The 72,089-nt window shown below is 44.7% G+C and overlaps 1 protein-coding gene across 1 annotated transcript; it reads left to right on the top strand.

Annotated features, from left to right (window-relative positions):
* Nucleotides 1-32,703: 32,703 nt before the first annotated feature.
* On the top strand, nucleotides 32,704-70,110 carry C3_1H15orf61 (chromosome 3_1 C15orf61 homolog). Its single transcript, XM_069222865.1, has 3 exons — nucleotides 32,704-32,810; nucleotides 43,439-43,774; nucleotides 69,780-70,110. Exons 2-3 carry the CDS (start codon nucleotides 43,441-43,443, stop codon nucleotides 69,905-69,907), a joined length of 462 nt encoding a protein of 153 aa, XP_069078966.1. The 5' UTR covers nucleotides 32,704-32,810; nucleotides 43,439-43,440; the 3' UTR covers nucleotides 69,908-70,110.
* Nucleotides 70,111-72,089: the final 1,979 nt, after the last annotated feature.

The raw sequence follows: 72,089 nt of genomic DNA, 5'->3' as shown, positions 1-72,089 counted from the left end.
CAAATGTTCTCATACGCAAGGAAGTGAAATGAGTACTATTGTCTATGACTAATTCAGCCGGTGGACCCTCAGTATTAAAAACTTTTAAAAAGAAAGTAATGACTGAACCTGTATTAGGTGCGTTTGTGAAATCAAAATAAACCCACTTCGAAAAATAGTCAATCAAAACCAAGAAGTATTTCTTGCTGGAGGTAGAAGCTCAAAGGGACCAGCGAAATCAAGAGCCACTTTTTGCCAAGTTTCACCAGGTAGTGGTACTAATTGAATAGATGACTCCACAAATTTCCATTGTTTGTCTGATACCAGACAGGTTGCACACTCATCAATAAATGTAGTAACGTGTATTCATTGCAGGCAACCAAAATAATTGTTTAAGGTGTTCTGAAGTGCTACTCACTCCCAAATGATCTTAATGTGCTTCTTGAATCAATTTATTTCTTAGGGACAGCGGTGGTATACAAACATCATTTCTTAGCAATATACTGATTAAGAGAAAGTTCCTCATGAACTTGCACATAATGTCTCAAGGATGGTTCAACATTTCTTTCTTTTGGCCAGACATTTTTTATGTAGTTGATTATTGCTTGATAAGTAGAATCCTGTTTACATTCATCTAACCACTGCTGGTGTGATAGTGCTCCTAAGTTATCAACAATGCCTTGCACATAAGCAATTCAATATTTATGTCCTTCTATTATGTTATCATTTTGATTATCCACAAGGATTCTCGATTAAAAAGTCTGATCTAACATTTTTTCCTCCAGAAATGTACTTCACAGTAAAATTGTAGCTTTGGAGTTTAGATAACAACCTGACTAATCTGGAAGAAGCTTTTCCAGTATGATTTCCATTTAAAAGGTGACTAAGACGCTTATGAGCTGTGAATAAGTCAAATGCAGAACCCAAAGATGTGTTTTGAACCGTTCAATTGCCCAACAACATGCCAATGCCTCTCGTTCAATGGTGCTATAATGAGACTAACTCTCAGAAAGTGTGTGAGAAGCAAAGGCAATAGTGTTCTCCTTGTTATGTGACAACTGTGAAAATACCACACCTAAACCAATGTGGCTGGCATTTACTGTGATAATAAATTTGTTTCTAGCTGCAAAAGGAGATAATGCAGGGACATCCACAATAAGGCCCTCATTACGACCCTGGCGGTCGGTGATAAAGTGGCGGTAATACCGCCAACAGGCCGGCAGTATTTACCGCCAAATTATGACCATGGCGGAAAAATCTCCGAAAGACAGCCAATGTGCCACACCGACCGCCAGGGCGGAAACAACAGCCACCACAGCGGTAGCCACCTACAGCCAGGCGGAAGTCAAAGTTCCGCCCACCATATTAAGAACAGACAATCCGCCAACTTTTCCGGGGTGGTACCAATGACATTAAAAGCCTGGCGGAAACAGAGCTCAGAAGTGAAAGGACTCACCATTGGAGACACAGGGAAGAACCACGCCGCCATCGAACTTGAACTGCATGTATTTCCGATTAAGTTCTATTTTCTTCTCCACCACGAACACCAACGCCGGCAAAGATGACGATGGTGAGTACAGCCGCCTAGCACACAAGGGAGGGGGGAGGAAAAAGAGAGTGACACACACATGCACAACACACACCTCATACACCCCCCCTTACACACAACCAGATGCACAAGAAAACAAGATAATCCCCCTAAACCTGCAGAATAACGCAAGGACAAAACACATTTTACTAAAGGGAGTGTTATAATATCAACATAGTATAAATAATAATTTAGCCAATGTTATAGATATCTACAAATGTACAGAAAAAGGGACACTGCCCAGTCCTCAGTTCGCGTGGGCCACATGGCCACAGGCCAAAGTCCAAGGTCCCACTTGTCACCTGCATCAACACGGAGAGAACACTGCAGGAGCATCAGTTTGGAAGTAGGCAGGCACCTCAGGGGGAGGGGGAGCACCTCAGCCGGGAGCACCTCAGCCGGGAGCAGAAACAAGACAACTGGTTCTGGAGGGGGCAACATGTCCTGTGCTTGGTCCTGGGGAGTGTAAGGCCACAGTCTCTCAAGTGGGTGACTTGCCCACTGGTTCTGGAGGGGGCAACATGCCCATTGCTCTTTGTCCTGGGGAGTGCAAGGCCACAGTCTTTTGAGTGGGTGTGTCCCCCACTGGTTCTGGAGTGGATAGGCCACAAAGCAGACCATGGAGGCAGGATTACATTGCGTCCGCCGGCGGTGACGGCTGCACTGTGTCGGTGGTGTTGGTGGGAGGCTCCTGCACATCCCCTGCACCCTCGGATGGATGCACTGTGGTGGTTGTGGTGGGAGGCTCCTGCACATCCACTGCACCCTCGGATGGATGCACTGTGGTGGTGGTGGGAGGCTCCTGCACATCCCCTGCACGTCGGATGGGTGCACTGTGGTGTGGTGCCGGTGGTGGTAGGAGGCTCCTGCACATCCCCTGCACCCTCGGATGGATGCACAACCATGGTTAGTGGTGGGGGCTCCGTGACAGCTGCTGGTGCAGGCTCCTGGCCCTTCTTGCCTGCTGGTGCAGGCTCCTTGCCCTTTTGGGTGGCAGGTGCAGGCTCCTTGACCTTCTTGCCTGCTGGTGCAGGCTCCTTGCCCTTCTTGCCTGCTGGTGCAGGCTCCTTGCCCTTCTTGACTGCTGGTGCAGGCTCCTTGCCCTTTCGGGTGGCAGGTGCAAGCTCCTTGCCCTTATTGCCTGCTGGTGCAGGCTCCTCCCCCTTTCGGCTGGCTGGTGCAGGCTCCTTCCCCTTCAGTATATGTGGCCTGGATTCCTTTCCACCACGAGTAGGTGCAGATGGAACTCGGCCCGTGGACTGTGTGGCTGAGGTGCTTGGCTGGGTTTGTGATACCCTGGCCATATGTGCAGGATGGGGGGGGGGGGTAGGGAAGAGGTTAATGGTGGATAGGAAAAGTTTCTTAGGGACATTGGGGCGGGAAGAGGGAGAAGGAATGGGAGTGGAGGATGAGGGAGTGGTTGTTGGAGGTGTCTGTCTGCTGGATTCGGATGTAGGTGCATGGGCTGTATGCTGTTGTGAGGTGGATGGCTGTTGGGTGTCTGAGTGCTTGCGTTACTTTAGGAGGGTGGGGACAGACACAGTGGGAGAGGACACAGGGGACGTGTGCATGGCTGTTGTGGAGGTGTCTTCCTGTGAGGTGTGGGTTCTGTTTGGTGTGGTGATGATGCTGATAGTAGATGATGATGTAGTGCATGCAGGTGTGAGTGTGGACGTGACTGGGAGGGAGGTGGTGGAGTGGTAGGAGGGGGAGACAGTGGAGGCAGTGGATGCTGTAGTGTCTGCTACTGTATGGTGTTTGCGTGAGTGCTTGTGGGATGAAGTGTGGTGCTTGTGTTTGCCTGTGACACTCTTGGGTGTTGTCCTGTGTGCATGCTTGTCCGGCTGTATGCTTGGGATGGGTTGGGGTAGAGGAGAATGGGACTGGGAAGTGGAAGTTGGAGGGGGGACGGTAGAAACAAGGACAATGGCAGCCATTAGAGAGGAGGCCAGAGCCTGGATCGATCTCTGTTGGGCCGCCAATCCAGTGTGAATGCCCTCCAGGAAAGCATTAGATTGTTTCATCTGGGCTGCAGCCCCTGGATGGCATTCACAATGATTGACTGCCCTACAGAGAGGGATCTCAGGAGGTCAATAGCCTCCTCACTCAGGGCAGCAGGGCTAACTGGGGCAGGGCCTGAGGTGCCTGGGGTGAAGGAGATGCCTACCCTCCTGGGTGAGCGGGCACAGGCAACTCGGTGAGGGGCTGCTGGGAGGGCATTGCTGGTACGGGGGTGGCAGCTGTACCTGTAGCTGGGGTGGTCACAGAAGTGTCTGCCACCACCAGGGAGCTTCCATCGGAGGCGGTATCTGTGTCTGAATTGTCCCCTCCAGTCTCCGCTGTGGTGATCCACTCGCCCTCTGTCCCACTGGTGCCCTCAGCGTCGGTGGACTCTGCCTCCTGGATCCTGTGGGATGGAGCTCCCTCTGTCACCGGTGCCTCTGCTCCTCTGCCAGATGATGCTAATGCACATAAGGACAGGATGACAAAACAAGAAATGGGGGGTGAGAGACAAAGGATACACTGAGTCAATGGCTGCACCAACACCACTGTTGCCATACACAGCACCCTCACACACAGGGAACAGGTCTACACACTATGCATTGCTACCACTGATCTCGCTAGCCACCAAGGCATGAGGAGGGGCACACACCGCCAACCGCAGCACACCTGGGACCCACGCAGCCCTGACCAGTAGTGGATGCTTACAAGCTAGGTAGGCAGGATTATCCCTTCAGAACCCTAGCCACCAGCTAGGCCTGGCCTATGGGCACCCACTAACATACATCCACCACCCAGGTACCACCCCACAAGGCATAAGTTGTAATGATAGCCACTGTACTCACCCCCTTGTGGCTGCTGTGATGCCCTCAAGCGCTCATCCAGCTCTGGATAGGCCACCGCCAGTATGCGGGTCATCAGGGGGGTCAGGGTTCGACGGGTACCCCTTCCTAGTTGGGAGGCCATCCCCAGCTGGGCCTCCGCTGTCTTCCGTGCCCAGCGTCTCAGGTCCTCCCACCGTTTCCGACAGTGGGTGCTCCACCTGTCATAGACCCCCGGGGTCCGCATCTCCTTTGCAATGGAACGCCATACACCCTTGTTTTGATGGGCGCTGACCTGCAGAGGCAATACACACAGGAAAACACCATTAGACAAACTGTCCAGCCTGTTACACATATGGCCCATCATACCCGTTTCCATCACCATTGGCACACACTTAGCCCAGCACACTAGCTGTACACCGCAAAGAGGACATCTACCCACCCCCCTTACACGAGGCCTTCACACACACAACTCCATGCATTCATGCCACATGCATCGTGCCCACAGTGTACTCACCTGTTGGTCTGGAGGCCCATACAGCAGTCCGTACTGGGGTAGGACCCCATGCACCAGTCTCTCCAACTCCTCCGAGGTGAAGGCTGGGGCCCTTTTCCCAGTCACACGGCCAAGGTAGGCTCCAGACACAGGTCACAGCAGCACATGCAGTGTAGGTCCTCTCCAATGGAAGGTCAGGTAGCAAGTTAGGAATATGATAGAAGACGGCGGTCACGTCCACAGCGGTGCATACACTCACTGCCGACGTAGATCACCATAGGCCACTGTAACCCATAGGGCCCAATATTAACCAACGAGGAGTTGCACGGCAGTTCCCGACCGCCTCCCGCCACGGCGCACAACGTCAGCGGAATACCTCACTTCCACCTGTCCCTCCACACAGGACAGGCGGGCGCCATTTCAGGGGGGCAGCCCTATGGATTCATGCTGCGTCAAAGGAGAAATAGGTACATACTGGAAAAATCACACACTGACACATTACAAGTTTACAGATTGCTAACTCCTGTTGTGGCTCCAATGTTAAGTTTGTGACAGCCTCCTCACTCTTGTGTCCCTTAGATACCTACTGCTGTGGATGAATAGGAGATGGAGACATACCCCTGTGTACAGATCCCTGGTGGACTTGGCAACACTGGAGGACAGGCACATTATCCTCAACTATAGACTTGACATGGCCACGATCACAGAGCTGTGTGCTCAACTGGAGCCTGACTTGATATCTGCTATCCGTCAGCCCAATGGGATCCCCCCTCTTGTGCAAGTGCTATCTGTACTCCATTTCCTGGCAAATGGTTCTTTCCAAGTGACAGTGGGCTTGGCAGCAGGAATGTCACAGCCAACGTTCTCAATAGTGCCGACAACAGTGTTGTCTACCTTGATAAAACACATGTGCAGCTACATTGTTTTCCCCCAGGTTGAGGATTTGGCCACGGTGAAGGCTGAGTTTTATGCTATGGGACATATCCCCAACATAATTGGGCCGATTGATGGTACACATATTGCATTTGTCCCCTCTCCTTCCCCCACCCCCGGCAGAATGAACAGGTGTTCAGGAATCGTAAGAGTTTCCACTTCATGAATGTTCAGATGGTATGCTTGGCGGACCAGTACATCTCCCACGTCAATGCTATCCTGGGTCAGTGCATGATGCCTTTGTCCTGAGGAATAGCAGCATCCCAAATGTGATGGCCCAACTACACAGTACAGGGTGTGGCTAATAGGTGAGCCCTGGTTCCCACCCAGTATATGTTGGTGTATGGGTATGGTGTGGCCCATATAGGATAGTGTATGGCTAAATGTTGTCCCTCAATATTTGCAGGTGACTCTGGTTACCCAAACATATCATGGTTACTGACCCCTGTGAGGAATGCCAGGACAAGGGCAGAAGAACGTTATAATGAGGCACATGGCGAGAAACAGAAGGATAATTGAAAGGACCTTTGGCCTCCTGTAGGTCAGGTTCCGGTGCCTCCATCGAACAGGTGGATCCCTGTGCTACTCACCTAAGAAGGTCTGCCAGATAGTGGTGACATGCTGCATGTTGCCCTCAGACGCATGTCCTTTTTCTGCAGGAGGAGGAGAGTGGAGATGCCCGTGTGGCAGCAGTAGACCCTGTGGACAGTGAGGATGAGGAGACAGAAGATGAGGATGAGGACAACAGAACATCAGTTATACGACAATACTTCCAATGACATACAGGTAGGACAGCGTAACTTTACATTTCAATGACTTTGGTTATAATCTGTGTGGCAATGGCATGCTGATATTTCCCACTTCTATGCACCCTTACTGTTCCCTCTAGCAATTCATTTTGCAGATGTTAGTGACTTGATATATACTCCTGGTGTGATCACTACAGCCAGCTACAGGTCATTAATCTATGGTCATTCTATGTACAGTTAATTTGCAATGTTTGTACCTGTTTCAAAGGATACATATTTGATATACACAACATACTCCAAATGGACTTTTGTCAAAGGGTGTTTATTGAAGTGGTAACATATAGGGGTAAGTGCAATGGGATGGGGTGATGATGGAGGAAAGTCAACTGTATTGTTCCAGTCTGTTTGTAGCACAGGTGCATTGTCCAAAGGGACATAGGAAGGGGAGCAATGGCAGTTCAAGGTGGACAGGGTGACTGAGTGGGACACAAGGGTGACAATCAGGAGAGTCTCATTTCCTGGTGGGGGTCTTGGCAAGTTACTCTGGCTTCTGTCTGGATCGCAGGGAACATTTGTGGAGTGGTTCACCTTCTGCAGGGGGAGGGGTGCGGGAGGCCTGTGAGTCCAAAGGTGGGGCCTCCTGACAACTAGCGGCAGCAGACGTGGAAGGCTGTTCAGATGTCTCACTAGTGGCAGGGGCCCGCTGGTGTGAGACTACCTCCCTCATAATGTTGACCATGTCTGCCAGCACCCCTGCTATGGAGATCAGGGTGTTGTTGATGGCCTGCGAGTCCTCCCTGATCTCCTGGTACTGTCCCTCCTGCAGCTGCCTGTTCTCCTGCACGTTGTCCAGGATCTGGCCCATCGTGACCTGGGAATGTTGGTAGGCTCCGAGGATCTCTGCGAGTGCCTCCTGGAGAGTTGGTTCCCTGGGCCTGTCCTCCCCCTGGCGCACAGCAATCCTTCCAGTGTCCATGGTGGTCTGTGCCTCTGTCCCCTGAACCGTGTGCCCACTGCCACTAACCCCAGGTCCCTGATTGTGTTGGGGGTGAGGCGTGGCCTGGGGTCCCTGTAGAGGTCGACACACTGCTGATTGACGTGTCCTGGGGACAGAGGTGTGGGTGCGCTGGGTGGGTGCTGTGGTGGTGTTTCCAGATGGGGGAGGCTCTGTGGTGGTGTGTGACTGGGCTTGTGTAACCAGCTGTCCAGTGGTCCCTGATGGGCAAGGTAAGTCGTCCAGATCCTGAAGACCAGAGTTGCTGTCATCACTGTGGGCCTCTTCAGTTGGGGAACTGGATAGTGATGGCACTTCCTCTCAGCTGACATTGGTTGGGGTACCTGAGGGGATGTAAATGATACATTATGGTTTATGTGTCTGACATATTGTACATCTGTGGCTTCCCCTCTATGGTTGGTTTTGCCCTGCCAGCTTACACTTGTGTATGTTAGTGTATGGTGGGATTGTTAGTTCTCTATGGTGTGCATGCTTTAGTGATGAGTGTCCATGCAGGGCTGTGAGGGGTGTCTATGCATTGGTACAGCATGCAAGGCTTGGCATTGGGATGAGTGAGATGTGATGGTGGAGTGATGGGAGTGAGGGTGAGGGTATGTGATGGCATGCAGGTAGGGGGGTGATAATAGTAGAGAGTTGACTTACCAGAGTCCAGTCCTCCTCCGACTCCAGCCAGGCCCTTCAGGATGCAGTATTGCCAAGACTTGCTCCTCCCATGCTGTGAGTTAGGAGGGAGAAGGTAGGGGTCCACTGCCATTCCTCTGGATAGCGAGCTGGTGTCTTGCTGCTATGGAACGTACCTTCCCCCGTAGGTCATTCCACCTCTTCCTGATGGCATCCCTAGTTCTGGGGTGCTGTCCCACGGTAGTGACCCTGTCCACGATTCTCCGCTATAGCTCCATCTTCCTTGCTATTGATATCTGCTGCACCTGTGCTCCAAATATCTGTGTCTCTACCCTAACAATTTCTTCCACCATGACCCTTAGCTCCTCCTCAGTGAAAAGGGGGTGTCTTTGTGGTGCCATGGGTGTTATATGATGTGTGTTGGTGAGGGTGTGTTGGGTAATGTGTTGGGGTGTGTGATGTGGAGTGCGTGATTGGTGTATAATTGTGAGTAGTGTGTGGCTGTAGTTGTGTCAGTGGTCTTGGTGTCTCTCCGGTGGCAATGCTTTGTAGTTGTAAAGGGATGTGGGTGGGTGTTTTATGGTGGTGTCGGTGTGGTGTGTGTATGGCTGTTAGGTGTGTGTTGTTTACATTTTCCAATGTGGTGTTGTTTTGTGTGTGGGTGTCCATTGTGAGTGCGACAGTATGTACCATCAATGGTTTTCTGCAGTTGAATGTCCGCAGTGGTGATTCATGGGTCATAATGTGATGGGCGTTGTTCTGTTGGCGTAATGGTGTGGGTTTTGATACCGCCACTTTATCACTGACCTTTGGGCTGGCGGATTTGTGTATGTGGCTGTGTTCTGTCGGATTTGTGTGTGTGTGTCATAATATGGTGAACGGATATCCGCCGCAGCGGTAGTAAGTTGGCGGCCGCCAGTGTGGCGGTAAGTGGGATTTACCGCCAATGTCATAATGAGGGCCTACGTTTTTTTACTTTTTCCAATGCCTCTTGAACATCATTTGACCATATACATTTCACTCCCTTTTTCAATAAATTACGTAGTGGTTGTAGGAGATATGTATAACCTTGAACAAAATGTGAATAATATTCACTAAAACCTAGAAATGACCGTAAAGTGTCCATATCACACAGTGATCTGGCTTCTTCTAAAGCCCTTGTTAGTGAAAACTTTGGTGAAATACCATTAGGACTGATTGAGTGACCTAGGTATTCAAATGTTTCCTCCAAAACCTGCATTTATTTTCTCGAAGTGTGATGCAATGCTCTTGAAACTTTTGCAACACTATTCCTAGAATCATATCATGATCTTCCAAAGCTGTTGAATTAAAACATCATCCTGGAATGCCTGTGTATCCTTTACGCTTTCCAGGATGTTGTCCATCAAACACTGGAATACACTAGCCGCAGAGGCTAAACCAAATGGCAATCTGAAAAATGTATATGCCCCAAAAGGTATAACAAATGTTGTTAAATCTTGGGACTCATGGGTACACACTGTTGCATACGCAGTTCCATAGGTTTCTACAGTGCGACATGCATTGAGATCCCACATACCTGAGACTTCTCTAATACACAAATATACTGTTCGCTCATACTAAATGCCTCTGAAACACTCCAGCCCCTGAAGTCCCAGTGGGACGTTTGGGTATGACCAATGGATGAGGAGGGCTGGTGGGATGCATTAATGGCGCCACAATTGATTGTAATCTCGGCTAAACTGAGATTGGTGCAGTTGTTTTATCTGCACTGTGCATATCTAACTCAAATTAGATTGCAATTAGATTGCATCGGGCTGGTCTTCGGTCTACACATCAGTGGGGGTGCTGTGCCAGCTCCCCAACAGACTTCTTCCATATGGTGTGGTCCTTCCCAATTATTGCATACTACTGGAAATAGGTTTTATCAGAACTTTTCACCGTTGTGGGGCAGACGCTGAATTGTCTCCACTGGTGGTCCTTCTGGGAGTGATGGAGGGGTTGGGGAGTTCCCAGGCAGATAGACTGTTGGTGGGCACTGGTCTTCTGGTTGCTAAGTGGGACACTGCAAGACAATGGATGGTGAGCTGTTCACCTATGCTTTCGAGAGACCCGGCAGGGGTGGATTGGTGCGCCCAAATGGAGAAACCTATTTATGAGGCGCGAGGATGCCTGCAGAAGCTTACTAAAATCTGGTCCAAATAGACAGGCGCCCCAGGGGCTGTAGTGGAAGAGAAAATGTAACATTTGCTATAAACATGTAATGTTGACATGATTGTGAAAGCTACTTGTAATATGCACTGGGGGCGACTGAGTGAACAAGGGGCGAATCTATATGTACTATTCTACAGAGCTTCTTTTGTGACAAATTTTGCTTTGACTAAAACGAAAATTTAGTTATCAAAAAAAAATCTTGGGACTCTTCCTCTAAAGGTATTTGGTGGTACACTGACTAAAGAACAAGTAAAGTGAAAAAATTGGAAACTCCAATATTAGCCTGAAGATCCTGTACTTAGGTCAAGGGGTGGCAATCCACATAATATTCTTATTAAGACTCCTCAGATCAGCACATAATCTGATGTTCCCATCCCTTTTGCTCATGATAACTATGGGACGTACCTATTCTGAAGATTTGGTTGGTGTAATAATGCCTTCAGTAACCATACTATCTAAAAGAGTTTTTAATTCACTCCTCACACTCAAAAGAATCAATCATACCTTGTGATATACTGGTATAGCATTTTTCTTTAACGTAATGGTATGAGTGTATTTCTTAATATAACCAACTTTCCCAGTAAATACATCTTGAAATTCTTTAACAAATGTTTTTGAATTATAGACACTATGCATGTCAATACTTGAAATGGGTATGTTAGACATCCTAATGGGTGGATCAGCACCTGGAACCAACAATAAATTTAACGTGCCTAGATCTTGCCAACCAATTATATGCCTACCTTTAATGGCAACATAAAGTTTGGTATTAGCTTCTTGTCGAAGACAATTTTATCTACAAAGAAACCTAATATACTAATATCTTGTTCTCCACTTTTGGATCTATATCAGGCTTCTCCAATTTTTATCTGATCTCCAATGATGATAAAAACATGTATCTGAAATAATTATTATGGGAGCCCCAGAATCACCCATCTTGTCCAAAAGTACTGGGGACCTATTTACACGTTGGAAAGTAGATCTTTGGCTTTGATAAGGTTTGATGCATCAGATAGGACAACATTTGATAAATCTAACTTCGCCATGTTCTTTTATTTCAACACTATGGGGCTCATACAAGTGTGGTGGTTTGTAGACCGCCACCCACGCAGTGGTGATCTGGACTACTGCCACATTACAACCCTGGCAGCCAGACTGCCAGACCGCCAGCTCCGCCAGGATCCCGAATCCGGGCGGTATGGCGGTGCTCCTAATCCGCTAGAACAGCCCTGTGGATTACGACCACATTCTCTGACAGCGGTTTCATGGTGGTACCACTGCCAAGAAAAGGCTGGTGGAGAACAGGTGCAGGGAGCCACATGGGGGCCTAGGCTCTGTCCATGCACTTGGCAGCCTGCAAGTGACAGCAGTGCCGCCAGTTCGATTACGAGCCGGAGACAATGCTGTAGCCTGTTTCCCCTTAGGTTAGTAGGCAGAAACTTAGGTTTCTGCCCAATGACCTAGCAGGAAACCTACAATAGCTCAGCGGGGAGGCAGCCGCGTAGGTGGCGGCCACGCTGTTGGGAGTTTTGGCAGACTGAGTTTTCCGTCCACCAAACTCATAATGGGGCCCAATGTATCTGAAGATCATTCTTAGCGCTCTTAGAAACAACTTGAAAATGGCTTGTTTTCTTGAACTTCAAACAATGTTTACCAACAGCAGGACATTGGGAGTAATTGCTAAAGTGCAGGGTTGGAGAGCAAATTACAAAGCCCAGGATGGGGCTGTCTTATTGATGATCACCTGATCTGTCTCTTCCAAGAAACGTGGGCATTAGAACCCAAATATAGACTACGCTTCAAAAGCTATTGGGTTCCAGCACGCAAGTCATCTTCTGGGAGACCATCGGGAGGGCTGCTTGTGTGGATCAACACTTCTCTTAGGTGCAAGATAGAAGAAATAGATACGGGTTGCCGTGACTTGCAAGTCCTATTAATAATGATTTCTGAAGAGAGACCTTTATTTTTAATTAATATCTATAACAGGAATGTGAGCTCCCATGCTGATTTTGATGTCCTGTCCATTTTGGACAGTCTCCTCAAAAACAATCCCTCCTTCTTTGTTTTGATTGGAGGGGACTTCAATGTCACTTTTGAACCTAATCCTCTAGTCCAAGGAATTTATAAAGAAGAGGATGCCCATTGGGGCATCCCTCAGCTAGTCTCCAACAAAAAACCAAGGCTGAACAAATCTGCGCGCTTACTGGCCGATATCACACTAGCCCATGGCCTCCGAGCCTGTAATGGTCGCTCGCATGTAAATTTGCAAGCTACCTTTAGGCGCGGAAGGCTCAGCAGTCGCATTGATTATATACTTCTTGACATCCGACTGTGGAGCCACATGTTCGATATGAGGGTCCAAAAGCAAATTGAGAGTGATCATGACCCGTTGATTTTATCGACCAGAGGACTTTTTCCTTCGTTCAATGTGCCCTACTCCAAGAGTCATGCCTTCCAGCTGGCTCTAACTAATAACAGACGCAACCTAAAATGGGAATCTATTAGTTCTTCCCCTAAATATCTGGCACCTATTTACAACCTGCTTGCCAACCAGATGGAGTGCATGATCCGGCTAAATGAGAATGGGGAGGGTGACAAAGTCTTAGCAGCCCACACTGACCTGTTCCAATCTTTAAAGCATCTCTTTACAAAAAAAATTCTTAATAATTCTAACAAAAAGCACTGCGCTCCTTGGTTTGACAATTGTTGCAGAGAAGCACAACTGTCTCTCCTGGAAGCAATAAAAGATGGCCATGTTGAGCTGTTAAGAACAGCCAGAAAAGTTTATAAGAAGGAATGTTCTAAGGCACGCAGAAGTTGGGAAGAGGCCAGATGGGTTACTATTTTGGAGACTGCTAAATCCAATGATACATCTAGGTTCTGGAAACTAATAACTGATGATTGTAGCAATTCCCCTGCCGCACCTGGTTCTTCAATCCCCTCAGTATCATGGGTAGAGCACTTTGGGCAACTATACGAAGGGCCATCTGAAGCATCCCTGTGGGCCCCCGATGCCTCAATAAACCAAGAGACCACCTCGATCTCATTCTCTCTAATCGAAACAAGAGCAGCAATAGACTCACTGAAATGGGAAAAGGCCCCTGGCCCAGATAAGATTCCAGGCGATCTATACAAATCAAGACCAGACGTATGGGCACCATACCTCAACCTTATCTGCAATGCTATTGCAGCAGGGGCCCCCGTTCCACCCACTTGGAAAGGGGCTGAAATAGTACCCATTTTCAAAAAAGGAAATCCGAGCATCCCTGCCAACTATCGTCCGATTAGTCTCCTTGATAACTCCCAGAAAATCTATGCAAAGCATCTTCTGTTCCATCTCGAGGAATGGATTATGGAGTCCGAAGCTCTCTCTGACCTACAAGCAGGTTTTAGACCTGCAGTGAGTACAGTTGACCAAGCCCTAAGATTCATGTCAATAAAATGGAAGAATGTTGACCTGGGGAGGGGCAATCTTTACGTGGTCTTCATAGACCTCAGAGCCGCATTCGATTTGATCCCCAGGAACCTGCTGTGGTCAACATTATCTAACATGGGAGTGCCATCTGGTCTCCTGAAACTCTTAGCTCGACTGCATGAAGATACCTTTGCTCAAATTAGATTTGGCCAGTGGGGCGAGTTGACTGACCCCGTAGCTATTAAAAAAGGTGTTAGACAGGGATGTGTCCTGGCACCCACTCTTTTTCTGCTATATATCAACAATTGCATTCACTACTTAGAGAACTGTATAAATGATTCACCTAAATTGGTTGGGAAAAAAATCCCGTGTCTGCTATATGCAGATGATACAATTTTGATATCTAAATCGCCAATGGGAATCCAAAACCTGATCAACCAATTTTGTGTTTTTTGTAGTGATTATGGTCTGGACATAAACATTAAGAAAACAAAACTCATGATATATAGTACCTCCAAGAAACGATCACGTGCTAGCATAGAAATGAACTCGATCCCTTTGGAGAAAGTAGAAGAGTTTGACTACTTGGGTTTCAGACTATCGACCACAGGCAAATGGAAGGCAGCCCTTGACAAAGGGGCTCTCATTATAAGCCAGAGAGGTGGGGCCCTTGTCCGTAGATCGAGAAAGGCTCCGAGCCCCCCCTTGAACATACTTGCAGAGATTTACAATGTCCAAATCAGAGCAGCGGCCCTTTATGGAGCGGAACTTTGGGGGTCCCACAAAAACCTTGATATCCTGCAAACCAAGGAAAACCATTTTCTTAGACAGATCGCCCGCCTAGGTATGGGCTCACCAATGACCCCTCTAAGGCTAGACCTAGGTTTAAACAGTATTAAAACCACTGCAGCCCTAAGGCCTCTTTCCTATTGGATTCGTTTATGGAAATCTGTTGAACTCGAACCATACAGGCTGGCCATAAGAGAGCTCATAGCTACCCCTCAGGCACTGGAGAAAATTCCATGGCTGAAGGAAATGAAATCTGCCTGGGTCAAAATAGGTTTTCCTTCCTACTGGAAATATCCGGAGCAAATCCCAGATAATGCAAGGAAACTTGTTACTAAAAGATATTGGGAGAAAGTTAATGAAGACTCCTTGCATCAAAAAGGGGCGGGCAGGCTAACAATGGAATTTCTCCAACTTAAGCACGAGCCCTGGCCTGAGAACTTCTTGAACCTTCCCATGCCTCCGTACGCCCGTGCTTTCTATCTCCAACTAAGATATGGTACACTGCCTATCAATGGTTTTACGGCTCACTGGTCCTCTAACATCGTTTCAAATGATAGATGTATCTCTTGCCAAAATCGTAAAGAAACAATAGAGCACATACTATTTTTTTGCCCTTTGTATAAGAGCCCCAGAGGGAGGTGGATCATTCCCCTCTGCAAAAATATGTCATTACATGATAGAGCAAACGCCACCAGAATCTGTACATACGACACATCCTCTGTGGTAGCTATTACAGTTACCAAATTTTTAGCGGAGGCCTGGTACATCCGGCGTAGGCTTATTGTTTTAATGGGCATGTGAGCCATCTTGACATTAGTGGACAGAAGGAGTCCCAGCTGTTATTTTTTAGTAGTATCAGTAGAAATTTCTTAGCAGGAACCTGTTGCCCCCTATATGAGGATTGATGAGGACCAGGTCCTACGGGGAAACACTTGCACACATTGGTATGTTAGACAGAATTTTATATCCTAGTTTTTATCCTTTCTCTCTTAATATTTTAACCCATGTCTTATTTATTGTACTTTTTATCTACAATCAAATATCTAGTCTTGTTGATCTTATTCTAATACTGTCCTAATTACTATTTATCATGTATGATTGTTATCTCTGTTATTTTAAATGGCCTAGATTTCTAGACCGAATGAACTCAAATAAATAAATAATTGCTAAAGTGTGATTTTGATCCACATCTGTAACAGAACGCATTAGAGGTAGGATAATTCTTTCTCACATTCTTATCCTTAACCTGTATAGCATCTATGTTATCACTGTTACATACAACACTCACTTCAGGCTCAATCATGGACTTTTGATCTTGATCCATGAACTTAGTTGACAGAATAGATCTTTCTATTCTCTTAGCTAAATCAATGACTTCCATTAGTGTAAGATCTCTCCAACTTAAGAGTCTTTGTTGAATTTTCTTTGTGTAACAGTTGAATACGAATTGGTCTCTGATATAAATATCAGATGATGAACCAAAATTACAAGTGGCTGCCAAAATACTAAGAGCCGAAATAAAATCCTCCAATGTCTCTTCTGGTGTTTGTTTTCTTTTAGACAAATTAAATCTTTCCAATAAATCACTGGGTTCTTCAGAGATTTTTTTTCTAATCTGCATAGTGCTTCAGAGTACTCATTCCAATCTCCTGCATCTGTTGTTGGTGGTGTATTACGTGGCAAATTATCAAAAATCTGCCCACCTTCGTTTTCTAGATGAGCAAAAAGAATAGCTGTTTTGCGTTTAGGATGAACCATCCGCTTCCACCGCTACAAGGTAGCTTTCAAAACACCTTATCCATGCACTCCATTTAAGAGGTGGTTTGCCTGGGGTTTGAGGAAATGGTGTTATTTGTGTGAAATTATTTGTAGCTATTTTAAAATATTCCCAATAAGTTTTCTTATGCTGTAAAATATTTTTTACCAGGGAATAACATCTCAGGGCAATAGAATAATATTAGAAATGGTAGAACATACTGAGGGAAAATTATGCACTATATATAAGGTGAGTGCATCACTGTGTTTGGAAAATGTACTAAGCCCAGAAGTATAATGCTACAAACCTCTTTGTGATGTGCTTTGAATTTAGGTGTGCACATCACAGTCCATTACTTCCTCATAAATGACAAGACAACAATGCTGAATATGTAAGAAAGTGCACTGTTGAATTTTAAGGTCAGCATTCTAGTATTCCATTTCCTTTAGATCAAGCTTAACTTCCTGTAGACGTGCGTAATAATATATAGTTCTTTCAGCAATATAAATTATATGTCAGGACCAGAGGCTTTGGATTATGCTTCTCCTTCTTTGCTGTTTATTAACGTACTGTGGTGTTGTCTTGTACACAAACAGTGCTCCCAGGCTTGAGGGGACAGTCAGGCTCCCTTCTTAGGTAGAGGCCTTCCCTTCCTTTCCCCCTCCCTCCTCCTCCCTCTCGTTCCTCCCAGATCCCTTCCCCTGTGGTTTTCCCTGTCTGTTCCTCCGAAAAGGAACCGTACCTTGGCAAGCCACGACCCTCCGGGGTCGTGGCTGGGTTGTGGGCTCCTCGTCTCTGACGCTGCGTCTGGGAAGTTCTCCCTCTCCGCTCCGTTTTCTACGGGTCCTTCTTCTGGTCTCTGCGGGGTCTGTTCTTGGCCTCCGTCACTCGTCTCCGTTGTCCGCTCTCCCGATGGCTCTCTCCTCTGCTCCTTTCCGCCATTCTCCGTCTCCGTTGTCCGCTCCCTTTTTCCTTCTGTGCCGGCCCGGAAGGTGTTGTGCGTTTCCCTGGAAACAGGGAAACGCCCCCAGGACACCGCGGGAACAGTTAAACGCGGAACTGACGTGTCGGGGCACTCCGACACGTCACAGGCTGCTCCATCGAGTGGCGTGATCGTGGGCACCCGATCACACGTACAAAAACACAACAGCCAATAAAATTAGACATTTTAAAAAACTACATTACACATAAGATATGGCATCACAGTATCAGTACCAATCACAGTACATCATGTAATATATACTTGTGAAGACCCGTAAATCATCCTCTTTCTTTGCTGCTCCCTGAAGATGAGTACATTATTTCATCCATTCCGTTTTGCTTATATATTTACTATTTGTATTTGATGCCCTCATGAGCTATTACTTTGTTTGAGCAGTGCGCAAACGTACCACAGCGCACGCGATTCTATTTCAAGCATGCCGCCACCCTGAGTGACACGAACGGCCCGATTCTCGGCTGCGCGTAGTCCCCGCGCTTCACTCGGGTGGTAGGCGACAGGCCACAAGTTGTTTGTATTGCCCGGCGGGGGGTGCAAGGAGGCAGGGGAACAAAGCGCATTGTGCGAGGACCTTAGTCCTCTTTCTGGCTCCCTTCATGTGCGTGGGTCAGTTTTCAGTTGAATCTGGACAGCAAGCCCATGCCTCAGACTCGGCATGTTAGAGTCTGCTCTCGTGGTCATTCCGGCGGTAGAGCATAGCGTTCCCCTCACGCACATGTGCCTAGGCTGTAATAAGGCTACCACAGGTTTTATTCCTGAGAGGGAGACAGATTTGAAGTAAGTAACTTCTAGTTAAATTATGTAAGAAGTGGATAGTGCCTCCTTATTCGGCTCGAGAGTTCTGGCCCCCTTCACCCCAAATATAATCACTTCACAAGGTCTTCTTGTCTTCTCTTTGTTAATACATAGTGTGACTATTTCTTTCTCTCTCACAAAAGAACCGTGATAAACAGGCAGAACCCAGAAGATGTTGCATATTACCAGGAGCAGGAAATACCTACTCCTTTTAGAGGACATTGTGCATGCCCTCGACACTTCAGTGGCACAATTAATAGGACTCTTGCAGTAGCGCTCCAATCAATTGCCTGACAACTAAAGAGGTATGCCCTGACAGTCCCTCCTTATGGCCAACCCAACCCCATGTTCCTCACTTCCCGCAAAGAAGAACGATCCCACCCTGCCCCCGAATGGCCCCACGCAGCCCACATAGCCCGTCTGCTGGAGACTACGGCCTCGGACCACCAATACTCGGCGCAACCCTCGACCAGTGAACACGCTCTCTCTTCCCCTCCTTCAGATGATGTCTCTGATGACTCACACTCCCCCCAGTCCGATTCAGACGACGACTTCTCGCATCCCCAGAAACGACAACACACCTGTGATGACCAACAGACAGCTACCTCTTCCTCTGAAGCTCTAGATCCTGCATCTGCTCTCACCTTTGATACAGATGCGATCATTCATCCCAGTCATCTGACAGGACTCCCCTGCCCACAGTTGCTCACTATGCCCAATTAAGACTGAGAAAGGCCTTAGACAAGGACGTCAGGAACCGCCTACGTTCTGAATGCCCTCGCCCTGACATTCCTGGCAAGGTAGCCCTGACTCCTGAACTAGACCCGAATCTAGCGACCTTTATCAAGCGCTCCTCTAAAGACCCTAAAAAGGGCATAGATAGATCATGGAAGTCCTGCCAGGACAAAGTCTTAGACCTTGCAGGCCCCTTATGCAAAATGTTGGACCTGGCAGCTGTAGCAAAATAATCCGTCTCCCTGACAGACCCCTATACGTTAGCAGGGTGGACACAGCACGCATTGTGCAGCCTGGGCAATGCAAATTGCACTATCTCCATGGAAAGGAGATTATGAATTTTACTATGCATCGATCCCAAACTAGCAGATCCCGCCAACACTGAGCTAGGTCCCCTGGCTAATGGCCTTCTGTTTGGGGAAAAATCTGTAAAGGACTTGGGCAAGTTTGTCCACACATTCACAGCCGCCCTCAACAAGGCCAAGACATCATTGAACAAAGTGTTTCAACAACACATTTTTGCCTGGGCCAGCAGAAATAGAGAGAAATTGTCTGTCCAGCCGCTCCATTGCACACAGCCCTCATCCATCCAGGCTACACCGCCTTGGGCAGGGGATACACGTTTCAGGCCAGAGACACCTTCTACCCTGCCAGAACACTAGCTCCAATTCCCAAGGTAAGCTTGATCTCCCTCTCAGCAGTAAAACTGAGGGGGCAGAACCAGATTCTTTCTACACAATTGGACCTTGTTGACACCAGATCAATGGGCACTGGAGACGGTGGCAGGTTTTCACCTAGAGCTTTTTGGGAACCCCCAACAGACAGGCCTACCAAAACTAATTAATTTTTCCCTACTAGATCATTCCTTTATTCAACAAGAGATACACCAGTTGTTGACCAAAGATGCAATTCCCCAGTGTCAAGCAGACCCCTCGGGTTTTGCAGCAATTTATTTGTGGTAAACAAGAGAGGAAGGGATCCATCTTCTCAGATGAAGACGATTGGATGGTTCGCTTAGACCTGAAGGAGGCCTATCTCTCGATCCCGGTATTTCCCACTCACAGGAGGTTTCTACAATTCAGATGAGACAGTCAATGGTCCAACTTCAAGCTTTTCTCCTTCTGACTCTCTTCCACCCCTTGGTGCTTCACCAAGGTTATGCATCCAGTGGCAGAGAAACTCAATTCCAGAGGGGTTTGAATGATCATCTACTTAGACGACATACTGCTCATGGCCCAAGATGTCCAGTCACTCACGCAACATTTAGAATGGACCATTCAGTTACTCCAGGATCTGGGCTTTCTGATTAATGCAACTAAATCTGAGCTGACCCCTCCTCGTCAGATGGGGTTTCTGGGTTTCCGGATTGACTTCTCTTCTATCCCTTCCAGCCCAGAAGTTACACTCAGTTCAGAAGGAGATCTGATCCACTCTCTGCAAAAGCAAGAGTTCCCTAAGGATATTGGCCGGGATAGTAGGCTTGTTAGCGGCTTACAAGCCATCTTTCCAGTGCCTCTACATTACAGGCCGCTTCAACGTCTAAAGATCCATCACCTCCAGAAAGGCCTGACATATGCAGAGCTTATAGACCTCACGCCAGAGACTCACAGCGAACTTCAGTGGTGGCTAGACCACATGTCAGCATGGAACTGCAGAGTCATCTTCAGCTCTCAGCCGATGTCATCCTAGAATCAGACGCCAGCAGGTGGGGTTGGGGAGCCAGGTGCAGCTCCATTTCCAGAGGAGGCCACTGGTCTCGCAAATAATCTCATCTTCACATAAACTGGTTGGAGCTGTTAACAGGCTCCTTTGCGATAAAGACACTAGCCCCATGATCCAACTGTTGCGTTTTACTGCGCATGGACAGCATTTCTGCGGTCCGTTATGTCAAAAAACTAGGAGGGAACAATCATGAGTTCTAGCAGAGATAGCAAAGACCTTCTGGCATTACTGCTTCCAGAATCAGATTGCAGTGACCTCAGAATACCTCAAGGGCCAACTCAATACAATAGTGGACTGGGACCCAATGTATCTCAGAGATCCTCAGTATTGCAGGCCCTTCAAATGAGATTGGGCCAATGTCACATAGACCTATTTGCTTCCCATCTCTCACATCAACTACACTGCTTCTTTTCTTGGAGATCGGATCCCATGGCCATGGCCACAGATGCCTTTTTTCAGTAGTGGTCAGGGCCTCTTCTGTATGCCTTTCCCATGTTCATAAAGATATTAAGTGTAGCACCTCAAACTCTGCAACAGAAAGCAGAACTGATCCTAATCACTCCACTATGGAGAGCTCAACCTTGGTTTCCTGTTCTATTAGAAATGTTCAGAGACCCTCCGGTTCAGATCCCAGAGCTCTTGTTAGATCCAGCAGGTCTGCCCCATACCCTTCTCAGTCAGAACAAACTGCAGTCTATCTCTTTTATATCGGCTTCCTGGTCAAATTTCACTCATAAACGCTATGCCTCGGCCTGGTGTAGATGGGTGGGTTGGTGCAACACATGGAGTCTGGAACCGTTGGGGGCCCCCATTACTTCTGTAATCAATTTCTTGGCAGAGATGGCATCCAAAGGTTTAAGCTACTTCTCAGTCAATAATTACCGATCATCCATCTCAGCGGGACACGTCCATTGATGGGAAACCAAAAGAGGAACACCCTTTCTTAAGTAGGGTGATGAGAGGTATCCAATTGGCTAATGCTTCCCAACCAAAGTATGCACATATTTGGGATGTTAACATCATCCTAAATTTCCTATGACGCTGGCCCTGTAACTCAGTTTTGTCTAGGAAACAACTATCAGCCAAACTGACCATATTACTGTGCCTGATATCATGTAGAAGGGTTTCAGATGTTAGAGCTCTGGATATTTTCGGTTGAGTCTATACTTTTTCCATCTCTAAAAGAACCAAAACATTCTCCAGGTTAGTAACTTATCCTAGTTTTCCAGAAGATTCAAAGTTATGCATTGTACAATGCTTAAGGGAATACGAAGATCGAACCAGGGAGTATCGACAGTCTCGCGGAGGTCAACTCCTGATTACTCTTCTGAAGCCTTTTCATCCAGTACCTTCTGCTACCCTAGCTCGCTGGGTAGAGATGGATTCTGGTTGAAGCAGGAGTTGATACTTCAATATTTGGAGCTCACTCCGTACGAGGTGCCACAGCATTAAAAACATTCTCTCTAGGATCCCAATTACAAGACATAATGAGAGCAGCAGATTGATCAACCGACTCGAAATTTAAAACGTTTTACTAAAAACCCATTTTAGATGTAGCTTCTATTGTTGTACAACAGCTTTGAACAAGCATAATCCAAAGCCTCCAGTCCTGACTTAGAATGAAAACATTTCTAGCTTATGCGCCAAGAATGTTAAATTCTATAAAGAACACAGAGGCGAGGATTATCCCACCCAATCACTCTAAGCATTTACCCCCACAAAAAAACGTTCATTCATGTAGTAAATCATCATTGAGAGGGTATGATATATGAACAGACATATGTTCAATAATGTTATTATGAATTGTACATCATACTTTCTCGATTTCTGAATATTGTCATTCATGTGCTTGACTCACATATGATTAAGTGAGTGTAGTTGTATAACTTAAACTGTCTACAACAGAATGTTACGATTATGTTTTTCTGTTTTCCCCATTTCTGATCAGAAAACCGGGTGACTGAGAAGAGATAGACTTAGTTTCTCACTTTGGGTCTGTTAGCCTGTCAGTTCCATTGGACAACGTCGTCTCCACATTCGGAAACGGTCCAAGAAGTTCTTGTTAAGACTTTTTTCTTTTGGGATTTAAGACTTATCCTCAAAGCAAAGAAAGCGGAAGATTTATGGGCCATCACAACTATAAATAACATGACTTTCTGTGATTGGTACTGATATCCTGATGTCATATCTTATGAGTAATGTCTTTTTTTTTAAAAGCCTAATTTTATTGGCTGCTGTGTTTTTGTACGTTAGTAAACAGCAAAGAAGGAGAAGCATAATCTTCGCCTCCCTGTGGTTAATAGAACTGAAAATTCTTGGCACCGTAAGCTAGAAAAATGTTTTGTTATTGGTTAGAGAGCCAATGCGGTCAAGGAAAAAGTGCTTGAAAAGCAGAAGTTACAAGAAGCAGCCAGTGTACTTATCTTGATCCAACAAAGGTGCAAGGATCCCAAAAGTTGCCCCAGATACTGCACATTGCTCCAAAGCTTCAGTGCTCACGGAGCTCAAGCCTCACAGACAGCTTCACTGACCCAAATGCTGTCGGAGCTCCGTTTTATCCTGCTCATCGCCAAATGTAACAAGCATTTGAAATGCAATGGGTCTCGCGCTTGCTCGAGTTAGAGCTATTAGCGTTGTAAACTCCTAATCAGACTTTTCTTGCCAAATAAACTGAAAATGAAAAGGAATACAGTTTCACATAAGGGAGTCGATTTAAAGTGCCATGCCATGAGCGTGAAGGTGACTAATCAGAACAAAAAGACCAGTCTGGTTTCGCCTTTTTATAGTAATAAAAAAATGAAAAGGAGCGCAATCATGCTGTGTAAAAGTTTGAATTCGCAAAGGAGAGCTAGGATAAACAATGGAATTAAACGAGTAGTCATGAAAAGCGTTGATTAACCGCTGGGCAGTATTGCGCTGCCTACGATAAAAAGAGAAAAAGTAGTCCAGAAGCCATGCGGAAAACATGGAGCCTTAAATGCTTTCAGTAGTAGGCCAGTGCGCTCGAGGAGGGCTACACACTGGAAAAGGCATGACATCTGCATGCTTTTCACTAATGAAATCAAGCAAATTTTAAAAGGCAAGACAACGAACAAACGAAAGTGATGGGCGTGGTTAAAAGCCCACAGAGAGATTACAACCGGGACAGAGTGTGTGTGCGCTCGACCCTAAAAATGACAAACTAATGAATGCTACTATGAAATGTCCACATTCTGCTGCATAATTTGCCTTATTGTGCTACATAATTTTCTCAACCCTGTCCCATAGTTTGATAGTCTCCTGCTGCATAATTCCAATGGCCCTGACCAATGGGTTTTACATCTCCACCACAAACCGCAAGCAGGTAGATACTAGGGAAAAAAAGAATCTACTAATAAGAAAAATGCTAAACTGTTTTTTTTTTGTTTTTTTTACAGCTCTGCTTGTTTTTGAAAGCTGTGAAGATGGTGATAGCACAAAGTTTTTTGCTGATGCCATTTTAAGAAAAAAAGAACAAAAAAGCTTTATTCTACAGTACTTTCCGCCATGCCCCTCTCCTCTCTCACCCAAAGAAATGTTGCTATATTTTGGATTTTTTTCAGCTACCTGCATGAATAAGCCTTGGGTAACTTTAGAATCTCCATGTGGAGGGGGAAATGGCAAAGGCTTGCCCTGGATAGCTTTTGAGAAGATTTTTTTTTTACAAAGGCCAAGCAGAAACTATCAAACATAAAATCAAAATAAGCATTGGCAAAGTCAATAGGTTACGTCTATGCAACATCTATTTGCTCTGTAAATGTTTTTAGCCATTTTGTAAAACAATATGGCTGCAAAGTGGAAAAAAAAGTACGTGTATAGTACAGCCTCTCATTGAATACAATGGTATGGCCTGGCCTGTCATTGTATGGGATGGTACAGCTTGTCATTGCATAGTATGCTATAACACAGTACGCTTGTCATTGTATAGTATGGTATGGTTTTTCACTGTACAGTATGATATGGTATGCAATAGCCTGTCATAGCATAGTATGGGATGGTATGGCATGCCATTCTATAGAATTGTATGGTATGGCCTGTCATTGTGTGGTATGGTACATTGTAGGCTGTCATTGTATAGTATGTTATGGCCTGTCATTGTATAGCATGGGATCGTATGGTGTGACTTCTTATTACCTAATACGGTATGGTGTGTCACTTTATAATATGACAAAGGGTGACTTAGTATGGTATGGCCTGTCATTGTATAGTATGGTATAGTAATCTGCAGTACAGAGTATTCATAAAGGGCCTCATTATGACCCTGGCGGTCACCAGACCGCCAGGGTCACGGTTGTGGTCAGACTGCCGCCAAAGCAGCAGTCCGACTGCGACAATACGGCTGTGGCGAAAGCACCATAGTCGGACTGCCGGCACCGCCACATTTCAGCAGCCAGACTGTCTGGCGGTGCCAGCAGTCCCAATCAACCACAGCAGTGCTGCAATCAGCGCTGCCCTGGGGATTACACTGTTCTCTCCACTGGTGTTAACATGGCGGTTTCACCGCCATGTAAATGCTGGCGGAGACGGGGTGCCGGGGGCCCTGCACTGCCCATGCACCCGGCATGGGCAGTGCGGGTGCTCCCCTTGCCAGCCCCGTTGTGCAAATCACTGTCTACTTTGCTGGTGCACCCGACGCACAACAGCATTGCTGTCGCTTCTAGTATGAGCCGGCGTCAATGTTGTTGTGTGTTTCCTGCTGGGCCAGCGGGCGGAAACTCATAATAGTTCCAGTGGGAAGGAGACCTCACTGCCGGTATCCTGTCCTGTGGTACTTTGGCGGGAGGCCTTTTCCGCCCGCCAATCTCCTAATGAGGGCCTAAGTCAAGGAAGGAAGTGCAATAGAAGAAACAACCCAAAAAGCGTGTCAGAACATCATGTTGCTTTCATGCTAGAAAGCTCTAACAAGTTCTTGTGCAAACATAAACCAATGTAAAACACACCCTGTTTTTTGCATAAAAACATTTTAATCATGTCCACAACATCCTTTAAATCATGAAACTCGTACTGAAAAAGCATTTTGTTAAAAGCTAAACAAGTAATTACTTAATAGCAGTAGAGAGAAGCAATTAATGCAGTTTGAAATCAATGGTAAAAGTGATGCTAACCATCAGTGTATACATTATCATAGGGCATGCTCCTCGTCAGACCGGTGCTGCAATGTCTGACGGACTCCCCATAAAAGGGGGCTCGTTTGCCAGAGGTGTTTTATGGTGTCATAGTGCCTTGAAAGATAGAAAGCCGGAAACTGCAGCCTAACAACATCAAAAAGGAGAGCAGAAAAATAGGGTTCATATTGGCTCAGAGCCCTTCTATCCATCATAAATTTATTGAATCAGACAAAGGTTGAGGCCAAGGTTAAAAAGAGCACAAATGGAGTGTCTTGAGTTAATGCTCAGCTACTCGCTCAATCAGAAAACATGGAGGGGAAAAGCACCATTATGTGACTCCCTCTCTAATGACACATTAGAGAGGGAGTCATATAATGGTGCTTTTTAACCTTGGCCTCAACCTTTGTCAGACATTGCAGCGCCGGTCTGACGAGGAGCATGCCCTATGATGAAGCATGACATCCAATTGGATGTGTGAGGGCTTGTGCTTCTGTCAGTAGGGTCACCCTGTGTTTTCTTCCCTCTTTTCTCTGGAACAGTGTACTGGACATATGTATAGACTATACCCAGGACGCTGTACACTGAACCATTACATCTCCCAGTTCCCCCCTTTTTAGGGTATCGTATGCGTATCGCATCGAGACGCTTTTGTATTTAGAAAAGGGCTCGGAGCCCTGTCAACTTCACGTCAGTGTTTTTTATTGGTTCGTGGGCTTGCCTAATAAAATCTGCTTGCTTTCATTAGTCGAAGGCACGCATATGTCATGCCTTTTCCGGTGGCTAGCCCTCCTTGAGCGCAGCGACCAAGTACAGAAAACATGCGAGGCTCGCTGTTTTCCTTCGGGCTTGTGGACTTCTTTTTCTCTAATTTACGAGCGCGATCTCGCTTGGCAGAAGTCGAGCGCCTTACATAGTTAATTTCACTTTTTCGGGTTATGTACATAAATGCACTTTTGCCTGATAGGTGAAAAGTCGGGCTAGGAGTTTACAACGCGATCAGCTATAACATGAGCAAACGCGAGACCCGTTGCAATGTAAATGCTTGTTGATATAGCTAACCACCAGTGGCCTGCTAGTGTTGTTAAGCTGCACCAAAGAGTAGAAGAGGAAAGAATGAAAAGCAAAAGGAAACACAGGGAACGAGCAGGTGAAAGCAAGAGCGTGGAACAAAACCAGGAGTATGACAACCTCAAAACACATACACCCCTATGAAGGGCTGCAAGTAGAAGGACAAGTATTGGCAAAGCCAACGGGTCTTACCTATGCTAAATCTATTGGCTTTGTCAATGTTTTTTAGCCATGGTACACAACGGCACAGCCGCTGTGCAACATGGCCGAAAGTAAAGAAAATAAATCCCAGAGCTATGACGTGGTCAACACTGGCCGCGGCATAGCACCTTTTTCTTTTTAATTACTTTTAGCTGTGTTGTACAGCACCTGCTGTGCAACATGTCTAAAAGATACTTAAAATGAAAAAAGTGAGGCAGATGTGTGTCAGCCTCCTTTACGCTCTGTTTTTCCTCCTAAAGCAACACTTCCTTTGGTTGTCTTGCATCCATATTGGCAGCCATCAGTCTTTGAGTTTCCTTAGAGCAGGCAGAGTGCGCCCCTCACACACTGATCCAAGATCAAACTGAGCACCAGCAGTGAACAGACTGCCCTCACACTAAGATCCAAGATCATACAGTGCGTTTGTACTGCGTTTATAGGTGGGTGAAGAGCCTCAGAAGCTGATCGTGGGCCCCTCCAGCTTCTGACTGTGTCTGAAAACGTCTGCACTTGGGAGGTGCTGCCAGGTTTATTAAACACCCTTAGCACAAAACAACCATAAAGTAACCCTAATGTAGTCGAATAGTGCTCCTACAAGGAAGGAGAGTCTGAGGCGCTGTACTACAGCTAGGAATAAACCCAAACCGCAGTACCAGCAGAGAGTGGAAGTGCATTGAAGGCCGCCCCTCTCCTGTTGAACGCCTCTTCTTCTTCCAGAGTGACCAGACAGTAGAGCTATGCTCAAAGTGTGCCCCCTTCTCTTCATCATACTACCTCATCATGGGCAGGTGGGGAACAGGACCATTTGTAGCAGTGTGAAGAGGATGTGGCGTTACAACCACAGCTTCAGACTTTAGAGCCGGGTTAGAGTCTCAGCGTCAGTTCAACATCCTGTAATTATGGGCAAATCATGTAATCACCACATGGCAAAAAAAAAATCTAAGTTAACTTGTGTAATGTAACTGGTGCTCATATAAAGTTCTCCAATAACTGAGTCGGGTTGAGCTGCGCTATATAAAATAGCAAAAAAAGAATAAGTACTACCTCCAGCACAGCATGGTCAGCGGACGGACAGTAATTAGGTCTAATCAATCTCTACTTGGTCCATGCTCCACACAAAGGCCAGGAAGTGATACGTTGCACTCACTGCCAGACTAGAAGGCAGAAGAGAAGAGTGATACTAACGAGAAGTAAAGGGCAGGCAAAAAAAAACATTTTCAGCATTTTTAGGTCGAGCACGCAAGAGCTTTGACCTGTTGTAAGTTTTGTGTGCCCATCACTTTCACTCATTCATGGTGTTTGTCCCTCCGTGGGGCGGTTTTGTTACCACCTTGCAGACTGACCCTGTTACATAGATAATTGCACAATTGCCAATACATTTAACTGCGAGCAAACTTCTTTTTCTTTTTGTGTCTCCTTCGCGCTCATGGTGGGCCATAGCACTGTAAATCGGATCGCTTATTGTCAACTGTTTTATTTTTCATTTTCAATATAAGTGGCAAGAAATGTCCAGTAAATAGCTATAACTCGAACAAACACGAAACCCATTGCATTGGAAATGCTTGTTTTTAATGCAATGGGTCATCAAGCACCAGTGCACCTGCAGGCTCGACCTAACAAATGTAGGCTGGGACAGAAAGCGAAAGCAGTGAAAGGACACTCCCCCTCCCAAAAAAAAAGGAATCAGTGCTTAGTACATCTTAAAGGGATGGGGAAGCACAAAAACAAAAAGTGAAGCCAGCACAGGCTGACTAACCAGGAGCCTGAAAATAAGTCGGACTACGAAGCCAATCATCTGTGAGCAATGGGCAGCCTCAAAGCCCCTTGTAAGTAATCAAAATGTCTTGCAAGCAACAGTGCATGCACTGACTCCAGCAAGACCTAAAAAGGGTTCAGCATGGAGCGCTGATAGCCCCAAGCAGCTATGAAGTTAAGGGATTCCCATCCCTTCAAATAATACAAGCACGGAGGGCTGAGACATCTCCAAAATGAAGATCCGTGCTTTGATTTTGCGTTTTCCCAGTTTTATCTTCTAGTATCCTTTTTAACTCTGAAATGTAACATTTAAATGGCAATCTAGTAATCTATTGGCAAGAGAGAGCTATGTTGTCATCCTCAAGAAAATACCTTAACAGTCCATTATCAAAAGGTATTTGTAAGCGTCAAACAACACTAAATTATTTTTTTTAACATTACCTGATTCACAGACCACAGACCCTGGCTTCAGTTCCAGCATCATTGTGATTATCAATATGTCTGTGGAATACATAATTTGAGTTCTGTGCGGAAGATTCATTGTCCACAACTCTGGTGTTGGATGAAGCATATAGACCCATCCTCCTTTGCTGCAGGTCACCTTTGAGCCAAATCGTTTTCCAGTAAGGTCAGTTGAATGCCTGATAACTCCATATTTCGTCTGAGTTTGGCCACCGTGTTGAACTTTAACTGGAAACATGGAGTCGTGTCCCAAGAAGACAAAAGCTGTGTTGCCATCTTTCATACAATCTCCGTACTCAACAAAACTCATTTCAGCAATCTTCTGGACAGCTTATTTATATTGAAGAAAGGAAACATGATATACCTACAGAGGATAAATGCAAAAGCACAAATAAACTTATTTTTAAGACATATATCAAGTCTAGCAATAAACTTCGCGAGGAGAAAACCCGAAACAAAATATTGGTTAATTAGTGGCTAGTCAGCAGCAGAAGAATAATTTTATAAAAAACATACACATGCAGTTTAGGCAACTGTGGACATTTTAACTTGGTAAACGCGCCAGCCCTACAACACCGATTATTTAAAAAAAGACACGTTGCTGGCACCATCTCCCCTTAACCACTTAGAACCTTTTTATAAAAATTTAAAATAAAAATAGAGAGCCGCTCTTTCCTGACCTTTTCTATTCCTCCTTTCTAACGCGTAAGAGGCAAGACGCGACCCGGAAGTGAAGCTGCAACCGGCTTCTCTGACCCGCCCCTTACGCCGCATTTCATTTTCACTAAGTACCTGGTGCCCTGGAAGGCAAGCTTAGCTTCACTTTCAATTTTTTTTTTTTGCACGTGGGGGTTTGTTGTGGGAAGTAGCAAGCGGATTTAGGACTGCTTGCTTTCTTCTGACTCCTGCTCCTTCCCTCCTATATTTCTCTGCTTTTGACAACCACGCTGTATATATGCCGCGGTTGAGTGCAAGCACTGAAATGTCCAGTGCTGTTCCAGGTGCCTCAGTGGAGATGGAGAGGGCACCAAACTAACAAGGAAGCTGAGCCAATGGTCTGGGTTGGCAGGAAGAACAACACGAGTGGATGACGAGTGTACATCGTGCAACAATAGCGTTTCTTTTAACTTGGGGAAGCAATTCATTTTCATGCGTTACCTCCTGATCCCATTTTCTTGTACCACTACTTAATTCATGAGGCAGCATTCTTTACCCCAGACATGACTCAGCTAGAGCCAAAGGAAACAAGCATTTGGAATGCAATAGTCTCGTGTTTGCTCGAGTTAGAGCTCAGAGCATTGTAAATTACTGACTGGACTTTTATTGCCACACAGACGGAAAATAACAAGAGGAAGAGAGCGAGAGCGAGCTGGCCCTGGAAATGCCCCCCCTCTGATGTTGGTTTATGTTTACAGAGGGAGCTGGTGGGGAGGAGACTGAACACACACCCAAAGTGCAAGGCAAACAGGCCAATACTGAAAGAAAAAGTCCCCTTCAGAAGAGATAAACAGGACATAGCGTAATTACACAATACTTTGTGCTGCTCCCAAAGTGAAAAAAGGCAGGACAAAGAGGCAGAACTGACCACTAGCAAGCAAGGATTTTTGAAGGACACTGCAACTAACAAATCAATACACTGGAACTCACTCTATTGTATACTTTAGTATACAGAAGGCCGAACGCTAAAGCTTGACCTAAAAAGGAGGAAAGATTCCAGGTATGTATTTGATGTAAGCTTTATTCCATTTAAAGCTTAAGTGAAATAACAGGTGCACTCGATCAGCGCGTCCGCTGCTCCAGCTGTCAAATAGTAAACCTAGAGCAGCGTCCACCTCAGCCGCGAGCCTTATATATTCAAAACAAAACATAACACATGCGTGTTTCAAATAATAAACACTGCACGCTACAATAAAGAACACTACTACAATACAGAAAACATTCTAATAATTCAAGTACCAACCCACAACAAAACTCAAACAGCAAATATGAATAGGAAGCACTTTAAATATGTTCTGGATCTGCCTTAATGGTCCATGACTAATAAGTAAAGCAGTGGCGTTAGGAAAGTGGAAGGGGTCCTCCTGCACAGAACATGGAGGGGGCCCGCCTCCAGACTTAGGCCAGGTGCTGTGATGAGGGTACCCCAGGGAGCTCGGGCCCCCGCACCGCAGGGGTTGCGGGGGCCTTTGTTACGCCCCTGAAGTAAAGTAAACAAAGACAGAAAAGTCATGTTAGAAATGAATACATATGACTTTGTTTAAAATTCTATTTTATACCACTTCTAGACCTTTGCAAACTCTTAAAACAACAACAAATGGTCATTAATTTTCTCTCAGAAAGATAACATCCCTAGGTTCAATACTGGGGTGAAAAGCCTCAGCACTTAAGAGGTTAAATAGAACTTAACATAAAATCATCAATATTCATTTGTAAAACGACTTTTCTGTTTTCGTTTACTTTACTTATCATCCAGGCATCATTAAGGCAGCTCTAGAGTGCATTTTAAAGTACTTTCCATTTACATTTTCAATTGTGTACTAATAAAAGGGGAGGGGAAATACCGGCTTTATGTGATTTTTTTCCTACTTTTTATTTTTGCTGCCAGTACTTTAAACGGAGATACAGAAGTGCAGTTGTCACTGTTTAGAGTACCTGTTTGCTCCCGAGAAGTGCCGGTACTCTGCTATTATATGTATTTCCACTGCGCTGAGAAGTACAGGCACTCTACTTTACAGCTTGAAGAAGTGCCGGTACTCATTACCGGACAGTACCTGCCCATTTAAAGCACTGGCTGGTACATTGTACTGGTCATGGCGATTGACAATCAGCCAGGCGGTAACCCTATGTACTGAATGAAAGCTTTGATTTAAAGTGCAATAGCTGCAGAGACAGCTACTATGTATGAGTAAGAAACATGTTGTTTTCTTTAACATAGTTGCCAAGAGTTCCTATGACAAGGTTGACCTACAGCCTATTCTGTTTTTTTTCCCCTTAACAAGATAGGTTGCATATTACAGAACATTACATTCTGAATTTGGATGTGCGCTCTTAAAACTTTAATTATGAGTTCAACAACTGACCATGAAATTTGCAGAGCGTTCTCAGCTAACATGCAGGACTGGCTAAAGGAGTCACACTTGCCCTGGGTCATCCGACAAAGGCAAATGTTTTTTTTAATGTGATTTTACGAGTATGGTTAAGAAAAGACCTCTAAGGAGTCCGGGTCGGTAGGGCGCTCTGCTGTGCTAATAGGGGCGTTATTTTAAAACTTACAATAATTCGCCCCGCGCTTGCTGTCCTGATTGGATACTGTGCAGCACCCGGCTTGTCACCGCTCCATGGATTGGTCGATGGTATTGTCAGATGAGTCGTTCTACTTTGCCGTTTGATTGGCTAATGGAGGTTAGTTTCCCCGCCTTATCGTGCTGTCAATTGTTGTATACTTGCGTCCTGAATGGCTGGTCTGATCCCCGTGCTTCTATAAGCTGTCAGGTAGTTTATGTTCTGCCTTCCAGTTGGTTGTGCAGTGCCGTGTTTCTACCACAGAAGAAATCTGTTTTCATGGAAAAAGATGCTTGTTTAGCCTGAAGGTTAGTTGGGGGCTGGTGGTAGGAGAGTTACCGACATTTCAGCTGGGGGACCAGACTTGTGCCCCTACTTTTGTTCAAAATCCTGATATTCTTGGTAAAAACTTACTTTCCCCGTGCCTCAAAAAAACCAGCATTGGTAAAGCCTAAAGGTCTCACCTATGCGATTGTGTTTTAGACATGTACACCGGTGTGGCTGCTGTTCAACATGGCAAAACGTTAGTGGAGTGGGGTAGACTAGGGTAGAGTGGAACAGGTTAGGTTGGTGTGGAGTGGGGAAGAATGGAGGGGGTGGATTGGGATAGACTGAAGTGGGAGAGTTGGGTATATTAGCATTGTAGACTGGAGTCGGGTAGATTAAGGTGGAGTGGGGTAGATTGGAGTGGAGTAGATTGGGGAAGATTAGAGTGGGGTAGATTGGGGAAAAGTGGTGAGCAGTGGACAGGGTAGCTTAGAGTGGGGTTGAGTGGAGTAGCGTGGGATAGATTAGGGTGGAGTGGGGTAAACTGGAGTGAGATAGATAGGAGTGGAGTAGATTGCAGTAGATTGAAGTGTAATGGGATAGATTGGAGTGGAGTATGTTGGAGTGGAGTTGGATAGAATAGTGTGGGCTTCATTGGGATGTGGTAGGGTAGAGTGGGTTTGGGTGTGGTAGATTTGAGTGGAGTGGGGCAGATTGGATGGGGTAGATTCAAGTGGGGCAGATTGTATGGGGTAGATTGGAGTATGGTAGTTTGGGGTCTGGTAGATTGGAGTGGGGTGAATTTGGGTGAATTGGGTTAGATTGGACTGGAGTCTGGTAGATTTGAGTGGCATGTGGTAGTGTGGAGTAGATTGCGTAGAGTAGAATGAAGTGGAGTGGATTGGAGTGGGGTAAATTGGGATAGAGTGGATTTGGATAGATGGGAGTGGAGTAATATAGATTGGGGAAGAGTGTAATGGAGTAAATTAGGGTGGAGTTTGGGTGGATTAAACTAGGGTCAATCGGAATGGAGTGGGGTAGATTAAAGAGGGATGATCGAAGAGGAATTATTGGAGTGGGGTAGATCGGGTGGAGTGAAATATTGTGATAGATGGGGGAAGTGTGGAGTTCAGCGGACTGAGGTAGACTGGAGTATGTTGGAGTGGAGTACATTGGAGTGGGTTAGACTGGGAAGAGTGGAGCACAATGGATGAGGTAGATTGGAGTGGGGTAGATTGGAGTGGAGTGAGATATTGGGGTAGATTGGAGCGGAAAAGGGTAGATTGTTGGAAATGTGGAGTGCAATGGATTGAGGTAGACTGGAAAGGAGTGTGGTAGATTGGAGTGTGGAAGTTTGGAGCGGAGGGGGTAAATTGGGGCAGAGGGAAGTAGATTGGAGTGAGGTACCTTGGGTTGATAATGGTGAGGTAAATTCAAGTGAAATGTAGTAATTTCAGTGTGGTATATTGGAGTAGAATAAGGTAGATTGGAGTGGAGTGGAGTGGGGTGGATTGGATGGGGTAGTTTGGATTGGGGTGGAGTGGGTTAGATTGGACTGGAGTGGGGTAGATTTGAGTGGCATGCAGTAGTTTAGAGTGGAGTAGATTGGGTGGAGGGGAGTGTGGTAGATTGGGGTGGACTGGGATAAGCTGGGTGGATTGGAGTGGGTAGACTGTAGTGGGTTAGATTGGGGTAGTGTGGAGTGGGGTAGATTGGAGTGGGACAGAGTGTATTTGGGTAGATTGGAGGGGAGTAAGAGTATGGGGTGGGATAGGTTGGGTGGTTTATAGTAGGGTAGGTTTCAGTGGGGTATACTGGAGTGGAGCATACTGAAGAGGGATAATTAGAGTGGAGTGTGGTAGATTGGCATGGAGTGGATGAGGTAGATTGGAAAGGAGTAGATTGGAGTGGGGAAGATTGCAGTGGGGTGGTGTGAGGCAGATTGGAGTTGGTTATATTGGAGTGGGGTAGATTTTAGTGGAGTATTGTAGATTGGAGTGGGGTAGAATAGAGTGATGAGGAGTTGGATAGATTGCAGTGGAGTGGGATAAAATGGTATAGTATGAAATGAGGTAAATTGGACTTTGGTACATTGGAGTGGATTCAGGTGGAGTGGGTTGAATTTGGGTACAATGTAGTGGGGTGGATTGGGGTAGATTGGAGTGGGATAGATTGGAGTGGAGTGAAGTAGAGTGGGGTAGATTTGAGTGGAGTGCAATAGATTGGGGTGAAGTGGTGTAGATTAGAATAAGGGAGTGAGGTTGACTGGGTTATATTGGAGTAGAGAGGGGTTGATTAGTGTGGAGTGGGGTAGATTGGATCGCAGTGGAGTGGATTGGTGTGTTGTACACTGGGTTGGGTAAATTGGGGTGGAGTGGGGTAGATTGGGTGGAGAGGAGTAGGATAGATTGGAGTGTAGTAGATTGTAAGAGATGGGTAGGGTACGTTGGAGTGGAGTGAGTCAGATTGAAGTGAAGTGAAGTGGAGCAGACTGCAGTGATGTAAGTATTTTGGAGTGGAAGGGAAAAGAGTGGAGTGTTGTGAGTAGTTTGGACTGGTGTGGCGCAGAGTGTCTTAGAGTGGAGGGGCGTGCCGTAGAGTGAAATTTAGTGTTGTGGCATAGAGTGCAAGGGCATAAGGTGGAGTGGTGTTGTGTGGAGTGTGCATGGTCTAGTAGCGCACTGCCATTACAGAAACCCATTTCACCTGGAATGACCATTACATTTCCACCGAAATACGGGTTTACTGCTCACAAACGCTGTGTGCAAATGTCATCACCTAATGGTCTGATGTGTTTTGATCGTATTTAAGTATTTGTTTCCTCCACACTTCGGAATTACAAAGAAAATGTGCTTCATTTGTACTAATTTCGATATATTCTGAAACATCAGCAATGTTCATTTTTTTGTTGTGTGCTAGAATAAAGAGCATCCCTGCTCATCTTACATGTGTACTCAGCAGGATTGTCACATAAATTCTCTCACTTTTAAGTCGGATAAAGAAAAGTAAGCACCAAGCTCCCTGGAAGAGAGAGCCTGACATTTGACCTCTGACTTTGAATGCAGAGCAAATGTGACAAGATAAGAACAAAATTTAAAGGCCGGTTTAGTGAGTTCTTGGAAGAATACCGTAAATAGGGTATGATCCACAAGTGAGACGAACTCAAGCTTGACAGCCTAAAGCAAATAAAGCCTGCAAATAGAAAGCCAGAAAATGTGAGTTGCAGATCACAAAGCCAATGGTAAGCAGCGGGCAGAATGCTTTCCTAGGTCAGTTTTGTGTATGTCCTCAGGATGTCTTCAGCAAACCAGGCAGCTGACCTCTCTGGTACGCTACAACATAATGAATCTGACCTTGTGTCAGGTAATCAGGTGTTCGTGTAAAGTGATCTAATGTCCTTGGGCCAAATGTGTGATATACATTGCAAAAAAATGAAGTACATCATAGCTTACTCAGGGCTTATGGACTTAATGGGATGTGACTGCAAAGAGGTCAGCTTTCATTACAATGATTGCCACACAATATTCAAGTGCTTTATGTTATTGCTACCAGTCATTGCAATTCAGTGCTTTCATCTAGTTTCTTCAGTCTTGAGGCGATCAAAAACTGAAAACTTACACAATGCTTTGCGTTATTAATTTGAGTGTCCAGGGCCCGAACATTTTGCACTTGCTATGCTCACGTGACAAGGCATCTTCTGCTGACGAATTGTGGATAAGCTGCTTAGCAGGGTGGTGTCGCAAAAATAAAAGCAGGACTGGACCACCGCCACAGGCAGTAACGACGAGGAGATGGAAGTAACAAGGCAGTCTTGGAATGGCCGGCAGAGAAGTAACAAGTTTCTTCTTATTTGTTACTTCTGAGTCTCACACATTACTACCAAGTAGCCCCTATTGTATGGCATTCAGCCCGCCCTGGCTTTTTAGCCAACCGCACTTTGCATGCTGGAGATTTTTGAGCTTCTATTACCAACGTTAAACAACACAAAATGACAGGTCTTAAAATACAGTATGCCAATAGTGAGATGACTGACTCAGGATGTCAGGTCTGACATGCCTGTGCTTCTCAGCTATTGTGAGGTTCTGTCTAACGGACACTGTCTCTCTTTTGACTCTGCTAACAGGAGTGGTAGGTCTCCCTTTAATGCCACTAATGGACCTTCATAATGAGATGTTATAAATAAACTAGTCAAAGTGACACCATACCCTCCCCACAGCGGAATTACTGCAGGAGGATTCATAGATTCCATGTCATGGAATACCATATTCCAGTGAAAGACTCCTTTTACAAAACTGGATATTGAATTCTTGATTCGCACCATTTGACCAGTTTACTTAATAGTTTGCAAAAGGAAGAAACCGCAACTGGAAATTAAAGCACACGACCTTCTACTGGAAACTAAAGCAATCAAAAGTTACATGAAGCACATTTTACAAAACAAACACACGATTAGGCAATTCCAGCCAACCACAAAGAAGAACAAAACAGTTACAAAGTTTTACCAAAAAATGCCTCACGGCTTCGAGTGTCCGCTTTAAGTTTTGTGATATCTTGGACTGTTGGTCATCACTTGTGATGTTGCCAATTTCCTCTGTAATTTTAACGAGGAAGAGCAACCATGAGAACATAAGTCTACTTATGATCATATGATGGCTCATTCAAAGTAGCCTTGCATACTGGCATTTCATACTTTATTAATATAAGCCATGGACGTCATTTAGGGGTCGCCAGGGGTTGCCGCTGCGACCCCTGGCTTGCTGTTTGCGACCCATGGCACTGCCTTTTCGACTCCTGGCCTCAGGGGACTCAAAATCAGTGCCAGGGACACAAGAGTTTATTTCCAGTTATAATAATGTACAGACAGAGATACATGCACTCGCCAAACCGGCACAACTCCGACCTTTTCACATCAAAACATTCGAATCCCCCGTCACAGCCTACCCCGACATTCCACTGCCCCTGAGGTCATAGCATTCTCCTTTTACATTCTAACAATTACATCACTACACATCCCCTTCCCTTCCTTTTTTTTTTTTTTTTTTTTTAAATCACAAAACAAAAACAATAAAAAAAAAAATATATATATATTTTAATTTAATCACACAATTTTTTTTCTAATACCTTAGGTTTTCTCAGAACCCTGCCAAAACAACTTTTCTTCACTTCACCACCAGCTACAATTTTATTCTGTTCACGCTCATTCACATTACATTCAAATTCCCCCATATTAATAAGAGTCTGAGCACCTTCCTGACAGCCCCTAGCTTCAATTTCCCCAATAACCCTAGAATTTTTGTTACCATCAATATCACACTCTAGCCACCAATATTTGTTATTATTACCTTCCAGCAAATCATACTGCACAAAATTTTGTTTGCAAGGCTTAACAATAGCAATGCAACTCATGTGACATACATTGCCATCATCCAAAATAACAGTATTTCTCATCACTTTCTTAATTCTTATAGGCTTGCTAAACTTACTCTCACCTTTAGCCACTTTCCTTACGGATTTCACTCTCACCCAGTCTCCCACATTCAAATGTACTTCCTTAGTGCCATATTTATTATTAAAATACTTCTTATTCTTTTCTTGTGAACCCTTTATGCACTTTCTTACATGTTCCTTGCTCCAAAGTACTTGTCTGCTTCTTTGCATCCAACCAGGGTTGATCTTCGAAAATTGAATTCTACCTCTCATTACATCACACGGACTTTGACCTGTTGTCTCATGAGGTGTCACTCTATAAGCCCATAACATTTTCCTTAACTCAGAATCTATATTACTTTTGTTTCCATGCTTTGCGATTTGAATGATGCCCTCGAAAATCCTATTTATACGTTCCACTACAGCATTCCCCCTGGGATGATACAAAGCTGTAAACCTTTGTTCAATACCAGTCATTTTAGCAAAAGTTTTCATTTCCTCAGATTTAAATTGAGCACCATTGTCCGTCAACAAAATTCTGGGAAATCCTTCCCTCAAAAATATTTCCTCCAAAAAATTAATCACTGCCTTAGTATAAATTTTTTGTAACACAGAAAATTCAATCCACCTTGAAAACAAATCAACTAAAACCACAATAAACTTTGAAGTCCCATCATGCAATGTAATAGGACCCATAATGTCTAAAGCAACTTCTTCCCATGTTATATTAGGACAACTTGAAGAAGAAATCGGCAGGTTAAGTGTCTTTTGAGCTTTGTCACTATTCTCACACTCCACGCAGTCACGTACAAATCTCTCAATTTCTACATCAATTTTTGGCCACCAATAAAGTACTTTAATTCCTCTTTTAGTGTGAGAGATTCCTGAATGACCTTCATGTCCAATAGCAATAAGTTTATTTCTAATACCACAGGGAGGAATAATCTTCCCACCTCTACGGACAAAATCACCTTCAATACTCAATTCATCTCACTTCCCAAAATGCTCTTAAAATATCACTGCTTTTGACTTTCTTGTCATTATACCAGCCAAACATCACTTTGTTTTTAACTTCTTTCAACACTTCATCTTTCCCAAACTCCATGATCCAGTCTTCTGTTTGCAATGAGCTCAAAGTATTCTCATCAAACACACCAGCTACACACCAATCATTCCATGGATCTTGATCCAGCTCTCTTAAAGGTAAGGACATTCTACTTAAAAAATCTGCAGTAAATTTTTTTTACCCCAGGAACATACTGCACTTCATATAAGAAATCTTGTAGTCTCATAGATAGTCTAGCTATCCTCGCAGATGCTCTATATAAACCTTCTGTAGTTAACAATTTAGTAAGAGGCTTATGGTCAGTCCATATGATGCATTTTTGCCCCCAAATAAATTTCCGAAAGTGTTCTAATGCCCACACACATGCCAAAGTTTCTCTCTCTACCACAGAGTATTTTTCCTCTGTGGGAGATAAAGAACGGGATGCAAATGCAACCACATTCTTTACCCATATTGTCAATCTGTGTTAATACACTACCAAGACCCTTACCACTTGCATCCGTAGTGATAATAGAACAAGCTTTTGGATCGTACCCATGCAACATTGGAGCACTCACAATTGCATTCTTAATTTCCTGAAAAGCCTTCTGACAACTTACAGTCCATTCAAATTTCACTTTGTTTTTTAGTAACATACTCATTTGGTAGGTTTTATCTGAAACATTTTCTACAAATTTTGAATAAAACTCGGCTAGGCCTAAAAAAGATCTCAAATCATCTTTAGATGTGGAGAATGGGGCATTCTTAATAGCTTACACCAACTTTTTATGAGGTCTTATGCCTTCATGATCGATCTCATGTCCTAGATACGTCACTTTTCTCTCTGCAAATCTACATTTGCTGCTCTCTGCGGTCAAACCTTTTTCTTGTAAGATGTTCAAAATATTCCTCAATTCCTTATGATGTTTCTTGCTACTTCCCATAACTAAAATATCATCCTGAAAGAATGTAACATTGGGCAAATGTCCAAATAACTGCGCCATCAATCTTTGAAAGATGGCAGCTGCCGACGCCAAACCAAATGGCATACGTTTGAAAGGAAAACAACCCCATGGTGTACAAAACGTTGTAAGATGTCTGCTGTGATAATCCAACTTAACCTGGTGGTAAGCAGACGACAAGTCCAAAGTGGAAAACCATTTAGCATCTCTCGTGGCAGACAACATCTCATCAATACGAGGCAAAGGAAACTGATCCACTATGATATTATTGTTCAAACCTCTCAAATCCACTCACAAGCGCACTTTGCCATTAGTTTTACACGCGACAACCAAAGGTGAAACCCACTCAGAAGCTTCAACTGGTTCTGTAATCTGTGAATTTTGTAACCTGTCGAACTCCTTTTTTTTTTTTTTTATTTTTTTTTATTTTTTTTTTTTAATTTTTTTAACCTCATCCCTGACAATAAACGGAATATTCGGTACCTTATGAATTTTGGTTTGGCATCCTGTTTGAGTCTAATCTAATGTGTGAAGCCCTTCAGTTGACCTACTTGCCCATTGAACACTCCTGGAAACTCTTGTGTGACCCATTTTTTTATGTCGTCTTCATCACACATTATTAAGACTTGCTCTACACTGTTAGGATCTAGCACAATATGTAGTTTCTTTTGGTCTTTCCAGCCTAATACCGACGGAACATCTTTAGCCACATATAACTTACATACTGCTTGTCTTTGCTTAAATTTGAATACCAGCAATCTAAAACCAATAATATCTATACTATCACCAGTGTAACTTTCAGGAGAGATGTCAGAGGTTTCTAAATGTTCCCCTAAACTATGTACAAAATGCTTTTGCCATGTGCTTTCTGAAACAATAGTGAATGGGGAACCAGAGTCTGCTGCCACTTGCAACATAACTCCCCCAAATTATACCCAACACAAGGGTTTGTTTGACGTTTGTCCTGAAATGTTCAAAACCATAGTTTTGTGACCTCTCAGTTTATAATTCACGTCTTCATCACTGTCATTAGAACAGTCTTCCTCCACTTCCTTAATGCAGGCCACTTTACTGTTCACCTTCTTCATTTGTTTCTTCCTGCACACCCTAGCAAAATGGGCTACAATTCCACATTCCAAACATTTAGCATTTTTAGCTGGACACCCATCAAATTTTGCAGAATGATAGGAACTCCCGCAACGGAAACACTCATTTCTCGATCGATCAGGCATGTTAGATTTTTATTCTTTGCAAAAGTGTGATTTTTCTCTTTTTTTTTAAAGTCATTATCCCGCTTATCCATGGACCATTTGTTGTGCTTCCGATCATTAACTTTGGCAACGACTTCTTCAGACTTCTTATCCTGTGCCAAAGTAATTTTCACACATCTTTCAGATAACTCTGCTTTCTTCACTAAAGCAATAATATCCTTTAGACTGGATTCGCCTTCAATCCACAACCTCTCTTGAATAGATGTGTTTTTAGTATACATTACAATCTGGTCCCGTACCAGTTCATCATGTAGATCAGCAAACCTACATGAGCTAGCTAAATGTTTTAAAGCAGAAACGTAGCTCTCTATGTCCTCGTGTTTCTCTTGTTTCCCCTGGAAAAATGCGTGATGAGTAACCGCAATGCAAACAGCAGGAGAAAAATGATCATTTAAATCCAAAATGGCACTCTGAAACACATTTTCATCGCCTCTATCGTCGTTTTGTAGTTGATTGTAAATACGAAGTCCTTCAGGACCTAAACAGTGCATTAAGATCCTTTTTTTTCTTTCAGCAGAGATTAAACCATTGCAATCTTCTAAATTTGCGATGTAATTAAAAAAATATTCCTTTCACTCCTTCCATTGTACAGCTGGTTCTCCAGGAGACGCTAAAAATTCCTTGGGTGTGCTCAACTGCAAAGAAAGCAACGTCCCTGTGCCAGAAGAATCGCCACTCGAAGACATAGTGTACTAGAAATTACAGCTGTAAAATATAACTCTTTAGCTAACTTCTTCAGCAAAACGGGTATCTCTGTTAAGAAGAATTTCTGTTAATTTCCTTTGTGCCGGATAAAGACAGAGCAAGTTTTTTTTTTTTGTTTTTTTTAAACTTCAGCAATAATGTTGCTAAAAAGTTAAGACCAGTAAAAATAATGCCATGTACTTGGTACTTCTGAACATTAAAAGAGCGCAGTTCCTGCTCCAATGCAACTTCCAGCGCGTTCACAAGACATTGTTATTAAGCATTATGTTGTCCAGGCAACCAGTAACCACGTGGGTGTGCACGCGAGGACCGACGTGATGAAAAATCTAATGTTTGAGCAGCACACGCACGCCTCAAACAAAGTAAACAAACGGCAACTGTATTAGAGGGAAAAAAAAACTTCCCTCAGTAGCTTACAATAAGTTGCCTTTGACAAAGCAGGTCTGAAAATAGCTGCCCTCCGATCCTCAGTCCGATGCCTGTTGCCTTTGACATAGCAGGTCCGAAAATAGCTGCCCTCTGATCCTCAGTCCGATGCCTGCTGCCTTCCAATAATTGCAGTTTCCTCAGTCCAATGCTTGCTGCTTTACGATCCCGCTCGTCGCCATGTGAAGTAAGTACACCAGCTCTTCTTGTTCTTTCCGTTAAAAGTTTATTTCCAGTTATAATGTACAGACAGAGATACATGCGCTCACCAAACCAGCAGAACTCCGACCTTTTCCCATCAAAACATTCCAGTCCCCCGTCACAGCCTACCCCGACATTCCACTGCCCCTGATGTCATGGCATTCTCCTTTTACATTCTAACAAATACATCACTACAGGCAGCTCAGTTGTTGCTGCACTCTCCTCGTCTTATTTAATACACTAATAGGGAATAATATTACATTATTAACTATTGGTGTAATAAAAAATAAAGTACAGTTTGCTGGAATATAACCTTTTAGTAGCTGAGGTAAGTTAAAATGGCTTTTAAATGTATGTTGAGTGCCTGCTTGCCGGTGAGTGTTTTTATGTGAGAGAGATTGTGTGTGTGTGTGTAGGTGTAAGAATGTGTTTGCATGAGTGAAAGGGAAGGTCAAAGGGCGTGTGATGTCACTTTCCAGTGGCATTTTGGTGAATTGACGTCCATGATTTTAGCGTGGGATTTGTAAAATGTGTGGTTGCCGTGCGCATGTTTTCCCTTGTTTCTAGTGTGTGATTGTTTTCAGTTCTGCAGATGCCATGGTCTCTGAAATCGGTATTTTATTCTTTTCCAGTGATGGGGCTCCTGAGGAGAGCCCACGAGCTCTGCTTGCAGGTCATCCTTTTCCGAGGCCACTCCATCGGGCCTAGGCCGAAGGCATCAGAAGTGCTTACCCAGCACCTGCTTCAGCGGAAACTACCATACTGGACCTCCTACTGTGTCAAGTACAGCTCTGTGTGTAACGACCAGTTTGGCCTCTCCCACTTCAACTGGGAAGTGCAGGGGGCCAACTACCACATCCTACGAACCGGCTGTTTCCCCTTCATTAAATACCACTGCTCTAAAGCGCCTTGGCAAGATCTGCGACTGGAGAACCAGCTCTTCACTGCTCTTAAACTCATCAACCTCGGTGAGTAAGAAGCTCACCTGAGATGGAGGACAACGCCAGGGCTCTAAGGCTTGAAGGGCCCCAGAGAAGGCCACAGGGATATTCCCTGCTTTAGGTGCACTGCTTAGGTGCATCAGGCACAAACTCTGTTATTAGTTGCAGTGCAGTACCTCCGACCCTCTGTAAAATGTTAAGAGCCTCCCATATCTCACAGATATTCATTGTCCTTGCGCTGACTGGGAGCCACCTGAAGGGTTTGGGGGCGGGCCGGGCCGGGCCGGACCGGCACTTACAGGTTATGTTACACCCCTTTAGCAGCTAGGCTAGACTCAGCAGAGTGCCTTGTAATGGGTTTACTGAGATTAGCACACCACATGTGGCAGTTCTTATCTTGGCTACATAGAGGCCGGATAAAAACGGGATTTGTCACAGGTATTGCTTTAGGGTAGGCACAGTAAGTTGGCAAGACCCCAGGCAGGCTTTGAGTGCACTGAGGTAGAAGGGCAGCAGGTACGCATCTGTGGAGGGATAGCCCCAGAAACTCCCTGCTTTGTTTGCACTAAGGCAGGCAGACCCTTTTGGTGCCAATTGACCTGTACAACCAGGCCACAACTATTCCTATCCAGGGTTTTCCTATCACACATTGTTTTGAGTTTTGTTAACCCAGTTGGATCACTTTAGCATGAATCAAAACTACACATTTGAGAATGTACTGGTTTACTGAAGGAAAACATAGGTCTTAAAACAAAGGGCCTGATTCTAACTTTGGAGGACGGTGTTAAACCGTCCCAAAAGTGGCGGATATACCACCTACCGTATTACGAGTTCCATAGGATATAATGGACTCGTAATACGGTAGGTGGTATATCCGCCACTTTTGGGACGGTTTAACACCGTCCTCCAAAGTTAGAATCAGGCCCAAAGTGTTTTGGTTATAGGGAATCATCTGGTAGTGTCTTCTAAGATAACCACACTGTTGTAGACCCGCAAAATATAGAATTAGTCTTTATTAAATGGAGCCCACAAACCAAGGTGTGGGCAGCGCAACATGTAGATTGCAGCAGATTGAACAGCCAACAGATAGGACACAAAGGCCCTCATTACGACTCTGGCGGTCGGCGGAACACTGGCGGTAATACCGCCAACAGGCTGGCGGTATTCCACTAGTGTATTATGACTGTGGCGCATTAGCCACAGCCATACTGCCGGTCCCTCCACTATACCGCCAGGCTTCCGCCGGGCGGTCATAATCCTCAACTGCCAGCCTGTCCATGGCGGTAAACACCACCATGGAAAGGCTGGCGGTAAGGGGGACTCTGGGTGCCCCTTGGGGGCCCTGCACTGCCCAGGCACCTGGCATGGACAGTGCAAGGGCCCCCAGGCACGGCCCCATCGCGCATTTCACTGCCTGAATTACGGGCAGTGAAATGCGCGACTGGTGCTGCTGCACCCGCCGCACATCAACATTGCCACTGGCTCTATTATTAGCCGGCTTCAATGTTGATGTGACTGTTCTGCTGGGCCAGTGGAAAAGTCATAATAGGGGGCCAAGCATACCGCCAGCACTGGCAGTATGTTTGCTCCCGTGGCTTCGGGGGTCTTTTTCAAAGACTGCCGAAGTCGTAATGAGGGCCAAAATGTGGAACTTAGAATACAGGAAATAGTTCAACCTTACAAAGCAGTACAAGATGCAGGTATACATGCAGCTCGACTCATAATGTTGCTGGAAGTGCCCAACAACAGGTCATTGTAGTCCTTCACCCCAGGGTGTTACCATTACCCCATAAGTTGAGGGTTTGGCTTTAATCAACCAGAAAGAACCCTAAGCCATAAACAGGCAACAGGAGGGGGTCAAGTTACACAGATAAAATAGGATTACCAGATGGGACGCCCCGTGTTCAATTCTGAATCTTCAATTAACAAATCTGTGTATTCAGTAAGATGGATTCATGGTTTGTTCATTTGAGCCAATGTAGTGAGACTGGAAGTAAAAAGAAAGCTCAAGGCTGGAATAGTTGTGTCATGGGGACATGTAGTCATCCTAAAATAAGAGGACCTGGATTTGTTTTTGTTAAGTAAGGGCAAAATTGCCCAGGTCCCTAACACTTCTTTGGTAATTACATTGCTATTATGATCTCCAAATGTTGTCCATGCAGTAATATTTCGTTTGTCCATCTCTCTGTTTTTTTAAAACTGGAGCGTCTTATTCAGATCATATTCAGAAAACATGCAGATAGCCTTAGTGGCTATTAGATACACCACATTATATGTGATTTGTACTTCTCTTTTGGATCAAAAAACACTGCAGGCTAGAGCTAGTTCAGGAACGGTACTAAACAACGATTATGGTTCTTGTATGTAATGGAGATCTCCTAATCTGATCTCGTATTTAAACGTTTTATAACAAACAATAATGTGGAGAGTTACCCAACTCCTTGTAGGAAAAGCTGTAAATTTGGGTTGCCAGAGTTAAGCTACGAAGAATTCTGTCATGCCTAGGGAACTCTTGAATCCAAATAGGAATCCCTGACCGAGGCTTCTAGGGCCTTTACCTTGTGAAACTCGGGTTGCTAAGCTCCAAGAGGTACAGCATATAAGTCCACATACTCATCAGAAATTGGGGATTTCTCTCTTCCTTCAGTCTGCAACAGCTCATCCATTTATCTTCTTCTTTCCTCTTTAGAAGCTGTGGCCAGGTATGGTGTAAAAAAACATGTTTGGGGGGGAGGGGTGCAAAGAGAAACAAGGGTAATTGTGCCATATGTGTGGATGTTGGGGTCTTTTACCACTTATGTCCCAGGGTCTGACCTACTATCCCTCTGCAAACTGGCTGCAAAGTATACTCTTTCTGCTCATGATTGTTGGCATACCGTGGGCAGGATTATAGTCTTAAGTGATTAGGTGATGTTATGGAACAGGGACAAGCTTTTCTGGTTCTGTACCCTTAGGTTAGTTCAGATGTATTTCACCACTAAAATGTTCTCTCAGGGTTGCAGTGCATAAAGAAGTACCCATTCAGTTTGGTGGTAGAGGCATAGCTGATGTTCGATTTCATTTGGTTAGTTTATCTTAAGTACCGGGTGCTCGGATATCTTGAGCCTAAGTGCCACAGACAATAGCAGCCGGAGCAGTCTTGTTCGCAGTTCACAGCAGCGCTGTTGGCAGACTGATTAGCCTGCTTTTCCTGGTGTAAGACAAATAATGCAGCGGCTCCAGCAAAGCAGCAGCTTAGGCCCAGTTGGTCACACTGCCCCTAACAACAGGTTGCTCCCCCACCTCACTACCGTTGGAGGTCTTCTGTTCTCTGCCCTCAGTTCCAGCTACTGTCAGAGTCAGCACATCAGTCTGCTTCTGACGGCAGGCTACAACATCATTGTCACAGTGATTGTCAGGCAATGTGCTATGTAGACACACAATGCTTGGTCATGACACTTAGGCGGTCATTCTGACCGCGGCGGGCGGCGGTCGCTGCCCGCCATGCGGTTACCGCCGAATGACCGCACCGCGGTCAAAAGACCGCGGCGGTCATTCCAACTTTCCCGCTGGGCTGGGCTCTCCGCCGGCCCAGCGGGAAAGCCCCTGCAACGAGGAAGCCGGCTCCGAATGGAGCCGGCGGAGTTGCAGGGGTGCGACGGGTGCAGTGGCACCCGTCGCGATTTTCACTGTCTGCAAAGCAGACAGTGAAAATCTTTGTGGGGCCCTGTTAGGGGGCCCCTGCACTGCCCATGCCAGTGGCATGGGCAGTGCAGGGGCCCCCAGGGGCCCCACAGCACCCGTTCCCGCCATCCTGGTTCTGGCGGTGGACACCGCCAGAAACAGGCTGGCGGGAAGGGGGTCGGAATCCCCATGGCGGTGCTGCAAGCAGCGCCGCCATGGCGGATTCCCTGGGCCAGGGGAAAACCGGCGGGAAACCGCCGGTTCCCCTTTTCTGACCGCGGCTTTACCGCCGCAGTCAGAATAGCCCAGGAAGCACCGCCAGCCTGTTGGCGGTGCTTCCGCCGCCCTCCGCCATGGCGGTCATGGACCGCCAGGGTCGGAATGACCCCCTTAGTGATAGCTGGAGACTCAATCCTCGTCTTGGGTTGCCACCAGTTACACTCTATTCATTCAGTCTTCTCTCACCTGTACTTTGCTACAGGCACAGCCACAGGGCTTTTCTTTGGTAGTCATCTCCCTTCAGGGTAACTTACTCCTTTAATTTTCAGAAGGTATGGCATGCTCAAAGGTACCTGGCAGACCTGCAGCTGTTCTAGCAAGATGACACACAGTCTTCATGTGATGTTCCCTTACCTATGGGAATCTGGCCTCCAAGGACAATAGTTCTAGGCCTCAGCAGTTCAAGTACTCTGCAGAGCATTCCCTCCTCACAAGTGCCTTCTCTTTCTTCAGAGAATACCACCCCCTTTTTTTTGAAGAGGGTGGTATCTGGTTCGAGTTAGAAAAGGATATGGTTGGTGGATTCCGATGTTAATTCTCAAGATTCTGCCCGTCAAGTTGCAGGAACTCTGAGCACATGCTCTCAATAGGGAAAAATAGGGGTGAAGGATAGAGAACTGAAGGAGTCTTCAATAGTTAGGGTCAGACTAGCATGTAGGGGAATCTGGCAGTGCATGATCTTACAGATCAGTGTATGGGCTGTTTTATGATCTAGTGGGCGGGTTTTTACTGTTGATTTCTCTGATATAACCACAAACACTGCAGCAAACATGAGTGCGTGCAGTCTTCCATACCTTGCAAAACACTTACACGGATTGTCTTTACAACTTTAAAACTGTCCATGTTTACAAATGTGGGCCACTGCTTTAGCTATCTCATTTTTTAATGGGGGCCACTTTTAATTTGGTGTTGGCCTATTTTCTATCATCGCTTGACCCATCAGTAGTTCGATACCAGCCTTGTATGGATTAATGGTTCTTCAGGCCAATGCTTATGGGTACACGTCCTTCCTGTAGCATCTGGTTCGAAGTAAAGAAGTGTCAGTAATGGGCCAAGAGTACTGGTAAACCTTCAGCAACCTGAAGAACCAGAGAGCTGGGAAACAGATGGGTTGAGATGACTCGACAAGGAAGCCAAAAGAATATTACAAGATGACTCACTGGAGAAGCATGCCAGCCAGGTAAGTTGGGAGTGTAACTGTTACGGTGAAACAGTTGATGGAGGAACGAGAAACCCAAACAAGATAGACACTGTAGTTGGGAAGGGAAGAAGTAAAGGAAGGGAGAAAAGAAGCAAGCAGTGGGTGATACCTACAGATCGGATCGCCATACAAAAAAAAAAATTGCGAGACAACTGACCACTGTTTCTGCTATTTCTTGAATTCCCCTTGAAGCTCCCGCCTTCACCAGAGGTATGCCTCTGATTGGTCTCTTACTGACCTCGACAGGGAAAGCTTGCCTGATACCCTTGTGCCCAAAACGCCACTGACCAGCCGTCTAAATCCTCCAATGTCTCTTCTCCCTAATCTTTCTCTGCCTGTCTGCCTCCTTTCATTGTTGATTGTATGCCTCCGAAGACTTCTTATCCCACTCCCCCACCCTTCCCTCCCTTGACTTAGGTGACAGATTCGGCTGAAATCTTGTATGAAACTGCCTTACTAGTCCAGATGTGTACAAAAAGGACACTAGTTCCTATGATCTGTCCCCTGCACCAGACCCCTTCTAGGTAATCAGGTACTGTAATGCCGAGTGTTTACATCAGGAGTTTAAAATCGCCTCCACCTCTAATTCAGGGTGATTTGCAGATATTACTGGAGGTTGCTTAGCTTTTCTGAACCCCTTTACTTTCTTAGCCCTAGAGACATAGACCACTGGGGAACCCTTCCAGCTACCATGTAGTTTCGTGCACCCTTTCCTACTAGACCTTCCACAGGAGAAGGACCCACAAAGTGAGTAGAAATCATGGAGCATGTGCCAGGGATGACTAGATTAGCTGTGAATGACCACACTAAATCACCTCTTTTGTACACAGGATCAGGAATTTTGTGTCTGTCAGCAAATTTCCTATAGGATTGCCCTAGTCCGAAGGGGTCTTGTACAGCTGTTTTGTGACTAACCCCTACAAATGGTTTTGTAGACCTCAGAAAATCTACTTGCCCACTGTTTATGACGAGTCAGAATTTATCAGGAGGAGCTATTTTTAGTGCCTACGTGCCCGTTCTGGCATAAGACCTCAAACTGGCAAAGAACATGTGTTCTGTTCATTCAGAAAGTGAATGAGCAAAGCAGGTGCCTTTTAAATCTTGTTTTTATCTTGTCACATTTGCTGTGAGTTCAAAGACAAAAGTCAACTGTCAGCTTATTTCTTCTTACAATTTGCTGCTTATTTTATCTTTGAGATGGGTGTTTACATTTCTTTCTCTAACTGCAAAGTTAGTGGACTTTGTAAAGTGAACCTCAGACTGCAAAGATAGAGGAGTTTGTAAAGTGAACTATCTCACAATCCTTGTGAAAATAAAGACTGTAGGATGTCAATTTGTTTCTAACACACAACAGTTAAATAGGTTGTTAATGAATAGTATAAATATTTCAAAATATATCAGCAATTAGGAAAGTACAATTTTTATAGTTCAAAAGTGTGATGGAAACCAGGATTCTAATAAGACCAAAACAATCAGAATGCTGTACTTGGTGCAGTGTGAGTGATAAATATTTACAGAAACCTGATTTCCAAACATTATAGTTTGTATGCTATGTAGTTTTATCAGTAAAACTGCATTTCATTAGGAGATTTTGTGACTTTTTCAAAGGACAATGTTCTGACTGTAAATGACAGTATGCTACCACATCATGCTTTAATAATATATTTATTAAAAGTGAAAGCTTTTAACCATGAACTGATAAACATTCCTTCCCTGATGACGTTGCTGTTAGTGAAGTAATAGGCAAGTCAGGCGTCATGTGTACACTACATGTGGGCAAGATTTGTATTATACATGTAGCAAAAGTTTAGTCTATTAAATCAAACAAAAGAGTTTTTTTTAGTTTTTTTTTATAAAACGTAGATGCTGAACACACATATTTGAAGGAGCTCTAGTGATAAAAAAGACAAAGGCGGCTAGGTGAAATAAGGTATTTGTACATGATCGCCCAATTTGGGACCCGTTTATGGGCCAAGAGCATTACAGTTACGTCAAGTAGATTTGGCAAGTCACTAGACTTGCTGGTCTGGTAATTTTTTTATGAATTTCTGAGCCCTGTTTTGTACATACAACTTATTTACAGGATCAAAAAGGTTAGGCCAAACTTATGGATTGTACCCATATGTGCAAAAAAGGTGATACGCCCAGGGAACTATCCAGTGAATTGTTATAAGCAAATTCTGCCAGTGGAATCCATTTTAACTGTTCAGCCTGATGATCAGTTAAAACACAACACACATAACATTCTATTGTTTGTTGCAGTCTTTCCGTCTGACCATTGGTCTGGGGTTGGTATTTTGTGGACGTGTGATTAGTAGTTCCTAACTGCTGCAGTAATATATTACAAAAACACAAAATAACCATTGTTCCTTTATGACAACTATTTGAGGTAATCCATGTAGTCTTTTCCGTTTACTAAAAGCCTGGTAAGTTCTCTACCTATGTGCAATCTATTGATCGGCACCACATGTGATCATTTGGAAAAATAATCCCCCACTACTCATAATGTTCTATACCTCTCTGACTCTGGTAGTTCCACAATACCACCCATTGACATTCGAGACCACAGCTGCTTTGTCATTGGCAGGGGTTCTGCCAAACTGAATGTGTGTAGGTAGATGATATGTTCTGAGCACAAATGAGACACTTACCAATATAATCCTGTCCAGTCTTTTTCATATTGAGTGACCAAAATAATCTACTAACCAGTTAAGTGCTGTTCTTGCTTACTGGATGACCCAGAGCATAAATTATCTTGACCGCAGGAAATTAGTCTTTTATGTAACACTGTTTACGAAATGTAAATCTTTTGATCCTCACATATGTCACCCTGTAGTGTACTTCTTCTGAAAGGATTTTCTTGTAACCAGGTCTTTTATTTAATCTTACTTTGAATGTGAAGAATTTAGTGGAGCATGTCTTGACCTGAAATTATTTTCTCTGTTTGTACAGCTAATATAGTGGTTGCGGTTTCCTAATCCTTAACTTTTTACCTTTGTTTACATCGTGACATGCTAGGTTATGACTTTGAAATCATAAGAAAAATAAGGGCCACCTAGCATGTCTAGCATTGGCACATTTCATGAAATTGAGAAAGCTGAGATTCTTGTGGTCAGTCCAAACTTTCACAGGAACGTATGAACCCTCATTATGATGGTGTCATTAAGGAAAGTCTTCCTTTATGGCTAATAATTCCTGAACATAGACCACATATGATTTTTTCCACTGCTGACAGTGATTGAGAATAATAGGCAGCTGGGTGGATGTCTCCAGACTCTGGATCTTCTTGTGAGAGAATGGTTCCAACTGCAAAAGCTGAAGCATCAATTTCCACGAAAAATGGTACCAAGATGTCATGGAATGAGAGCTGAAATAAAGGTCTCTGTTAATTTCATTAAGGCCTGATCTTGATCCCAGTCCCACAAGAATAGTTTTCCTTTCTTGGTTACTTTCTTGATTAGATCAGTTTCACTATCTGGGAAGGAAATGTTTCAATTAATTGCTTATAAAAGTTCGCAAAACCCAGAAACTTCTTTATCTGTTTCACTGTGATGGGTACTGGCCAATCAAGAACAGATTCCACTTTACTGGTGCCCATCTGAATAACTTTGTCTAAAATAATGAATCCAAGAACAGAGAGCTGATTGTGCGCAAAGGCGGAAATATGTATTTTGAAGCCAATCTATACATATGCAAGGTAGAACCTCTCTCATATGTTCACTGTATTCCTAGAGTCTTAGAGAATACCAATATGTCATCTAAATAAATCATGCTACATGTGTATAATAAATCTCAAAATACTTCTTTGATGAAATGCTGCAGGGGTGTTGCTTAATCAAAATGGCATTCCTAAGTACTCATAATGACCATGCTTTGTGTTCAAGGCGGTTTTCCATTCATCACCTTCCCTACTTCTGATAAAATTATAGGCACCTCTTAGCTCTAGTTTTAAAAATATTTTGGCATCTTTAACGTGGTCCAATAAGAATAAAGTAAGACGTAAAGGATGTCTGTTTCTGATGGTAATTCCATTTAGTTATCAATGCTCCATACAAACACAATAATGTCCCTTGGTTTGGAAATAAAGATGATAGGGGCTCCTGCTGGTGATACTGGGTTCCAAATATATTTCTTTTTTAGATTTTCTTCAAGATAGGCTTTTACCACCACATTTTCCTATTGTGTTGGAGGATAAAAGCTGCCATGCGGAATCTTGGTTTGTAGTTAAAGATCTATTGCACATTTATATCATATTATGCCGGGGGAAGTTAATTCGCTTCCATTTTACAAAACACATCAAATTCCTTATATGTAAGCGGGATGATACTTTTTGCCTTGGTTCATCTGAAAAGCAAAGCAAAGCATGTTAGTGTTTGGTTTGATATGGGTGTTGAAGCCAGGCGTCTTCTTTACAAAATTCCTTCTTCCAATCTATGAAAGAATCATGTCTTCTTAGCCAAACAGTTCCAAGTACCATAGGAAACTTTCTAAGCTATTACATCCCAAATGATTGACTCAACTTGTCAATATCTCAAAAACATTGCAGTAGTTTCTGTGTTCCATTGCACTTCACCCGAGGAAACAGTCTGTTAGTAGATTCCGAGACAGTTTTGGCAACAAGAGGGGATTCCTATTTTTTGTAAAAGTCCTGACCAATCAAACTTCCAGATGCACCTACAGATCAATCATAGCCTTTACTGTAATAGGGCCTGGTGGCGTGGTAATCATGATCTGAAAGTGAAACTGAGTTATTTTTGTGTCAGACGCAGAAGATGGTGTAGCGCTCACCTGGCGTTTGCTGGTCTAGAGTGAGCAACCCCGTTTTCCACTACCTAGTGGCAGCTACAAACAAAATGGCCTTTATTCTGCAGTACAAATACAGCCATTCCTTTCTTAATCCTTCACCAAAGGTTTTCTGTGGAGCCGATCGCCACAAGTTCTTCACTAGACTTTAAAGTCTGCACTTCAGTCTTGAACGCTGGATACACTCACTTTCCCATTATGGTCAAACCCTCTGTTGAGCTTCTATTTAGAGTATAAGGTCAAAAGGGCTTCGCAGGTAGCAGGTCAGTTCATGACCAAAGATAAAGCATCGTTAATTTCCTTGTGCAGTCCCTTTTAAAAGACATCTGCCAAGGATTTATTAGTCCATCTTTGCTTATGCAGAGTTGTTGGAAATGCTGATTTAGCCCACCAATTTCCGACTCCCTTGGTAAAGCAAAAGCAACTCCATGTGAGCAGACTGCTCTGTGTATCTTTTGTCCAATACCTTTACAAAATGCTCTAGGAATTGTTGCAGCTGTGTTCACTTTGGGCTATTATTAAAGTAGTGGTCCAAGTAACGGCTTCTTTGGTTAAATGTGAAAGAATAAACTCCACTTTAAGGTACCCATAAGAAATAATTGCATTTTATGGCCTGACCACAATCTGATTTGCACCAGGAAAATTTTATATCTATGGGGATCGCCGTCTAAGTTTTCCAGAGGATCCAAGCTAGTTCCGGACATAACAAGATAACAAGACTAATTAATACATTAGCATGAAGGGCAGGATTGGAAAGCAACAAAGGCCCGCCCAGATCTTAACTAAAATTCGTGCTTCTGGGGGGGGGGGGTGAGGTTTCCTGGTTGAGCTCCAGTTGAGTGATCTAAGTTAGCAAAAAAAAGTTTTTTGTCTTGTAATATCCACATCCTGCTTTACCTTAGAAATGGCCCCTGTAAGTGTTTAAATGGGACTCTGATCAAAATCCATTTTTGGAGCCTTGCAAACTGTGAGATTTGAGTTGCAAAATGATACTTTTAGTGGATTCCAATGCCAACACTCAGGATTCCACCTTTAAAGAGTTACATGGTTGTGAGTGTCAGGAACTCAGAGCATAAACTTTTGATTGCGGGGGAAAACAGGGGCAAGGTGGACTAAGGATAGGCGTACTCAGTGGTTCATTACCAGCTCCTTATGGATTAATTGTTCTTAAGACCAACGCTTATGGATGCACGTCCTCCCCGAACCGCCAGGTTTGAAGTAAGGGTCAAGATGATGCAGCAGTGAAGTCAGACGAATATTAAAAGGGAAGGAACTGAAGAAGCACACCAGCCTGGTAAGTTCAGAACATAACTAGTATCTTGAGACAGTTGATGGAGGAGCAAGCAAGCAAAACAAGTTAGACACTGTGAGGGGGATGGAAACAAGGAAGGGAGAAATAACAAAGGTCAGATTGGGAGCAGGGGCTGGTCAGTAGCTACAAGTCAGAGAGTGGTACAACAAAACAAATGCAAAGCAAATGACCACTGTTTTTGTTAGTTCATATATTTCCCTTGAAGTTCTTTCCTTCTTGCCAAGCATGCCCTTGATTGGTCTCTTAGTGACCTTGACCTAAAACAACAAGCTTGATATCTTTGAGTCCAAGCTGCTGCTAACCAGCCCTGCAGATCCTGCAATCTCGCTTCTCTCAAATCTTTCTGTGCCTTATCTGTCTTCTTTCGATGTTGATCTTGTGCTCTCGATAACTGCTGATTCTAACTGATTGTTCTCGCAGTGGTTAGTGGCAAAGCTGTTTCAGGATTTGAACACCCTAACCTCGGGCATAATGAAGTGTGAGGACTCTGCAGTTAGCTGTCATCAGCCTTATGGAATAGCTCTCTGGAGAAGGACAAATGGTCAGGCTCTGCCTAGAAGATTGCCTCTGCAGGGCAAAAGAGAGCCCACTTTTCACCTACCCACCCCCATTATCAGCCAAAGGGCAGTGCTCAAGATGGATGATTTGCAGGCCCTTGCTAACTAACGTCTTTGCTGCCCTGTCTGCTATCCCACACTTTAGTGTCTGAGGCTATTCTGGCATGCGAACAATGCACTATCACTCTCTAGGGAGGAAGTACGACAACTTCCATTTTTTACTGTTTTATCAGGGACATCCAAAATAGATCTCACTGATCTCTAACCATCCACTCACAATAATCATGTAGTCCTGCTACCAGTCACCATACATGCAGCACACACATGATAGGCAATCAGGGATGCCAGAGGAGGGTCTAGGCATTATATTTAAGTGGAATGTTTCTGAAGTGGGGTCTGCAGACACCACCCTCATAACTAAATAGGAAAAAAAGGTTTGTTTAGTATTCTCAATGAGAAAAAAGGTATGCCACCTTCACCATTTAATGTATATGTCCCACTACAAGTATGATTGGTCCATGTCAATTAGGGAGTGCAATTGGTGAGCCCCTTTAAACTTTAGTCAAGTCATGCGTCTCTTGGTCAGTTACAAGGCCTATGCCTCAACGCGCATGCAGGATTATCGTATGTTCTGGGCCATCCAAATCGGGATACCAGGTATCTTACAGTTGAGGCCACTCTGCAGGGGTGCATATCTGTATTATTGTGTAGGGGACATTACTGCCCCAGCACATTGCATTCCCCAGTAATTGTAAACCTGTCAGTTGCTTAGAGAGGGCAACTTGACTGTGATTCTTACCACATGTCGGTGTGTTGATTGAACACTACTTTTAGGTTGATAAATTATTGTGTTTTAATATACCCAAAACAATACATTTCTTTATCAGAATGAAGTGATGTGATGGTACTTCGAGCTATGTACCTGTCACCTTCTGTGTTGTATATTTATTGATGACTATAATCATATTTTGGTAAAAGAGTAATGTTTCACCGTTGTTTAGAGTTAAACGGCAACATGTTTTTTTCGATGTTCTCATGTTTTTTTGCATTATAGTAATTGTCAAATGCTGCTGTCCAGTTCTCTACAGTTTTGTACCACCTGGGGTAATGGGACTGGAATGTCCCTGCATGGCAAATGGGTGATAACCCCTGTGGTAAGTGGCCCTGGTGCCACTCTATTTTATCGCTGAAGCAGAGGCATTGGGTTGTCTATGACAGTGCAAGGTTCAGGAACTGTCCTGTACCTAGAGGGGCCCACTAAATGTGCACCCCTAGTAGGCAGTGGACTACTCTTCGTACCCGGGGTGCATCACATTAAGCAGTGGTAGCTGTGCACCAGGATTTGAATCTATAGTGTGACCAGACCGTTTGTACTGTGAGTACAGTTTATTTACTAACATCTGAATGGGTTCATATTCTGAGTAATGCTTCATAGAGCCAGCACCATTGCTTCTTGCAGTAAGAACCATCACTGCACAAAAGCCCTGTCTGGAGAGTGGCCTGAACATTACATTTGAAAGGGAACCAACCCAAATGAGTTCTGAAACCTTGGACAGTTGATCCATATCCCCTGTCTAGAAATGTGTGTAAAAGTGGCATCCAAAGGAACAGAGCGTTCTGCAAATTACTAGAAGGACATTCCTTTGGCAGTCGCTGTGGATCTTTAAGCCGGTGCTGCCAGTGGTTCCCAACCTGTGGTCCGGGGACCCATGGGGGTCCGCAAAGCCTTCTCAGGGGGTCCGCGAGAGCCTGGAAAATTACAAAATATTGACAAATTGGGTCCCCAGCTTCCAGTAATGACTCAGGCGGGGGGTCCCCGGATTCCCATGATGATTCAGTGGGGGTCCCTGGGTTCCATTAATGTTAAAGTGGGGGTCCACAGAAATCAAAAGGTTGGGAATCACTGGGTGCTGCCATTATGGATGCAGGAGGAGAACCAAATTGCTGCTGAAATGGAGCATAGTCCACCTCTGCAGTTGCCAAGAAAAATTGCAGCCAACAAATCAGCTTGAAAGCTGCAAATGCTTTGTCTGGGGGTATGCGCCTGCACATGGCTGGGAGGACTGCAACTGTCAGACACATCAAGCCTCTCCACACGACCTGTCATGATAGTCTCAGCGATTCCTGTTCTGAAGGGAAGCTGCCTCTAATTCTCCGCAGCCATGAGCTGTCAGGCACCCGCAGCACCAGCCACACCATAGAATCTGCAACATCAACAAGCAGGTGAAAGCAGGGCTTGGTCTGCAAATGTAATGAGGAAGTAAACGTGCCCCTAGAAATTTGGAATGAGGACATGAGACTTTTTGCCTCACTTAATACCTTGGAAGAAAACTATTGAGCTGAGTTGTGCATCAAGCCATTCAGGACAAAAGTGAAGTAATCTTCCTCTAACCACAAAAAAGTACTTTATTTTTACATGAAAGATGAACACTGTGCTGGACATTAAATTATTGTGTATGTTGGTTAATTGTCGAATTCTGAGTCCTTGCCCCTCTTGCACTACCTTCCCGAGAACCCTGTGCCTTGCTACACTGAAAGTCAACTGTGGGAAAGGTTGTCCTTAGTCCAGTTTGCAAATCCATGGTAGACAGACACAAGTGGCAAACAACCTCAACCACCACAGTTGTGGCGCTGTAGCCACTGTTTGCCATGTAGCCTCCTGGATGGTGTCTGAATTGTGTGCCTTTTATTATTTGTATTTTTTTTCATATATATTTATTTTTACCTAGGTGGCTATAGTTAGGACCTAGTTTCCATAGGAAAAGCGTTTTTTGATTTACTTTTAACTTTGGCGCCGGTTGATGATTCCAAAAAAGTTGAATGCTCACTTCAGCTGCGGTGTGGAAAGTTTTGGGGTGATCCACATGACTACAGCCTGAACTGCTGGACGGATTTACACCAAATTTGGCAGAAAGGTAGCTGTTGGTCTAGAAAGTACACTTTTTGTTCTGTGATGTGAATCCGTTCAGTAGTTAGCATTAGCCAAGTCTTCAAAACAAAAACAACAAAAAATGAAAAGGAGGTGGGGTACTATTACCCTACCCGGGCACCGCCACTTCCCTGCTCCCTGGGGCAAATCATGCTAAAATAATGCAGGGGGGCCTGTGCCCCTCCCCCCCCCCTACTGCAGCCCCAGGGACTGGACTGACACCTTCCCAGGGCTAAACTTAAAATTAATGCACCCTCCGCAGCCCCAGGGACCACCACCTCCCCTGGGCTGAAATAAAATAATGAAGGCTAAATTAAATGTAGGGGGGGCACATGCATCCCTTGTGGAGCCATGGATGACCCTGGGGTTGGCCGCCCACCAGAGCCGGCTACTGCTGCCTCCCAAGGTGCCCACTCTTGGGAGGTAACTATTTGCTTTTGCTTGGTGTGAGCTGGCAGCACCCACTGAAAGTTTGTGGAATGAAGTCCTCGCTATTGCAGACATTGTAACACAAACATCAGACATTATGTGGGGCTGGCACTGGGATGCAAATATTGGTATTACTCTCAGCAAGCATGTTTCTTAATTTGCTTCAGTTCTGTGAAGGCAAGGGCTTGTGTAGTTAGGGTAAGTCAGGGCCTTTAATGTTTACTGGCACTGGTTTCGGCATAAAATACATTATTATTTTGCAACATTTTAGACAATAAACATTTTAAAATTAATAAAGTGCATGGAAATAATTGAGTGGTAAACATTACTGTTTAGGGATTGTTTACTTTTGTAATAAATGTACTCTGTGAAGGAGGCTTGGCATGTCTCCAAGTTCTGTTCAGTACTTGACTATTTACAAAATTGTGACTGTCTCCATTTAGCCCTTGATTGTCAGGGTGCCTATGCATCCCTGTGCCAGGCACTTTCTCCAATATTTGCGCAGGTCTTCTACGCAAATCGGGGTGACACCTCCCTTGACATTTGCATCTTTATGGTGTATGCCATGTTGTTTTTCCGTGGGCAATAAGTATAAATCAAAGTGCTTGACCAGAGCACTGGAGGTGCATCCCCACTGTGCGATCAAATTAGGATAACTATACCATCTGAGTATGACTAAAGATGAAAACTACTAGGATGTGATTCCAAAACTAAATCTGTGAGACATAAATAAACCTTTCATCGTTTAAGCTGCATTGAGATGATAACGCCTTTATACTGTAAAAATTAATGTGTTAATTTGTACAGTTCCTCTAAATTATATATGCGTGGACCCCATATATTTTCATTGCCACTAAATTTACAGCTCATGACCTCACCCATGATGTGATTGAGGACATCACAAATTACATTTATGGCTTTACTAATGACATTAAATATCAACTTGCCATTGACAATATGGGTGACAACACTAGGGATACAGTATAATTTCTTAGTTGGAGTACTTATTATTTAATGGTGTTAGTTTGTAAACCCCTTTAGAGCAAAGGACATGATGTTCACATCCTCCCCCCTGCCTCTCCAGTGCAGAGGACGTGAAGATCACGTCCGCCCACTTTAGGCACGAAATGCCTGTGGAGCTTGCACTGGAGGGATTCCATTTTTTACCCTAAGATTGGGCTGAAAAGGAAGATAATTACCTTGCAGGTCAAATTGTACTTTTTTCAGTTTAGAGAGTTGTGCAAAGCGTCCGGCATCCACAGCTGAGCCCCAAACAAAACTGGAGAGTTAGCACTGGAAAGGGGAGTATCCCCTCCTTCCAATGGAACCTTTCCCTACTGAAACTCTGCTCAGAAATTGCTAGAGGAGGGTGATCCCGAAGTAGGTATCCATTCAAAACCCACCATGGATGATTTGGGAGTGGCCACCTAGGCTAGTAACTATAACTCGCTCCCTAAGGTAACTGTTGCTCGCGCCCCCGCCATGCACTTTTTCTTGATTAATTTGACTGCTAGTGCTTCATTTATATTTTTAATAATGTTATTGAAGTTGTCATGAGTGCTGTAATATCTAGGGTTAATTAGAAGTGTGTGGCGAGGGTGTGAAGCATAGTTACCTTAAGGCACGAGTTATAGTTTCTTGAAAGAACTATTAACTGCTGAATTTCTGTGGTTTTGTACAAGTAAATTCAGAACCTATCTATAACATTCCTTAACCTTTGTTTTTTTTAAAGTTAATTTCTATGGTTTTTTAAATTCTATTTCCTAACTATAATGTCCCTCAACCTTTGTTTTTCAGGGAATTTCTATAGTTTTTTAAACATAATGCAATTCTAATTACTATACGTTTATCCAACCCCCTTTACCACTCAACCTCGCCAATCTCGGGTGAAGGGTCGGTCTCTCTGGGTGTGAAAATAGGTGTGAGAGGGTGTCTCTGAGTGTGAGAGTGTCTCGATGCGAGAGTGGGTGTGTGAGGGTCCGTGGATGTGTGACGGTCTGAGTGGGTCTGTCAGTGTTTGAGGGGATCTGTGAGTGGGTGTGTTAAGTGAGTTTGTGAGTGGGTGCTTCAGTCTCAGTGGGTCTGTGAGTGGGTCCGTCAGTGTTTGAGTGGGTCTATGAGTGGGTGCATAAGGGTCTGAGTGGGAGCGTGCAAGGGTGCGTGAGTGTCTGGGTGGGTCTGTTAGTGGGTGTGAGTGTGTCTGAGTGGCTCTGTCAGTAGCTCCAAGAGTGTCTGACTGCTGCTATGAGTGAATGAATTAGTGTGTGAATGAGTCTGTGAATGTTTTTTTATTTTTGTTTAAAATTTTTTGCTGATATTCGCAAATTAATCGCAACGTTACACTGGGGCATATTCGCAAATATTCTGCATCCTGAAAAAAAGTAATTTTAATGTCCTAATTTCACTCTCAAAGACCCCTATATCACAGCTCTGGATCTGGGTATCCACCCTGACCTCTAAAGCCACTCTTCATTTTATTTTTCAGTCCCAGGGACCGTGTCTCTTTCTAGTCAAGTTGTGGCCAGCCAATCATAGCATTATTTTTAGTGCACGCATTAGGAAATTCGCTGCAGTAGTCGTGAAAATGTCAAAACGGAGCCATGGCTCTAGATATACAAATGTTGTTTTCCTTTAATTTCTCCTAAACGTCTGAACGGATTTACACCAAATAACAAAAAGCATAATCTGCGTATAGAAAGCTACCTTTCTGCCAAATTTGCTGTAATTTCTTCCAGCGGTTCGGCCTTGTAGTCATGTTTAAAACTCCTATGGGAATTAACATGGGAAACACACGTTTTTGATGCCCCCTTTATCTCAGCCCCCACTTGAGGGATCACCCCGAAGCTTTGCAGAGTCACTTGAAAGGACAGATCCACACCACAACATATTCTGCATATGCACATGGGGTGCTGCTGTGGGTGCGGTTATTTTTGAGGTAACACACACCAGAATAGACAAAGAGGGGTGCTATGTCCTGGTAAAAAGGTAGGTTACATGGCAAACAGGTAGTACTGGGCAGTGTATATGCGCCCAACCAGGGTTAAATACCTTTCTTACACTCACTCTCCATGCTACTTAGTCATCTAGTGCGGGGGCCCTGATTCTTGGAGTGGACTTCAATTGTGTGGAGCATACTACCCTTGACCATTCTATCCCACCACTACCTGGGACAACTTCCCATAAAAGAGCTGAAGGCCTGAGAGATTGGTTAATGCACTGGGAACTGGAGGACATTTGGTGGGCACAACATGGCGAGGGTAGGGATTACTCTACTACGTATAAAGTGCATACTAGACTTGACCACTATGTGTGCTTGAGAGTGTTGAGGTGCTATATAACACAGACAAAATATCTAGGTTGTACCCTCTCAGATCACAGCCCGCTGTTATTGAGCTTCCAAACAGGCGATGAGTGCCCAGACATATCCACTTGGAGGCTGCATCAAGGAGCTCTCACCGATGTTCCCCCATAGGGATGCCCTGAGGGATGCGTTAACTAATTTCTTTGAGGCTAACCAAGAGACTGCATCAGACTGCCTAGTTAAGTGGGAGGTCTTTAAAGTAGTACCCGAGGGCACAGCCTGAATACAAAAAGGTAGGAATACACTGCTGGACAAAGAACTGTGGGACTTAAACGAAGTAAATCACAATCTAGATAATAACCAGGGCACTGACCCAGGGGCTCTCGCCAAGCTACTGGAAGCAAAGGAAAAATATAATGTCGCCCTGGAACGCTTACAGTGCCATAATTACAAAGAATACATTAACAGAGCACATGAAGAGGAGGGCAGGCCTGGGAGGCTGTTAGCCTGGCTTGTTAAACCTGAGATCCAGGGTACACCCCTTTCCTGCCTGCTTACAGCTGAGGGCACTGCGTTATTCCCCAAAAGATATTAACACAGCGTTTTGGGACTTTTATACTACACAATATAGACAGCCAGAACCTGTCCCTTCGGACACCCAGGAATCCTTTCTGAGACGGCTCCCGCTCCGAGGCAGGCGATGGTCTATGCTAAGACATTTAAAACAGGATTACCCCTGGCTTCCACTAGGGACTCGTTGGTTGTTCTGTCCCTAAATGTAAGCTTCGAGAAGCAGCAACCACTGCTTTCTGACCCCTCTCCATGATGAACTGGATTTCAAACCAGAGGCGGCTCCTTCGCAATGGCGAAGGAGCATTTCCCACCTGGCTGAGCCAGCAGCAGAAAAATAAAATGATAGTTCACTATTGTTTTATTTTTCTGCTGCTGGCTCAACCAGCAGCATGTGAAAGGAGGGGCAGGGATGGGCCACAGGCGGAGGGAGGAGAGAGTGCACCTAAGTGCACCAGCATGATGCGTGTTTCCAGAAGCATAGCGTTATGGAAGCCACAACATTTGAGGTACAGGAGTCTTTTTGTGCCACTTGCCTGCTGTCCCCATCCCATGGTTTTGCCTTGTCATGAATTTAAGACTATGCTGTAGACTAACCATAGGTTGAACTGGAGGTTAGAGTGCCAAAATCTTTTGAATTGCAGCCCCCATCACTGCGACTCACATTCCATCAAGTAGAACATTCCCAGAGACAGGGAATGGTTTTTCCATTTACTAACTCCCTGACCCTAGGGCAGTCCCGTAATGGCTGGACACCCAAACTTCAACAACTGGAACTTTGTTATATCACACAGCTTATCCTTTTACAAGGGAAAGGAGGTGCAGGGTAGGCATAGGATATAGCCCAACTCAACTGGATTATTCCCACACCAGCCCTAGTAGCAAGAGACACTTTACTTTCATAGTAGCATATTCCAGACCAGGGAGGAGCTCTGCTGCGTTCCATATGTAGGACAAACTCAGGTCCCCGGTACCATGTATTTCCTCATGACAAATGGAGTCAATAACCTTGAGAATGCAAGTCAGATGAGCATTTGTTGTTGCCAGCAGTACAGAAGAGCATGTTTGGCTAGGGAGGAATGGTTGTCATAATACACAGTGTGGAGGTCCATTTTACCGCTTTGACTTATAAAATATCATCCACAGTCTGGGGGTGTTATGCTCAGCAGCTTATCCCTGCCAAGGACTGTGTCATATGAGTTTGATTCCCTGGAGTGGCTGGCCAATGTGGAGCTGCCCTCAAGGGCCTTCTCACTGTGAGCTCTGCAGTTGCCTGGGCTGCCGCTGCTTTGTCGGAATGAGATTGGGTCGGTTTTTTTAAAGCCTGTCTGGTGGGAGTTCCCTAGGATCATTTCCCGCATCTGAGATGGGTCACCTGCCCATCAGTTTGCAACCAGCTCTTGCACACTGTAGTGGGACATCTTTTCTTTATAGTGCAACAGTTGGCCACCACAGGTCTCGGTGGGCGTCCCAGGGCCGGTGGCTGGGCTGGACCCTTATGTGCCCACTGGAGGGCAAAAAAAGGTGTAAGCTGTGCCTGGGCCATCTCTGTTCGCATGTACTCCTGCAGATATGCCACCATGTCACCTCCCTCTATTCACTCAAGGAGGTCCATTATGCACACATTGTTGCAGTGGTTGCGTCCCTCTGCATCTTCAGTACAGCGTTCCCAAACGAACACCTGGTCCGTCAGTTCTGCTATTTGCAACTTCAGTGTCTGTTGTACAGATTGCAGTTCTTTGACCTTATCAGCTAAATGATGGTGTTCTATGCATACCTGACCAAGTTCAACAGACACAGTGCCAATTTCCTGCTGGATGGTGATCTTAGAATCTTTGGGCACTTTTAGGATCCTGTCACGTGTCAGTTGGAGTGACTGGGGCTGCGGATCTGGCGTCCCCTCCATAGGCTCTGTGACGGTTCCTGTAAGCCAAGCTGTGAACCCTAGCTCCTGCTTTTCAACTCATTTGTTATCATTTTTTTCATGACTTTTGCTGGGTAGGGCAGTAGGGAGATAGGCCGGTTGTTGGCTGGAGTATTCAAGTCTGCTGAGAGTTTCTTGAGGGGTGGTGAGCACTGTGGCATGATTCCAGGCATCAGAGGAAGGTGGCTGTGTTGATGGGGTCCAACGTTGCTGTGGAGTGTATGGCTGTATGACTGTTGCGATTTCTTGAGTGATCAGTTGATCAGTGTGGTCTTCTGGGTGTTGGTAGAGATGGGCAGGAGGGCTGTGAGGGTGGAAGGGTCTGGTTTGGGTTCAAAGGTTTTGTAGATGCTGGTGAACCTAGCTCTTAAGGATAGCGACAGCTGGGTGCAGAAGTCCTGAGATGGGGGTTACACTGGCAGAGCTTGCGGCCACAGAGTTGAAGTCTTTTACTATGTCAAAGATTTCTTTGGCACTATTGGTGCCAATTTCCATGCGATTGGTGAGTGCAGATAGTTTGATTGCTCCGATATGCTGATGGTAGTGTCTAAGAGCAGATTTGTAGGTCTTTTTGTTGATGCTTTTCTGACTTTGTGTCCGTCTGCATTCAGGCTGTTTGTAGTGGTGTTTGCTGAGCCTGATCTCTTCCATTTACCGGCTTGCTGGTAGTCTGGTTCTTGGGGCTTTGTTAGCTTGGAAATAGAATAGGAGAGGTTGTTCTTGTGTTGAGGCTGGTGATGTAAGAGGTTAGAAGATCAGGATGCTTCTGAGATCTTTGCTCAAGTTCTTTAAAGAAGATTTGATGATGGTGCTTCTGCAGTGGTGGGATGGATATGCTGAAGTTGATGAGGCTATGGTCAGACCAGGTGATTGATGTGGGCTTGTCTACTATGATATTGCTAAAGCTGGTGAACATAGGATCAAGCATTGTTTGTGGGACCTTCCACTCTCCGGGTGAGTCTGAGGTTGGACAGGTCCTCAAAGAGGTTGATCATGCTGGGATCAATGAGGTCCTCCTGATGGTAGATGAGATTGCCAAGGAGGATAAAGGTGCTGTAGTGGAGGACCAGAGGCAGGGGGTGGCACGAAGTCAGCGATGGTGCTGCCAGAGTGTGCATGATCTGGGAGGATGGTAGACGAGGGTGGCACTCAGGGTGTAGATGGAAATGATGTGGAGTTTGAAGGTCAAGTGTTCCATGTTGCTGGGGATGCTTTTCGATATTTTGGGCATAGGATGGATTTTTTGAAGTTTGTTTTTGTGCAAATGTATTTATTCGCATTTCTATAGAAGTACTGTCAATACAAATGACCCAACAGTACCAAACAATAGTAGACAACAACAATATGGCTGATATGACAGTGCACTACCCTACATTTTCCCAGCAAGAGAGAGGGAGAGCTGTTGACCTCAGTGATCCAAGCAGCAAGGGACATGGGAGTCTAAGGGTAGGGATGGAGCAGGAACTTGTCTTTAATCTTAGCAGTCAATGTGTTCAGTAGGATGGAAGACGAAGGGGACATGGCTACAGGCCAATGGGACTGGCCAACAACTGCAGCATCCACACTACCTCATCCATGATTCTCTGAAGTTGATAGTGATTCCATCTCCGGGTCTCTTTGTTCTTTACTGTCTTGCGATCTTGTATCAAGGGGTTTGCCGTGAAGATGATGGGGCCAACAAGGGAGTCAGTTTCCGTCAGGAAGAGCGGGTCCCAAATTTCAGTGGTATTTTCAGTGAGGGAGTGAGTGTAAAGAAGTATGCAGGACAGGAGGGGTGTGGTGTAGTGGGGCTCAGGTGTGTGTGTGGTCAAGTGTTTTGGGTGTTGAGCTTCATGGGGGGGAGAGGGCTGGGGTGGGAGAGTGCGACGATGCATGGCAGCAGCTCAGAGATATGTAGCCAACTTTCAGAGTGCAGAAGGTCGCGATGGAGTAGTAACGGCAAGAGGTGGATATATGAAGAACGGGGTCCTGGCACTGGGCACAGATGTGGTGCGTGCAGACAAACTTGCCTTTGGTGTGCCAGTGACACGCCCACTGCATGTCCGTGCTGCAACCTCCATTAAGTGAATTATTCTTATCACCACTGCATGTATATTTAAATGATGCAGGGCATTTAGAATATGACCACACTAAACAGACTACTACTACCCCACACACAACCTCTGGTTAATACACCACATCTTCACTTTACAGTGAAGATATCTTATATGCGACTTATGGATGCCAAACGTTGTTCAATGATGGCCTGTGTACATGTTTATCCTATTTGTACCTCTGCTGAAGTGATGTGGTTGGAGATCTGATTGTTTTGAGGAGATGGAGGGAGCGCATAGCCGGCATCATCTGCAACAAAGAATTTTTTTTTTATTTTTTTTTTTTATGTTGTCCTATTCTGTGTTTTTTGTGTTCGGGCTACAATGTCCTTCTCGTTCCATTTCTCCTCCTCAGCCATCTCATGCCAATCCTCTTCTGTGTGTGGAGTGTTGACTACTAGAGGAACACTGAATTTTCCACTGTGATTGTCCACTGTGCTCCAGTTGTGCAGCACCTTTGTCGGGCTTAGTGTGCCAAGTACCTGCAAGAGAAAGATGAAAAAAAACAAAATACGTAAAATAAAGTTTCGATTCAGTACTGCCACAGACAAGCTAAACAAAACAGTTTTGAAATGGTGTCCAATTTAGGTCATTAATACAAGAAATATTTTTGTGCTAACCCTAAAGATAAAGTAAATTAACCGAGGACATCACATTAAACATGCACATGGGTTGATATAAGGATATGGTATAGTATTCATACACCTATCCTGCCATTCATACACCTACACTGTCACAAATAGAGAGATAGGTTTGACCCAAACACAAAAGAACTAAAGGTTTTGATGCAATGCTAGGAACAGAAGTAAAGGTGGGTGATCAGTCGGCAACACAGACTCTTACGAGTGGATTGAAATAAAAAGTGTATTAGTAAAACAGTGTTAAGACTATGAATTTAAAATTATAGTTGAGTAAACTGTGTTGCCCTGACCCTTTTGGAAGTACTCCTGCCCCAACTGTAGCAACTAATTTACTTGTAATGGTGACTGTATGAGAGAAAGGAAAAATAAAAGTAAATTAATCTAAACATCTTATTTAAAGGGTGTGTGTTAGAGGCAGAGTTTGAGGGATATATGATGTCTGTGCACAGCAGTGTCTGGTTGGGAGAAGGACAGACTTGGGGGAGTGGCTGTAGGATGAATTTTAGGGATAGAGTGTCACGTGTTGTTTTTATCTAGCTTAACATTAGGTTTGTCTGCAACAGGCAATCTATGTAACAGGCGAGGGTGCTTCATGGAGAGGACAGACTGTGAGGGTGGTGAGGCAGCCTGTATCCACATGCTCATCCAGCAATAACTTTTCTGGCTGAATCCTAGAGAACTTCTTCACATGCCATGTCTTCTTACTGTCCTCCAGGCTGCATGCTCCCTTCCTGAGGTCATTAATACAGTTAGTGAAGTGCCACAGGGCTGTTACGTGCTCCACTTACGGTGAATGGAGGCAGACCACAAAGTTGTTTGTGGTGTTTTACTTTAAATCTGGCAGTTCAGGCAGGACAAAGCGTACCACTTTTGCCGGCAACCTATCTTACTGCAGCCTTGAGAAAAGCACAGAGTGAAAGAAATGCAGTGCTGACCTAGACGAAGATCAGCTAGATAGAGAAAATAAAACAAGACCGCAAATGTGGCTTATGTTAAAATACTAAAACAAAGCCAAATAAAAAATATATAGGGTAAAGTGCACAGCAGCAGGTCTAGTTTGCTAAATTAACGTGTACAATTATAGCTAAAATGGCTACACAGCAGTGGTCCAGGGAGGACCTGGCCTTGCAGTTTGGGCTGGACTGTTCCCATAGGGAACAGGGTCAAGACTGATTTGCATATGGCTGGGTCCAAACTGGAATGGCATAGCAAGCAAAAAACTGACTGATAAAACCCAGATCTGTGGCTGGGGGTGAATGTTTGATTTGCTCTGCATCCCGTCCGTTATCTGTTGTTTTTGCTTTTGTCGTCCCATATGCCCGGACTTAGGTCCCGTGCTTGCTATTGCACCAGATTCAAGCTAGCCTGGCTGATGAAGGGTGATACCCCGAAACCGGTCCCAGGATGCTTGTTTCTGGTCCAGGGAGGACCTGGCCTGGCAGTTCGGGCTGGACTATTCCCATGGGGAATATGGTTAAGACTGATTTGCATATGGCTGGGTCCAAACTGGAATGGCATGGCAAGCAAAAAAACTGATGGATTAAACCCAGATCTGTGACTGGGGGTGAATGTTTGATTTGCTCTGCATTCTGTCCATCATCTGTTGTTTTACAATAAATCTCGTTTCCTCAGTAACAAATCTCTTCCTCTTGAGTGTTGTCTGCATCCTGGAAGTTGAATGTGGTTTACAGTGGCTGCTGTCCCAGTGGAAAAAAGGCAGCACATAGGATGTGGGCTTTATTTATGTGATTTGAAGTGGAAGGGGGTTGGGTATGTTTGTCTTGGGTCTTGTGTATAGTATTTGCCTAATCCCGTTCAATTCAGATGTCAACATTTGTTTGGAAGGAGTCACCATCTCCATAGTGGAGGTCCTACACCACTTACAGAAGCCTCAACCCTGGTGCGGACATGTCCCAAATAGGCAGAACGTAAAATACGGATCTAAAGTTATTTGTAGTTTCTTTATGGTTGTAAATACCTTGGGAGGACACTCCACCCCCTCTTCAGAGGGGGAGGAGACTTTAAGGACTACACCTAGGAGCAAACATACACTCTAGAATGCTGAATGGGAAAAAGTATAGACTTTCACCTAAGATTAGTAGTAAATATAAACATGGGTATGTATACACATATAAATTTACCTTTCTGAGTAGGCCCTTTGTTTTTAGTTTTATTTATTGCATTGTGCTGATTGGCAGTAAGTGTGAAACTCCACCCATGTAAGACATCACCCCAGAAGCCCTACACAAATGCAACTAAAACGCGTTACTGTGTAATTGTGGGTCATTTATTTATATGCATGTATATAATATACTTTTTTTTTTTAACAGGCATTCCAACTTTACTGTATGGGATAAGCTCCTGGTTCTTTGCTAGAATCACAGAGACTGTCCATACCAACAGTGGCTCAGTCACCATTTACTTTGCTTACAAAGAGAATGAGGAGGCCATGTTCTGAAAAGAGGTTTCTGGGCAGACGTCTTGCAGCAAGCTAGAGAGCTCATTTCCGCTCTCTTGGAAACAGTGGGAGCACATGATCCTGTTTTTTAGTTCTTGCATGTTTCATTTGGGTTTGCTCACTGTGCTGTTCTGAGGACCTACACTCATTGTTTGTTGAGACATTATATTTATTTTTAAATGAAAAGCTAACCTGGCACAAAACTGTTATCCTGTTTCTTTCCTTTTCCTGTCCTATTTGTGTCCTATCAGATTAAAAGTTTCTCAGTTGCATCATCAGAGAAATGCACTAATGCAGCCCATGGCTAGCACTGTGCCTCAAGAGCCTCAGCAGAGACCCATTTGTAGCGTTCAGAAAAGGCACTCATAGTTGTCTAGAAGCACTTAATGGAGGTCCTTAGAATCATCTGAGCAGCGGCCACTTAGCCCTGAAAGAGCCAGGGCGAAACAATAAAGAACCCTTTTTAAACAAATAGAAAATCCCCAGGAGGTGACCCAAAGAGTCGCCTGAGGAACAACTGAAAATACCTGGTGAAGCCCTGAAGAAATTATTTGGGATCCAAGGGATGTCTCTGAGAAGTATTTGAAAAACTTATGGGAATCCTTGAGCAGTTCCCAAAAAGTCCCTTAAAAGACTTGAGGAAATATAGAGAATCCCCTAATCAGCCTTTCTAAAAACTCAAAAGCAGGCCCTAAGAAACCTCTGAACATTTTCTGGTGGGGTCCTCACATCCCCATGGGAATCATGTAAAGGCAACCAACTTGCAACAAGAGTCTTTAAAGCCCAAAAACAGCAATCAGAAAGTGTATGAGAAGCACATGGGAGCTCTAAGAAGCACTGAAGAAGCCCATGAAAGCCCCAAAAAAGATCTCTCTTGACGACGTTACAAGAGAAAGGGAAAGGTTTTTGTCTCACACTTCCACACATCTACAAAGGCATTTTTGAAAAGTAAAATGGAACAATCTGTCATTTTTATGGATATGACTTTATTCTACTGTGTAGGGTGTATCTGCGCCAAGGCAAGAACAGAGAGGGCCTTAAATATCATGGAACTAGCAGATGTAAGGTGATGGCCGCTCACTTGTGAGAGACTGTTTGGATAACACCAGTTCTGGTTACATTGCAGATCTTGCTCTGCTGAACATTCCCTCACTTACTTTGGCAAGAGAACCTTGGACTGGAACAGAATGGAATGGTTTGGATCCCACTTGTGTACACTCTTCCCCCCAGACAGGGGATGAGGATCCAATGTATGTTGCTTCATGACTGACTTGTGTTTATTCTTCATCACATATAATTTTCTGGCTGTTCTTCAGACACAGCCTTTATCCAAAATAATGGCTCTCACAGCTGTTAACAATTGTGTTGGCTCCCTGCAGGAGTATAAAAAAAACATGTGCACAATGAAGTGTGAGATCTCTGCAGCTGGCTCCCATCAACCTCCCTTACTTTGAAGATGAATGGGTAGGCTCTGCCTAGAAACATTCTCACTTTGAACAGACTCACCTACTATTTACCAGCTGGCAGTGCTCATGAGGAACTCATCAGCAGTCTTTTCTTAACAAAGCTGCTGTTGAATTTCTAAGGGAAGCCCTGTTTTCATCCTCTTCACTTCAGTGTCTGGTTTTCCACCCTGCTGCTACAGATATGTGTAGTATACTTTCTTTATTGAGAAAAGCTGTCGCTATTCTCCATAGTGCACCATTCTAATCCAGACGCACCCCAAATTCATACCAATGGCCCGAATACTCAGACTCACGTCCTAGGATTGAATATGCACTACATTCACACACACACAGGATGTCAGTGCAAGGTTCACTGGGTTCACATAACAGTAGAACTTTTCACAAGATGGCTCTGTGGACCACACTCTGTTAGACACAGAGAAAATATCTGGTCACATTAAACATTCACAAAATACAGTACACTGCCATCACCACTATATCTTTCTAAGCCTGGGCATGGGGATTACTTTTATGACCACTATGAAGGCACACTTGGTGTGTCCCTCTAGGGCCCAGAACAGGCTTTTGACCTGCATTACCAGGGAGGGACCTATGATCAATTAGCACCCGCCACACTGCCACATTGGGGCCGGCTCCATTAGGAGCCGGTGTCAATGTAAAGGTCCTGTTTCCTGCCGGCCCAGTGGGAAAATCATAATAGGGCCTTCAGGGACTTC

Source organism: Pleurodeles waltl, chromosome 3_1 (genome assembly GCF_031143425.1).
Source record: "Pleurodeles waltl isolate 20211129_DDA chromosome 3_1, aPleWal1.hap1.20221129, whole genome shotgun sequence".
NCBI lineage: Eukaryota > Metazoa > Chordata > Amphibia > Caudata > Salamandridae > Pleurodeles > Pleurodeles waltl.
This window is presented reverse-complemented; position numbering and strand designations above follow the sequence as displayed.

Excerpts from the sequence above, each read along its gene's own strand:
- C3_1H15orf61 (XM_069222865.1), top strand. The coding sequence starts at position 43,441 with ATGGGGCTCCTGAGGAGAGCCCACGAGCTCTGCTTGCAGGTCATCCTT. Across the intron at positions 43,775-69,779 it reads TCTTAAACTCATCAACCTCG|GCATTCCAACTTTACTGTAT; the intron begins GTGAGTAAGAAG and ends TTTTTTTAACAG.